This window comes from Schistocerca cancellata, chromosome 11 (assembly GCF_023864275.1).
Source record: "Schistocerca cancellata isolate TAMUIC-IGC-003103 chromosome 11, iqSchCanc2.1, whole genome shotgun sequence".
NCBI classification, from domain to species: domain Eukaryota; kingdom Metazoa; phylum Arthropoda; class Insecta; order Orthoptera; family Acrididae; genus Schistocerca; species Schistocerca cancellata.
Window position 1 is genome coordinate 103005555 of NC_064636.1, and position 66575 is coordinate 103072129.

Below are 66575 nucleotides of genomic sequence, written 5' to 3' on the forward strand. Positions count from 1 at the left end.
AGGAAGTGCTGCATCCGCAAGGAGTGCTGCCTTCGCAAGGAGTACTGCCTTCGCATGGAGTGCTGCCTTTGCAAGGAGCAGTGCCATCGCAAGGAAGGCTGCCTTCGCTAGGAGTGCTGCCTTCGCAAGGAGGGCTGCCTTCGCAAAGAGGGCTGCCTTCGCAAGGAGTGCTGCCTTCGCAAGGGGTAACGCCTTCGCAAGTAGTTCGGGTTTCGCAGGGAGTACTGCCTTTGCAAGGAGTGCTGCCTTCCAAGGAGTGCTGCCTTCTCAAGAAGTGCTCCCTTCGCAAAGAGTGCCATCTTCGCAAGGAGTGCTGCCTTCGCAATGAGGGCTGCCTTCGCAAGGAGTGCTGCCTTCGCAATGAGGGCTGCCTTCGCTAGGAGTGCTGCCTTTGCAAGGAGTGCTGCCTTCGCAAGGAGTGCTGCCTTCGCAAGGAGCGCTGCCTTCCCAAGGAGTGCTGCCTTCCCAAGGAGTGCTGCCTTGGGACAGAGTGCTGCCTTCGCTAGGAGTGTTGCCTTCGTACAGAGTGCAGCCTTCGCAAGGAGTGCTGCCTTCGCAAGGAGTGCTGCCTTCGCAAGGTGTGCTGCCTTTGCAAGGAGTACTGCCTTCGCAAGGAGTGCTGCCTTCGCAAGGAGTGCTGCCTTCGCTAGCAGTGTTGCCTTCACAAGGAGTGCTGCGTTCAGAAGGAGTGGTGCATCCGCAAGGAGTGCTGCCTTCGCAATGAGTGCTGCCTTTGCAAGGAGTACTGCCTTCGCAAGGAGTGCTGCCTTCGCAAGGAGTGCTGCCTTCGCTAGGAGTGCTGCCCTCGCAAGGAGAGCTGCCTTCGCAAGTAGGGCTGCCTTCGCAGGTAGTGCTGCCTTCGCTAGGAGTGCTGTCTTTGCAAGGAGCACTGCCTTTGCAAGGAGTGCTGCCTTCGCAAGGAGTGCTGCCTTCGCTAGGAGTGCTGCCCTCGCAAGGAGGGCTGCCTTCGAGAAGAGGGCTGCCTTCGCAGGGAGTGCTGCCTTCGCAAGGGGTAATGCCTTCGCACGGTGTGCTGCCTTTGCAAGGAGTACTGCCTTCGCAAGGAGTACTGCCTTCGCAAGGAGTGCTGCCTTCGCAAGGAGTGCTGCCTTCGCTAGGAGTGCTACCCTCGCAAGGAGAGCTGCCTTCGCAAGTAGGGCTGCCTTCGCAGGTAGTGCTGCCTTCGCTAGGAGTGCTGTCTTTGCAAGGAGCACTGCCTTCGCAAGGAGTGCTGCCTTCGCAAGGAGTGCTGCCTTCGCTAGGAGTGCTGCCCTCACAAGGAGGGCTGCCCTCGCAAGGAGTGCTGCCATCGCTAGGAGTGATGCCTTCACAGGGGTGCTGCGTTTGCTAGGATTGCTGCCTTCGCACAGAGTGCAGCCTTCGCACATAGTGCTGCCTTCACACGGAGTGCTTCCTTAGACAGAGTGCTGCCTCCGCAAGGAGGGCTGCCTTCGCAAAGAGTGCTGCCTTCGCAAGGAGTGATGCCTTTGCACAGAGTGCTGCCTTTGCAGGGAGTGCTGCCTTTGCACAGAGTGCTGCCTCCGCAAGGAGTGGTGCCTTTGCATGGACTGTTGGCTTCGCAAGGAGTGCTGCCTTTGCAAGGAGTGCTGCCTTCGCAAGGACTGCTGCCTTCGCTAGGAGTGCTGCCTTCGTTAGGAATGCTGCCTTCGCAGGGAGTGCTGCCTACGCACGGAGTGCTGCCTTCGCAAGGAGTGCTGCCTTCGCAAGGAGTGCTGCCTTCGCAAGGAGTGCTGCCTTCGCAAGGAGTGCTGCCTTCGCAAGGAGTGCTGCCTTCGCAAGGAGTGCTGCCTTCGCAAGGAGTGCTGCCTTCGCAAGGAGTGCTGCCTTCGCAAGGAGTGCTGCCTTCGCACGGAGTGCTGCCTTCGCACGGAGTGCAGCCTACGCACGTAGTGCTGCCTTCGCACGGAGTGCTGCCTTTGCACAGAGTGCTGCATCCGCAAGGAGTGCTGCCTTCGCAAGGAGTGCTGCCTTCGCAAGGAGTGCTGCCTTTGCAAAGAGTGCTGCCTTCGCAAGGGGTAATGCCTTCGCAAGTAGTTCTGCTTTCGCAGGGAGTACTGCCTTTGCAAGGAGTGCTGCCTTCCAAGGAGTGCTGCCTTCTGAAGAAGTGCTCCCTTCGCAAAGAGTGCTATCTTCGCAAGGAGTGCTGCCTTCGCAATGAGGGCTGCCTCCGCTAGGAGTGCTGCCTTCGCAAGGAGTGCTGCCTTCCCAAGGAGTGCTGCCTTGGGACAGAGTGCTGCCTTCGCTAGGAGTGTTGCCTTCGTACAGAGTGCAGCCTTCGCAAGGAGTGCTGCCTTCGCAAGGTGTGCTGCCTTTGCAAGGAGTACTGCCTTCGCAAGGAGTGCTGCCTTTGCAAGGAGTGCTGCCTTAGCTAGCAGTGTTGCCTTCGCAAGGAGTGCTGCGTTCAGAAGGATTAGTGCATCCGCAAGGAGTGCTGCCTTCGCAAGGAGTGCTGCCTTTGCAAGGAGTACTGCCTTCGCAAGGAGTGCTGCCTTCGCAAGGAGTGCTGCCTTCGCTAGGAGTGCTGCCCTCGCAAGGAGAGCTGCCTTCGCAAGGAGGGCTGCCTTCGCAGGGAGTGCTGCCTTCACTAGGAGTGCTGTCTTTGAAAGGAGCACTGCCTTCGCAAGGAGTGCTGCCTTCGCAAGGAGTGCTGCCTTCGCTAGGAGTGCTGCCCTCGCAAGGAGGGCTGTCTACGAGAGGAGTGCTTCCTTCGCAGGGAGTGCTGCCTTCGCAAGGGGTAAGGCCTTCGCAAGTAGTGCTGCCTTCGCTAGGAGTGCTGCCCTCGCAAGGAGGGCTGCCCTCGCAAGGAGTGCTGCCTTCGCAAGGAGTGCTGCCTTTGCAAGGAGTACTGCCTTCGCAAGGAGTGCTGCCTTTGCAAGGAGTGCTGCCTTCGCTAGGAGTGCTGCTCTCGCAAGGAAGGCTGCCTTCGAGAGGAGGGCTGCCTTCGCAGGGAGTGCTGCCTTCGCAAGGGGTAATGCCCTCGCAAGTAGTGCTTCCTTCTCAGGGAGCACTGCCTTTGCAACGAGTGCTGCCTTCCAATGAGTGCTGCCTTGGCAAGGAGTTCTGCCTTCGCAAGGAGTGCTGCCTTCGCAAGGAGTGCTGCCTTCGCAAGGAGTGCTGCCTTCGCAATGAGGGCTGCCTTCGCAAGGAGTGCTGCCTTCGCAATGAGGGCTGCCTTTGCTGGGAGTGCTGCCTTCGCAAGGGGTGGTGCCTTCGCAAGGAGTGCTGCCTTTGCAAGGAGTGCTGCCTTCGCAAGGAGATATGCCTTCGCAAGGAGAGCTGCCTTCGCTAGGAGTGCTGCCCTTCTAAGGAGAGCTGCCTTCGCAAGGAGTGCTGCCTTCGCTAGGAGTGCTACTTTCGCAACGAGGGCTGCCTTCGTAGTGAGTGCTGCCTTTGCAGGGAGTGCTGCCTTCGCAAGGAGTGGTGCCTTCGCAAGGGGTGCTGCCTTCGCAGGGAGTGCTGCATCTGCAAGGAGTGCTGCCTTCGTAAGATGTGGGGCCTTCGCAAGGAGTGCTACCTTTGCAAGGAGCGCTGCCATCGCAAGGAGTGCTGCCTTCGCTAGGAGTGCTGCCTTCGCAAGGAGGGCTGCCTTCGCAAAGAGGTAGTACTGCCTTTGCAACGAGTGCTGCCTTCCAATGAGTGCTGCCTTTGCAAGGAGTGCTGCCTTCGCAAAGAGTGCTGCCTTCGCAAGGAGTGCTGCCTTCGCAACGAGGGCTGCCTTTGTAGGGAGTGCTGTCTTCGCAAGGGGTTTTGCCTCCGCCAGGAGTTCTGCCTTTGCAAGGAGTGCTGCCTTCGCAAGGAGAAATGCCTTCGCAAGGAGTGCTGCCTTCGCAAGGAGTGCTGCCTTTGCACAGAGTGCTGCCTTTGCAGGGAGTGCTGCCTTTGCACAGAGTGCTGCCTCCGCAAGGAGTGCTGCCTTTGCATGGACTGTTGCCTTCGCAAGGAGTGCTGCCTTTGCAAGGAGTGCTGCCTTCGCAAGTAGTGCTGCCTTCGCTAGAAGTGCTGCCTTCGCTGGGAGTGCTGGCTTCGCAAGGAGTGCTGCCTACGCAGGGAGTGCTGCCTTCGCAAGGAGAGCTGCCTTCGCAAGGAGTGCTGCCATCGCAAGGAGTGCTGCATTCCAAGGAGTGCTGCCTTCGCTAGAAGTGCTGCCTTCGCACAGAGGGCTGCCTTCGCAAGGGGTAATGCCTTCGCAAGTACTGCTGCCTTCGCAGGGAGTACTGCCTTTGCAACGAGTGCTGCCTTCCAGTGAGTGCTGCCTTTGCAAGGAGTGCTGCCTTTGCAAGAAATGCTGCCTTCGCACGGAGTGCAGCGTTCGCATGGCGTGCTCCTTTTGCTCAGAGTGCTGCCTTCGCAAGGAGTGCAGCCTTCGCAAGGAGTGCTGCCTTCGCAAGGAGTGCTGCCTTCGCAAGAAGTGATGCCTTTGCTCAGAGTGCTGCCTCCGCAAGGAGTGCTGCCTGTGCATGGACTGTTGCCTTCGCAAGGAGTGCTGCCTTTGCAACGATTGCAGCCTTCGCAAGGAGTGCTGCCTTCGCTAGGAGTCCTGCCTTCGCTAGGAGTGCTGCCTTCGCAGGGAGTGCTGCCTACGCAGGGAGTGCTGCCTTTGCAAGGAGAGCTGCCTTCACAAGGAGTGCTGCCTTCGCAAGGAGTGCTGCCTTCGCAAGGAGTGCTGCTTTCGCACGGAGTGCAGCCTTCGCACATAGTGCTGCCTTCACACGGAGTGCTTCCTTTGACAGAGTGCTGCCTTCGCAAGGAGGGCTGCCTTCGCAGGGAGTGCTGCCTACGCAGGGAGTGCTGCCTTCGCAAGGAGTGCTGCCTTCGCAAGTTGTGCTGCCTTCGCAAAGAGTTCTGCCTTCGCAAGGAGTACTGCCTTCGCAAGGAGTGCTGCCTTCGCAGGGCGTGCAGCCTTCGCACGTAGTGCTGCCTTTGCACGGAGTGCTGCCTTTGCACAGAGATCTGCATTCGCATTAAGTGGTGCCTTCGCAAGAAGTGCTGCCTTCGCAAGGAGTGCTGCCTTCGCTAGGAGTGCTGCCTTCGCAAGGAGTGCTGCCTTCGCAAGGAGTGCTGCCTTCGCACGGAGTGCAGCCTTCGGACGTAGTGCTGCCTTCCCACGGAGTGCTGCCTTTGCATAAAGATCTGAATTTGCAGGGTGTGGTGCCTTCGCAAGAAGTGCTGCATTCGCAAGGTGTGCAGCCTTCGCTAGGAGTGCTGCCTTCAAAAGGGGTGCTGCTTTCGCAAGGAGTACTGCCTTCGAAAGGAGTGCTGCCTTCGCAAGGAGTGCTACCTTCACTAGGAGTGTTGTCTTCACAAGGAGGGCTGCCTTCGAGAGGAGGGTTGCCTTCGCAGGGAGTGCTGCCTTCGCAAGGGGTAATGCATTCGCAAGTAGTGCTGCCTTCTCAGGGAGTACTGCCTTTGCAACGAGTGCTGCCTCCCAATGAGTGCTGCCTTCGCAAGGAGTGCTGCCTTCGCAAGGAGTGCTGCCTTCGCAACGAGGGCTGCCTTTGCAGGGAGTGCTGCCTTCGCAAGGGGTGTTGCCTTCGCAAGGAGTGCTGCCTTTGCAAGGAGTGCTGCCTTCCCAAGGAGTGCTGCCTTAGGACGGAGTGCTGCCTTCGCTAGGTGTGCTGCCTTCGTACAGAGTGCAGCCTTCGCAAGGAGTACTGCCTTCGCAAGAAGTGTTGCCTTTACACAGATTGCTGCCTTCGCACGGAGTGCAGCATACGCACAGAGTGCTGCCTTCGCAAGAGGTGCTGCCTTCGCAGGGAGTGCTGCCTTCGCATGGGGTGGTGCCTTCGCAAGGAGTGCTGCCTTCGCAGGGAGTGCTGCCTTCACAGGGAGTGCTGCCTTTGCAAGGAGTGTTGCCTTCGCAAGGAGTGCTGCGTTCACTACGAGTGCTGCCTTCGCAAGGAGTGCTGCCTTCGCTAGGAGTGTTGCCTTCGCAAGTAGTACTGCCTCCGCAAGGAGTGCTGCCTTCACAAGGAGTGCTGCCTTCCAAGGAGTGCTGCCTTCGCTACAAGTGCTGCCTTCGCACGGAGGGTTGCCTTCGCAAGCAGGGCTCCCTTCGCAGGGAGTGCTGCTTCGCAAGGGGTAATGCCTTCGCAAGTGCTGCTGCCTTCACAGGGAGTACTGCCTTCGCTAGGAGTGCTGCCTTCGCAGGGAATGCTGCCTACGCAGGGAGTGCTGCCTTCGCAAGGAGAGCTGCCTTCGCAAGGAGTGCTGCTCTCGCTAGGAGTGCTGCCTTCCAAGGAGTGCTGCCTTCGCTAGAAGTGCTGCCTTCGCACGGAGGGCTGCCTTCGCAAGGAGGGCTCCCTTCGCAGGGAGTGCTGCCTTCGTAAGGGGTAATGCCTTCACAAGTACTGCTGCCTTCGCAGGGATTACTGCCTTTGCAACGAGTGCTGCCTTCCAATGAGTGCTGCCTTTGCAAGGAGTGCTGCCTTCTTACGGAGTGCAGCCTTCGCATGGAGTGCTGCTTTTGCTCAGAGTGCTGCCTTCACAAGGAGTGCTGCCTTAGCAAGGAGTGCTGCCTTCGCAGGAGTGCTGCCTTTGCACAGAGTGCTGCCTTTGCAGGGAGTGCTGCCTTTGCACTGAGTGCTGCCTCCGCAAGGAGTGCTGCCTTTGTATGGACTGTTGCCTTCGCAAGGAGTGCTGCCTTTGCAAGGATTGCTGCTTTCGCAAGGAGTGCTGCCTTCGCTAGGAGTGCTGCCTTCGCTAGGAGTGCTGCCTTCGCAGGGAGTGCTGCCTACGCAGGGAGTGCTGCCTTCGCAAGGAGAGCTGCCTTCACAAGGAGTGCTGCCTTCGCAAGGAGTGCTGCCTTCGCAAGGAGTGCTGCCTTCGCAAGGAGTGCTGCTTTTGCACGGAGTGCAGCCTTCGCACATAGTGCTGCCTTCACACGGAGTGCTTCCTTTGACAGATTGCTGCCTTCGAAAGGAGAGCTGCCTTCGCAGGGAGTGCTGCCTACGCAGGGAGTACTGCCTTCGCAGGGAGTACTGCCTTCGCAAGGAGTGCTGCCTTCGCAAGGAGTGCTGCCTTCGCAAGGAGTGCTGCCTTCGCAAGGAGTGCTGCCTTCGCACGGAGTGCAGCCTTCGCACATAGTGCTGCCTTCACACGGAGTGCTTCCTTTGACAGAGTGCTGCCTTCGCAAGGAGGGCTTCCTTCGCAAAGAGTGCTGCCTTCGCAAGGAGTGCTGCCTTTGCATGGACTGTTGCCTTCGCAAGGACTGCTGCCCTTGCAAGGAGTGCTGCCTTCGCAAGGACTGCTGCCTTCGCTAGGAGTGCTGCCTTTGTTAGGAATGCTGCCTTCGCAGGGAGTGCTGCCTACGCATGGAGTGCTGCCTTCGCAAGGAGTGCTGCCTTCGCAAGGAGTGCTGCCTTCGCAAGGAGTGCTGTCTTCGCAAGGAGTGCTGCCTTTGCAACGATTACTGCCTTCGCAAGGAGTGCTGCCTTCGCTAGGAGTGCTGCCTTCGCTAGGAGTGCTGCCTTCGCTAGGAGTGCTGCCTTCGCAGGGAGTGCTGCCTACGCAGGGAGAGCTGCCTTCGCAAGGAGAGCTGCCTTCACAAGGAGTGCTGCCTTCGCAAGGAGTGCTGCCTTCGCAAGGAGTGCTGCTTTTGCACGGAGTGCAGCCTTCGCACATAGTGCTGCCTTCACACGGAGTGCTTCCTTTGACAGAGTGCTGCCTTCGCAAGGAGGGCTGCCTTCGCAGGGAGTGCTGCCTACGCAGGGAGTGCTGCCTTCGCAAGGAGTGCTGCCTTCGCAAGGAGTACTGCCTTCGCAAGGAGTGCTGCCTTCGCACGGAGTGCAGCCTTCGCACGTAGTGCTGCCTTTGCACGGAGTGCTGCCTTTGCACAGAGATCTGCATTCGCATTGAGTGGTGCCTTCGCAAGAAGTGCTGCCTTCGCAAGGAGTGCTGCCTTCGCTCGGAGTGCTGCCTTCGCAAGGGGTGCTGCCTTCGCAAGGAGTGCTGCCTTCGCACGGAGTGCAGCCTTCGGACGTAGTGCTGCCTTCCCACGGAGTGCTGCCTTTGCATAGAGACCTGAATTTGCAGGGTGTGGTGCCTTCGCAAGAAGTGCTGCTTTCGCAAGGAGTACTGCCTTCGAAAGGAGTGCTGCCTTCGCAAGGAGTGCTGCCTTCGCTAGGAGTGTTGTCTTCACAAGGAGGGCTGCCTTCGAGAGGAGGGTTGCCTTCGCAGGGAGTGCTGCCTTCGCAAGGGGTAATGCATTCGCAAGTAGTGTTGCCTTCTCAGGGAGTACTGCCTTTGCAACGAGTGCTGCCTCCCAATGAGTGCTGCCTTCGCAAGGAGTGCTGCCTTCGCAAGGAGTGCTGCCTTCGCAAGGAGTGCTGCCTTCGCAAGGAGTGCTGCCTTCGCAACGAGGGCTGCCTTTGCAGGGAGTGCTGCCTTCGCAAGGGGTGGTGCCTTCGCAAGGAGTGCTGCCTTTGCAAGGAGTGCTGCCTTTGCAAGGAGTGCTGCCTTCGCAAGGAGTGCTGCCTTCGCACGGCGTGCAGCCTTCGCACATAGTGCTGCCCTCACATGGAGTGCTTCCTTTGACAGAGTGCTGCCTTCGCAAGGAGTGCTGCCTTCGCAAGGAGTGCTGCCTTCGCAAGGAGTGCTGCCTTCGCAAGGAGTGCAGCCTTCGCAAGGAGTGCTGCCTTCGCAAGGAGTGCTGCCTTCGCAAGGTGTGCTGCCTTCCCAAGGAGTGCTGCCTTAGGACGGAGTGCTGCCTTCGCTAGGTGTGCTGCCTTCGTACAGAGTGCAGCCTTCGCAAGGAGTGCTGCCTTCGCAAGGAGTGCTGCCTTTGCACAGATTGCTGCCTTCGCACGGAGTGCAGCATACGCACAGAGTGCTGCCTTCGCAAGAGGTGCTGCCTTCGCAGGGAGTGCTGCCTTCGCATGGGGTGGTGCCTTTTCAAGGAGAGCTGCCTTCGCAAGGAGTGCTGCGTTCACTACGAGTGCTGCCTTCGCAAGGAGTGCTGCCTTCGCAAGGAGTGTTGCCTTCGCAAGTAGTACTGCCTCCGCAAGGAGTGCTGCTTTCGCAAGGAGTGCTGCCTTCCAAGGAGTGCTGCCTTCGCTACAAGTGCTGCCTTCGCACGGCGGGCTGCCTTCGCAAGCAGGGCTCCTTTCGCAGGGAGTGCTGCTTCGCAAGGGGTAATGCCTTCGCAAGTGGTGCTGCCTTCACAGGGAGTACTGCCTTTGCAACGAGTGCTGCCTTCCAATGAGCGCTGCCTTTGCAAGGAGTGCTGCCTTCGCAAGGAGTGCTGCCTTCGCAAGGAGTGCTGCCTTCGCAACGAGGGCTGCCTTTGTAGGTAGTGCTGTGGTCGCAAGGGGTTTTGTCTTCGCCATGAGTGCTGCCTTTGCAAGGAGTGCTGCCTTCGCAAGGAGAAATGCCTTCGCAAGGAGTGCTGGGTTCGCAAGGAGTGCTGCCGTTGCACAGAGTGCTGCCTTTGCAGGGAGTGCTGCCTTTGCACAGAGTGCTGCCTCCGCAAGGAGTGCTCCCTTTGCATGAAATGTTGCCGTCGCAAGGTGTGCTGCATTTGCAAGGAGTGCTGCCTTCGCAAGGAGTGCTGCCTTCGCTAGGAGTGCTGCCTTCACAGGGAATGCTGCCTACGCAGGGAGTGCTGCCTACGCAAGGAGAGCTGCCTTCGCAAGGAGTGCTGCTCTCGCTAGGAGTGCTGCCTTCCAAGGAGTGCTGCCTTCGCTAGAAGTGTTGCCTTCGCACGGAGGGCTGCCTTCGCAAGGAGGGCTCCCTTCGCAGGGAGTGCTGCCTTCGCAAGGGGTAATGCCTTCACAAGTACTGCTGCCTTCGCAGGGATTACTGCCTTTGCGACGAGTGCTGCCTTCCAATGAGTACTGCCTTTGCAAGGAGTGCTGCCATCTTACGGAGTGCAGCCTTCGCATGGAGTGCTGCTTTTGCTCAGAGTGCTGCCTTCACAAGGAGTGCTGCCTTCGCAAGGAGTGCTGCCTTCACAAGGAGTGCTGCCTTTGCAAGGAGTGCTGCCTTCGCAGGAGTGCTGCCTTTGCACAGAGTGCTGCCTTTGCAGGGAGTGCTGCCTTTGCACAGAGTGCTGCCTCCGCAAGGAGTGCTGCCTTTGTATGGACTGTTGCCTTCGCAAGGAGTGCTGCCTTTGCAAGGATTGCTGCTTTCGCAAGGAGTGCTGAGTTCGCTAGGAGTGCTGCCTTCGCCAGGAGTGCTGCCTTCGCAGGGAGTGCTGCCTACGCAGGGAGTGCTGCCTTCGCAAGGAGAGCTGCCTTCACAAGGAGTGCTGCTTTTTCACGGAGTGCAGCCTTCACACGGAGTGCTTCCTTTGACAGAGTGCTGCCTTCGAAAGGAGAGCTGCCTTCGCAGGGAGTGCTGCCTACGCAGGGAGTGCTGCCTTCGCAAGGAGTGCTGCCTTCGCAAGGAGTGCTGCCTTCGCAAGGAGTGCTGCCTTCGCAAGGAGTGCTGCCTTCGCACGGAGTGCAGCCTTCGCACATAGTGCTGTCTTCACACGGAGTGCTTCCTTTGACAGAGTGCTGCCTTCGCAAGGAGGGCTTCCTTCGCAAAGAGTGCTGCCTTCGCAAGGAGTGCTGCCTTTGCACAGAGTGCTGCCTTTGCAGGGAGTGCTGCCTTTGCACAGAGTGCTGCCTCCGCAAGGAGTGCTGCCTTTGCATGGACTGTTGCCTTTGCAAGGAGTGCTGCCTTTGCAAGGAGTGCTGCCTTCGCTAGGTGTGCTGCCTTTGTTAGGAATGCTGCCTTCGCAGGGAGTGCTGCCTACGCATGGAGTGCTGCCTTCGCTAGGAGTGCTGCCTTCGCAAGGAGTGCTGCCTTCGCAAGGAGTGCTGCCTTCGCACGGAGTGCAGCCTTCGCACGTAGTGCTGCCTTCGCAGGGGGTGCTGCCTTTGCACAGAGATCTGCATTCGCAGGGTGTGGTGCCTTCGCAAGAAGTGCTGCCTTCGCAAGGTGTGCTGCCTTCGCTAGGAGTCCTGCCTTCAAAAGGAGTGCTGCCTTCACAATGAGTACTGCCTTCGTAAGGAGTGCTGCCTTCGCAAGGAGTGCTGCGTTCGCTAGGAGTGTTGTCTTTGCAAGGAGGGCTGCCTTCGAGAGGAGGGCTGCCTTCACAGGGAGTGCTGCCTTCGCAAGGGGTAATGCATTCGCAAGTAGTGCTGCCTTCTCAGGGAGTACTGCCTTTGCAACGAGTGCTGCCTCCCAATGAGTGCTGCCTTCGCAAGGAGTGCTGCCTTCGCACAGAGTGCAGCCTTCGCACATAGTGCTGCCTTTGCAAGGAGTGCTGCCTTTGCACAGAGATCTGCATTCGCATTGAGTGGTGCCTTCGCAAGAAGTGCTGCCTTCGCAAGGAGTGCTGCCTTCGCTAGGAGTGCTGCCTTCGCAAGGAGTGCTGCCTTCGCAAGGAGTGCTGCCTTCCCACGGAGTGCAGCCTTCGCACGTAGTGCTGCCTTCCCACGGAGTGCTGCCTTTGCACAGAGATCTGCATTCGCAGGGTGTGGTGCCATCGCAAGAAGTGCTGCATTCGCAAGGTGTGCAGCCTTCGCTAAGAGAGCTGCCTTCAAAAGGAGTGCTGCCTTCGCAAGGAGTACTGCCTTCGAATGGAGTGCTGCCTTCGCAAGGAGTGCTGCCTTCGCAAGGAGTGCTGCCTTCGCTAGGAGTGCTGCCTTCGCTAGGAGTGCTGCCTTCGCAAGGAGTGCTGCCTTCGCAAGGAGTGCTGCCTTCGCACGGAGTGCAGCCTTCGGACGTAGTGCTGCCTTCCCACGGAGTGCTGCCTTTGCATAGAGATCTGAATTTGCAGGGTGTGGTGCCTTCGCAAGAAGTGCTGCATTCGCAAGGTGTGCAGCCTTCGCTAGGAGTGCTGCCTTCAAAAGGAGTGCTGCTTTCACAATTAGTACTGCCTTCGAAAGGAGTGCTGCCTTCGCAAGGAGTGCTGCCTTCGCTAGGAGTGTTGTCTTCACAAGGAGGGCTGCCTTCGAGAGGAGGGTTGCCTTCGCAGGGAGTGCTGCCTTCGTAAGGGGTAATGCATTCGCAAGTAGTGCTGCCTTCTCAGGGAGTACTGCCTTTGCAACGAGTGCTGCCTCCCAATGAGTGCTGCCTTCGCAAGGAGTGCTGCCTTCGCAAGGAGTGCTGCCTTCGCAAGGAGTGCTGCCTTCGCAACGAGGGCTGCCTTTGCAGGGAGTGCTGCCTTCGCAAGGGGTGGTGCCTTCGCAAGGAGTGCTGCCTTTGCAAGGAGTGCTGCCTTTGCAAGGAGTGCTGCCTTCGCAAGGAGTGCTGCCTTCGCACGGCGTGTAGCCTTCGCACATAGTGCTGCCTTCACACGGAGTGCTTCCTTTGACAGAGTGCTGCCTTCGCAAGGAGGGCTTCCTTCGCAAAGAGTGCTGCCTTCGCAAGGAGTGCTGCCTTTGTACAGAGTGCTGCCTTTGCAGGGAGTGCTGCCTTCGCAAGGGGTGGTGCCTTCGCAAGGAGTGCTGCCTTTGCAAGGAGTGCTGCCTTTGCAAGGAGTGCTGCCTTTGCAAGGAGTGCTGCCTTCGCACGGAGGGCTGCCTTCGCAAGCAGGGCTCCCTTCACAGGGAATGCTGCTTCGCAAGGGGTAATGCCTTCGCAAGTGCTGCTGCCTTCACAGGGAGTACTGCCTTTGCAACGAGTGCTGCCTTCCAATGAGTGCTGCCTTTGCAAGGAGTGCTGCCTTCGCAAGGAGTGCTGCCTTCGCAAGGAGTGCTGCCTTCGCAGGGAGTGCTGCCTACGCAGGGAGTGCTGCCTTCGCAAGGAGTGCTGCCTTCGCAAGGAGTGCTGCCTTCGCACGGAGTGCAGCCTTTGCACATAGACCTGCCTTCACACGGAGTGCTTCCTTTGACAGAGTGCTGCCTTCGCAAGGAGGGCTTCCTTCGCAAAGAGTGCTGCCTTCGCAAGGAGTGCTGCCTTTGTACAGAGTGCTGCCTTTACAGGGAGTGCTGCCTTTGCACAGAGTGCTGCCTCCGCAAGGAGTGCTGCCTTTGCATGGACTGTTGCCTTCGATAGGAGTGCTGCCCTTGCAAGGAGTGCTGCCTTCGCTAGGACTGCTGCCTTCGCTAGGAGTGCTGCCTTTGTTAGGAATGGTGCCTTCGCAGGGAGTGCTGCCTACGCATGGAGTGCTGCCTTCGCAAGGAGTGCTGCCTTCGCAAGGAGTGCTGCCTTCGCAAGGAGTGCTGCCTTCGCAAGGAGTGCTGCATTTGCAACGATTGCTGCCTTCGCAAGGAGTGCTGCCTTCGCTAGGAGTGCTGCCTTCGCTAGGAGTGCTGCCTTCGCAGGGAGTGCTGCCTACGCAGGGAGAGCTGCCTTCGCAAGGAGAGCTGCCTTCACAAGGAGTGCTGCCTTCGCAAGGAGTGCTGCCTTCGCAAGGAGTGCTGCCTTCGCAAGGAGTGCTGCTTTTGCACGGAGTGCAGCCTTCGCACATAGTGCTGCCTTCACACGGAGTGCTTCCTTTGACAGAGTGCTGCCTTCGCAAGGAGGGCTGCCTTCGCAGGGAGTGCTGCCTACGCAGGGAGTGCTGCCTTCGCAAGGAGTGCTGCCTTCGCAAGTTGTGCTGCCTTCGCAAGGAGTGCTGCCTTCGCAAGGAGTACTGCCTTCGCAAGGAGTGCTGCCTTCGCACGGAGTGCAGCCTTCGCACGTAGTGCTGCCTTTGCACGGAGTGCTGCCTTTGCACAGAGTTCTGCATTCGCATTGAGTGGTGCCTTCGCAAGAAGTGCTGCCTTCGCAAGGAGTGCTGCCTTCGCTCGGAGTGCTGCCTTCGCAAGGAGTGCTGCCTTCGCAAGGAGTGCTGCCTTCGCACGGAGTGCAGCCTTCGGACGTAGTGCTGCCTTCCCACGGAGTGCTGCCTTTGCATAGAGATCTGAATTTGCAGGGTGTGGTGCCTTCGCAAGAAGTGCTGCATTCGCAAGGTGTGCAGCCTTCGCTAGGAGTGCTGCCTTCAAAAGGAGTGCTGCTTTCGCAAGGAGTACTGCCTTCGAAAGGAGTGCTGCCTTCGCAAGGAGTGCTGCCTTCGCTAGGAGTGTTGTCTTCACAAGGAGGGCTGCCTTCGAGAGGAGGGTTGCCTTCGCAGGGAGTGCTGCCTTCGCAAGGGGTAATGCATTCGCAAGTAGTGCTGCCTTCTCAGGGAGTACTGCCTTTGCAACGAGTGCTGCCTCCCAATGAGTGCTGCCTTCGCAAGGAGTGCTGCCTTTGCAAGGAGTGCTGCCTTCGCAAGGAGTGCTGCCTTCGCAAGGAGTGCTGCCTTCGCAACGAGGGCTGCCTTTGCAGGGAGTGCTGCCTTCGCAAGGGGTGGTGCCTTCGCAAGGAGTGCTGCCTTTGCAAGGAGTGCTGCCTTTGCAAGGAGTGCTGCCTTCGCAAGGAGTGCTGCCTTCGCACGGCGTGCAGCCTTCGCACATAGTGCTGCCCTCACATGGAGTGCTTCCTTTGACAGAGTGCTGCCTTCGCAAGGAGTGCTGCCTTCGCAAGGAGTGCTGCCTTCGCAAGGAGTGCAGCCTTCGCAAGGATTGCTGCCTTCGTAAGGAGTGCTGCCTTCGCAAGGAGTGCTGCCTTCCCAAGGAGTGCTGCCTTAGGACGGAGTGCTGCCTTCGCTAGGTGTGCTGCCTTCGTACAGAGTGCAGCCTTCGCAAGGAGTGCTGCCTTCGCAAGAAGTGCTGCCTTTGCACAGATTGCTGCCTTCGCACGGAGTGCAGCATACGCACATAGTGCTGCCTTCGCAAGAGGTGCTGCCTTCGCAGGGAGTGCTGCCTTCGCATGGGGTGGTGCCTTCGCAAGGAGTGCTGCCTTCGCAGGGAGTGCTGCCTTCGCAGGGAGTGCTGCCTTTGCAAGGAGTGTTGCCTTCGCAAGGAGTGCTGCGTTCACTACGAGTGCTGCCTTCGCAAGGAGTGCTGCCTTCGCAAGGAGTGTTGCCTTCGCTAGTAGTACTGCCTCCGCAAGGAGTGCTGCCTTCACAAGGAGTGCTGCCTTCCAAGGAGTGCTGCCTTCGCTACAAGTGCTGCTTTCGTACGGAGGGCTGCCTTCGCAAGCAGGGCTCCCTTCACAGGGAGTGCTGCTTCGCAAGGGGTAATGCCTTCGCAAGTGCTGCTGCCTTCACAGGGAGTACTGCCTTTGCAACGAGTGCTGCCTTCCAATGAGTGCTGCCTTTGCAAGGAGTGCTGCCTTCGCAAGGAGTGCTGCCTTCGCAAGGAGTGCTGCCATCGCAACGAGGGCTGCCTTTGTAGGTAGTGCTGTGGTCGCAAGGGGTTTTGTCTTCGCCATGAGTGCTGCCTTTGCAAGGAGTGCTGCCTTCGCAAGGAGAAATGCCGTCGCAAGGAGTGCTGGGTTCGCAAGGAGTGCTGCCTTTGCAGGGAGTGCTGCCTTTGCAGGGAGTGCTGCCTTTGCAGGGAGTGCTGCCTTTGCACAGAGTGCTGCCTCCGCAAGGAGTGCTCCCTTTGCATGAAATGTTGCCGTCGCAAGGAGTGCTGCATTTGCAAGGAGTGCTGCCTTCGCAAGGAGTGCTGCCTTCGCTAGGAGTGCTGCCTTCACAGGGAATGCTGCCTACGCAGGGAGTGCTGCATTCGCAAAGAGAGCTGCCTTCGCAAGGAGTGCTGCTCTCGCTAGGAGTGCTGCCTTCCAAGGAGTGCTGCCTTCGCTAGAAGTGCTGCCTTCGCACGGAGGGCTGCCTTCGCAAGGAGGGCTCCCTTCGCAGGGAGTGCTGCCTTCGCAAGGGGTTATGCCTTCACAAGTACTGCTGCCTTCGCAGGGATTACTGCCTTTGCAATGGGTGCTGCCTTCCAATGAGTGGTGCCTTTGCAAGGAGTGCTGCCTTCTTACGGAGTGCAGCCTTCGCATGGAGTGCTGCTTTTGCTCAGAGTGCTGCCTTCACAAGGAGTGCTGCCTTCGCAAGGAGTGCTGCCTTCGCAGGAGTGCTGCCTTTGCACAGAGTGCTGCCTTTGCAGGGAGTGCTGCCTTTGCACAGAGTGCTGCCTCCGCAAGGAGTGCTGCCTTTGTATGGACTGTTGCCTTCGCAAGGAGTGCTGCCTTTGCAAGTTTTGCTGCTTTCGCAAGGAGTGCTGCCTTCGCTAGGAGTGCTGCCTTCGCACGGAGTGCTGCCTACGCAGGGAGTGCTGCCTTCGCAAGGAGAGCTGCCTTCACAAGGAGTGCTGCCTTCGCAAGGAGTGCTGCCTTCGCAAGGAGTGCTGCCTTCGCAAGGAGTGCTGCTTTTGCACGGAGTGCAGCCTTCGCACATAGTGCTGCCTTCACACGGAGTACTTCCTTTGACAGAGTGCTGCCTTTGAAAGGAGAGCTGCCTTCGCAGGGAGTGCTGCCTACGCAGGGAGTGCTGCCTTCGCAAGGAGTGCTGCCTTCGCACGGAGTGCAGCCTTCGCACATAGTGCTGCCTTCACACGGAGTGCTTCCTTTGACAGAGTGCTGCCTTCGCAAGGAGGGCTTCCTTCGCAAAGAGTGCTGCCTTCGCAAGGAGTGCTGCCTTTGCACAAAGTGCTGCCTTTGCAGGGAGTGCTGCCTTTGCACAGAGTGCTGCCTCCGCAAGGAGTGCTGCCTTTGCATGGACTGTTGCCTTCGCAAGGAGTGCTGCCCTTGCAAGGAGTGCTGCCTTCGCAAGGACTTCTGCCTTTGCTAGGAGTGCTGCCTTTGTTAGGAAAGCTGCCTTCGCAGGGAGTGCTGCCTACGCATGGAGTGCTGCCTTCGCAAGGAGTGCTGCCTTCGCAAGGAGTGCTGCCTTCGCAAGGAGTGCTGCCTTCGCAAGGAGTGCTGCCTTTGCAACGATTGCTGCCTTCGCAAGGAGTGCTGCCTTCGCTAGGAGTGCTGCCTTCGCAGGGAGTGCTGCCTACGCAGGGAGAGCTGCCTTCGCAAGGAGAGCTGCCTTCACAAGTAGTGCTGCCTTCGCAAGGAGTGCTGCCTTCGCAAGGAGTGCTGCTTTCGCACGGAGTGCAGCCTTCGCACGTAGTGCTGCCTTCACACGGAGTGCTTCCTTTGACAGAGTGCTGCCTTCGCAAGGAGGGCTGCCTTCGCAGGGAGTGCTGCCTACGCAGGGAGTGCTGCCTTCGCAAGGAGTGCTGCCTTCGCAAGTTGTGCTGCCTTCGCAAGGAGTGCTGCCTTCGCAAGGAGTACTGCCTTCGCAAGGAGTGCTGCCTTCGCACGGAGTGCAGCCTTCGCACGTAGTGCTGCCTTTGCATGGAGTGCTGCCTTTGCACAGAGATCTGCTTTCGCATTGAGTGGTGCCTTCGCAAGAAGTGCTGCCTTCGCAAGGAGTGCTGCCTTCACTAGGAGTGCTGCCTTCGCTAGGAGTGCTGCCTTCGCAGGGAGTGCTGCCTACGCAGGGAGTGCTGCCTTCGCAAGGAGAGCTGCCTTCACAAGGAGTGCTGCCTTCGCAAGGAGTGCTGCCTTCGCAAGGAGTGCTGCCTTCGCAAGGAGTGCTGCTTTTGCACGGAGTGCAGCCTTCGCACATAGTGCTGCCTTCACACGGAGTACTTCCTTTGACAGAGTGCTGCCTTCGAAAGGAGAGCTGCCTTCGCAGGGAGTGCTGCCTACGCAGGGAGTGCTGCCTTCGCAAGGAGTGTTGCCTTCGCACGGAGTGCGGCCTTCGCACATAGTGCTGCCTTCACACGGAGTGCTTCCTTTGACAGAGTGCTGCCTTCGCAAGGAGGGCTTCCTTCGCAAAGAGTGCTGCCTTCGCAAGGAGTGCTGCCTTTGCACAGAGTGCTGCCTTTGCAGGGAGTGCTGCCTTTGCACAGAGTGCTGCCTCCGCAAGGAGTGCTGCCTTTGCATGGACTGTTGCCTTCGCAAGGAGTGCTGCCCTTGCAAGGAGTGCTGCCTTCGCAAGGACTTCTGCCTTTGCTAGGAGTGCTGCCTTTGTTAGGAATGCTGCCTTCGCAGGGAGTGCTGCCTACGCATGAAGTGCTGCCTTCGCAAGGAGTGCTGCCTTCGCAAGGAGTGCTGCCTTCGCAAGGAGTGCTGCCTTCGCAAGGAGTGCTGCCTTTGCAACGATTGCTGCCTTCGCAAGGAGTGCTGCCTTCGCTAGGAGTGCTGCCTTCGCTAGGAGTGCTGCCTTCGCAGGGAGTGCTGCCTACGCAGGGAGAGCTGCCTTCGCAAGGAGAGCTGCCTTCACAAGGAGTGCTGCCTTCGCAAGGAGTGCTGCCTTTGCAAGGAGTGCTGCTTTCGCACGGAGTGCAGCCTTCGCACATTTTGCTGCCTTCACACGGAGTGCTTCCTTTGACAGAGTGCTGCCTTCGCAAGGAGGGCTGCCTTCGCAGGGAGTGCTGCCTACGCAGGGAGTGCTGCCTTCGCAAGGAGTGCTGCCTTCGCAAGTTGTGCTGCCTTCGCAAGGAGTGCTGCCTTCGCAAGGAGTACTGCCTTCGCAAGGAGTGCTGCCTTCGCACGGAGTGCAGCCTTCGCACGTAGTGCTGCCTTTGCATGGAGTGCTGCCTTTGCACAGAGATCTGCTTTCGCATTGAGTGGTGCCTTCGCAAGAAGTGCTGCCTTCGCAAGGAGTGCTGCCTTCACTAGGAGTGCTGCCTTCGCAAGGAGTGCCGCCTTCGCAAGGAGTGCTGCCTTCGCACGGAGTGCAGCCTTCGGACGTAGTGCTGCCTTCCCACGGAGTGCTGCCTTTGCATAGAGATCTGAATTTGCAGGGTGTGGTGCCTTCGCAAGAAGTGCTGCATTCCCAAGGTGTGCAGCCTTCGCTAGGAGTGCTACCTTCAAAAGGAGTGCTGCTTTCGCAAGGAGTACTGCCTTCGAAAGGAGTGCTGCCTTCGCAAGGAGTGCTGCCTTCGCTAGGAGTGTTGTCTTCACAAGGAGGGCTGCCTTCGAGAGGAGGGTTGCCTTCGCAGGGAGTGCTCCCTTCGCAAGGGGTAATGCATTCGCAAGTAGTGCTGCCTTCTCAGGGTGTACTGCCTTTGCAACGAGTGCTGCCTCCCAATGAGTGCTGCCTTCGCAAGGAGTGCTGCCTTCGCAAGGAGTGCTGCCTTCGCAAGGAGTGCTGCCTTCGCAACGAGGGCTGCATTTGCAGGGAGTGCTGCCTTCGCAAGGGGTGGTGCCTTCGCAAGGAGTGCTGCCTTTGCAAGGAGTGCTGCCTTTGGAAGGAGTGCTGCCTTCGCAAGGAGTGCTGCCTTCGCACGGCGTGCAGCCTTCGCACATAGTGCTGCCTTCACATGGAGTGCTTCCTTTGACAGAGTGCTGCCTTCGCAAGGAGTGCTGTCTTCGCAAGGAGTGCTGCCTTCGCAAGGAGTGCAGCCTTCGCAAGGAGTGCTGCCTTCGCAAGGAATGCTGCCTTCGCAAGGAGTGCTACCTTCCCAAGGAGTGCTGCCTTAGGACGTAGTGCTGCCTTCGCTAGGTGTGCTGCCTTGGTACAGAGTGCAGCCTTCGCAAGGAGTGCTGCCTTCGCAAGGAGTGCTGCCTTTGCACAGATTGCTGCCTTCGCACGGAGTGCAGCATACGCACAGAGTGCTGCCTTCGCAAGAGGTGCTGCCTTCACAGGGAGTGCTGCTTTCGCATGGGGTGGTGCCTTCGCAAGGAGTGCTGCCTTCGCAGGGAGTGCTGCCTTCGCAGGGAGTGCTGCCTTTGCAAGGAGTGTTGCCTTCGCTAGGAGTGCTGCGTTCACTACGAGTGCTGCCTTCGCAAGGAGTGCTGCCTTCGCAAGGAGTGTTGCCTTCGCAAGTAGTACTGCCTCCGCAAGGAGTGCTGCTTTCGCAAGGAGTGCTGCCTTCCAAGGAGTGCTGCCTTCGCTACAAGTGCTGCCTTCGCACGGCGGGCTGCCTTCGCAAGCAGGGCTCCTTTCGCAGGGAGTGCTGCTTCGCAAGGGGTAATGCCTTCGCAAGTGCTGCTGCCTTCACAGGGAGTACTGCCTTTGCAACGAGTGCTGCCTTCCAATGAGCGCTGCCTTTGCAAGGAGTGCTGCCTTCGCAAGGAGTGCTGCCTTCGCAAGGAGTGCTGCCTTCGCAACGAGGGCTGCCTTTGTAGGTAGTGCTGTGGTCGCAAGGGGTTTTGTCTTCGCCATGAGTGCTGCCTTTGCAAGGAGTGCTGCCTTCGCAAGGAGAAATGCCTTCGCAAGGAGTGCTGGGTTCGCAAGGAGTGCTGCCGTTGCACAGAGTGCTGCCTTTGCAGGGAGTGCTGCATTTGCACAGAGTGCTGCCTCCGCAAGGAGTGCTCCCTTTGCATGAAATGTTGCCGTCGCAAGAAGTGCTCCATTTGCAAGGAGTGCTGCCTTCGCAAGGAGTGCTGCCTTCGCTAGGAGTGCTGCCTTCACAGGGAATGCTGCCTACGCAGGGAGTGCTGCCTTCGCAAGGAGAGCTGCCTTCACAAGGAGTGCTGCTCTCGCTAGGAGTGCTGCCTTCCAAGGAAAGCTGCCTTCGCTAGAAGTGTTGCCTTCGCACGGAGGGCTGCCTTCGCAAGGAGGGCTCCCTTCGCAAGGAGTGCTGCCTTCGCAAGGAGTGCAGCCTTCGCAAGGATTGCTGCCTTCGTAAGGAGTGCTGCCTTCGCAAGGATTGCTGCCTTCGTAAGGAGTGCTGCCTTCGCAAGGAGTGCTGCCTTCGCAAGAAGTGCTGCCTTTGCACAGATTGCTGGCTTCGCACGGAGTGCAGCATACGCACATAGTGCTGCCTTCGCAAGAGGTGCTGCCTTCGCAGGGAGTGCTGCCTTCGCATGGGGTGGTGCCTTCGCAAGGAGTGCTGCCTTCGCAGGGAGTGCTGCCTTCGCAGGGAGTGCTGCCTTTGCAAGGAGTGTTGCCTTCGCAAGGAGTGCTGCGTTCACTACGAGTGCTGCCTTCGCAAGGAGTGCTGCCTTCGCAAGGAGTGTTGCCTTCGCTAGTAGTACTGCCTCCGCAAGGAGTGCTGCCTTCACAAGGAGTGCTGCTTTCCAAGGAGTGCTGCCTTCGCTACAAGTGCTGCTTTCGTACGGAGGGCTGCCTTCGCAAGCAGGGCTCCCTTCACAGGGAGTGCTGCTTCGCAAGGGGTAATGCCTTCGCAAGTGCTGCTGCCTTCACAGGGAGTACTGCCTTTGCAACGAGTGCTGCCTTCCAAGGAGTGCTGCCTTTGCAAGGAGTGCTGCCTTCGCAAGGAGTGCTGCCTTCGCAAGGAGTGCTGCCATCGCAACGAGGGCTGCCTTTGTAGGTAGTGCTGTGGTCGCAAGGGGTTTTGTCTTCGCCATGAGTGCTGCCTTTGCAAGGAGTGCTGCCTTCGCAAGGAGAAATGCCGTCGCAAGGAGTGCTGGGTTCGCAAGGAGTGCTGCCTTTGCACAGAGTGCTGCCTTTGCAGGGAGTGCTGCCTTCGCAAGGAGTGCTGCCTTCGCTAGGAGTGCTGCCTTCACAGGGAATGCTGCCTACGCAGGGAGTGCTGCATTCGCAAAGAGAGCTGCCTTCGCAAGGACTGCTGCTCTCGCTAGGAGTGCTGCCTTCCAAGGAGTGCTGCCTTCGCTAGAAGTGCTGCCTTCGCACGGAGGGCTGCCTTCGCAAGGAGGGCTCCCTTCGCAGGGAGTGCTGCCTTCGCAAGGGGTTATGCCTTCACAAGTACTGCTGCCTTCGCAGGGATTACTGCCTTTGCAATGGGTGCTGCCTTCCAATGAGTGGTGCCTTTGCAAGGAGTGCTGCCTTCTTACGGAGTGCAGCCTTCGCATGGAGTGCTGCTTTTGCTCAGAGTGCTGCCTTCACAAGGAGTGCTGCCTTCGCAAGGAGTGCTGCCTTCGCAGGAGTGCTGCCTTTGCACAGAGTGCTGCCTTTGCAGGGAGTGCTGCCTTTGCACAGAGTGCTGCCTCCGCAAGGAGTGCTGCCTTTGTATGGACTGTTGCCTTCGCAAGGAGTGCTGCCTTTGCAAGTTTTGCTGCTTTCGCAAGGAGTGCTGCCTTCGCTAGGAGTGCTGCCTTCGCTAGGAGTGCTGCCTTCGCAGGGAGTGCTGCCTACGCAGGGAGTGCTGCCTTCGCAAGGAGAGCTGCCTTCACAAGGAGTGCTGCCTTCGCAAGGAGTGCTGCCTTCGCAAGGAGTGCTGCCTTCGCAAGGAGTGCTGCTTTTGCACGGAGTGCAGCCTTCGCACATAGTGCTGCCTTCACACGGAGTACCTCCTTTGACAGAGTGCTGCCTTCGAAAGGAGAGCTGCCTTCGCAGGGAGTGCTGCCTACGCAGGGAGTGCTGCCTTCGCAAGGAGTGCTGCCTTCGCACGGAGTGCAGCCTTCGCACATAGTGCTGCCTTCACACGGAGTGCTTCCTTTGACAGAGTGCTGCCTTCGCAAGGAGGGCTTCCTTCGCAAAGAGTGCTGCCTTCGCAAGGAGTGCTGCCTTTGCACAAAGTGCTGCCTTTGCAGGGAGTGCTGCCTTTGCACAGAGTGCTGCCTCCGCAAGGAGTGCTGCCTTTGCATGGACTGTTGCCTTCGCAAGGAGTGCTGCCCTTGCAAGGAGTGCTGCCTTCGCAAGGACTTCTGCCTTTGCTAGGAGTGCTGCATTTGTTAGGAAAGCTGCCTTCGCAGGGAGTGCTGCCTACGCATGGAGTGCTGCCTTCGCAAGGAGTGCTGCCTTCGCAAGGAGTGCTGCCTTCGCAAGGAGTGCTGCCTTCGCAAGGAGTGCTGCCTTCGCAAGGAGTGCTGCCTTTGCAACGATTGCTGCCTTCGCAAGGAGTGCTGCCTTCGCTAGGAGTGCTGCCTTCGCAGGGAGTGCTGCCTACGCAGGGAGAGCTGCCTTCGCAAGGAGAGCTGCCTTCACAAGGAGTGCTGCCTTCGCAAGGAGTGCTGCCTTCGCAAGGAGTGCTGCTTTCGCACGGAGTGCAGCCTTCGCACGTAGTGCTGCCTTCACACGGAGTGCTTCCTTTGACAGAGTGCTGCCTTCGCAAGGAGGGCTGCCTTCGCAGGGAGTGCTGCCTACGCAGGGAGTGCTGCCTTCGCAAGGAGTGCTGCCTTCGCAAGTTGTGCTGCCTTCGCAAGGAGTGCTGCCTTCGCAAGGAGTACTGCCTTCGCAAGGAGTGCTGCCTTCGCACGGAGTGCAGCCTTCGCACGTAGTGCTGCCTTTGCATGGAGTGCTGCCTTTGCACAGAGATCTGCTTTCGCATTGAGTGGTGCCTTCGCAAGAAGTGCTGCCTTCGCAAGGAGTGCTGCCTTCACTAGGAGTGCTGCCTTCGCTAGGAGTGCTGCCTTCGCAGGGAGTGCTGCCTACGCAGGGAGTGCTGCCTTCGCAAGGAGAGCTGCCTTCACAAGGAGTGCTGCCTTCGCAAGGAGTGCTGCCTTCGCAAGGAGTGCTGCCTTCGCAAGGAGTGCTGCTTTTGCACGGAGTGCAGCCTTCGCACATAGTGCTGCCTTCACACGGAGTACTTCCTTTGACAGAGTGCTGCCTTCGAAAGGAGAGCTGCCTTCGCAGGGAGTGCTGCCTACGCAGGGAGTGCTGCCTTCGCAAGGAGTGTTGCCTTCGCACGGAGTGCGGCCTTCGCACATAGTGCTGCCTTCACACGGAGTGCTTCCTTTGACAGAGTGCTGCCTTCGCAAGGAGGGCTTCCTTCGCAAAGAGTGCTGCCTTCGCAAGGAGTGCTGCCTTTGCACAGAGTGCTGCCTTTGCAGGGAGTGCTGCCTTTGCACAGAGTGCTGCCTCCGCAAGGAGTGCTGCCTTTGCATGGACTGTTGCCTTCGCAAGGAGTGCTGCCCTTGCAAGGAGTGCTGCCTTCGCAAGGACTTCTGCCTTTGCTAGGAGTGCTGCCTTTGTTAGGAATGCTGCCTTCGCAGGGAGTGCTGCCTACGCATGAAGTGCTGCCTTCGCAAGGAGTGCTGCCTTCGCAAGGAGTGCTGCCTTCGCAAGGAGTGCTGCCTTCGCAAGGAGTGCTGCCTTTGCAACGATTGCTGCCTTCGCAAGGAGTGCTGCCTTCGCTAGGAGTGCTGCCTTCGCTAGGAGTGCTGCCTTCGCAGGGAGTGCTGCCTACGCAGGGAGAGCTGCCTTCGCAAGGAGAGCTGCCTTCACAAGGAGTGCTGCCTTCGCAAGGAGTGCTGCCTTCGCAAGGAGTGCTGCTTTCGCACGGAGTGCAGCCTTCGCACATTTTGCTGCCTTCACACGGAGTGCTTCCTTTGACAGAGTGCTGCCTTCGCAAGGAGGGCTGCCTTCGCAGGGAGTGCTGCCTACGCAGGGAGTGCTGCCTTCGCAAGGAGTGCTGCCTTCGCAAGTTGTGCTGCCTTCGCAAGGAGTGCTGCCTTCGCAAGGAGTACTGCCTTCGCAAGGAGTGCTGCCTTCGCACGGAGTGCAGCCTTCGCACGTAGTGCTGCCTTTGCATGGAGTGCTGCCTTTGCACAGAGATCTGCTTTCGCATTGAGTGGTGCCTTCGCAAGAAGTGCTGCCTTCGCAAGGAGTGCTGCCTTCACTAGGAGTGCTGCCTTCGCAAGGAGTGCCGCCTTCGCAAGGAGTGCTGCCTTCGCACGGAGTGCAGCCTTCGGACGTAGTGCTGCCTTCCCACGGAGTGCTGCCTTTGCATAGAGATCTGAATTTGCAGGGTGTGGTGCCTTCGCAAGAAGTGCTGCATTCCCAAGGTGTGCAGCCTTCGCTAGGAGTGCTGCCTTCAAAAGGAGTGCTGCTTTCGCAAGGAGTACTGCCTTCGAAAGGAGTGCTGCCTTCGCAAGGAGTGCTGCCTTCGCTAGGAGTGTTGTCTTCACAAGGAGGGCTGCCTTCGAGAGGAGGGTTGCCTTCGCAGGGAGTGCTCCCTTCGCAAGGGGTAATGCATTCGCAAGTAGTGCTGCCTTCTCAGGGAGTACTGCCTTTGCAACGAGTGCTGCCTCCCAATGAGTGCTGCCTTCGCAAGGAGTGCTGCCTTCGCAAGGAGTGCTGCCTTCGCAAGGAGTGCTGCCTTCGCAACGAGGGCTGCATTTGCAGGGAGTGCTGCCTTCGCAAGGGGTGGTGCCTTCGCAAGGAGTGCTGCCTTTGCAAGGAGTGCTGCCTTTGGAAGGAGTGCTGCCTTCGCAAGGAGTGCTGCCTTCGCACGGCGTGCAGCCTTCGCACATAGTGCTGCCTTCACATGGAGTGCTTCCTTTGACAGAGTGCTGCCTTCGCAAGGAGTGCTGTCTTCGCAAGGAGTGCTGCCTTCGCAAGGAGTGCAGCCTTCGCAAGGAGTGCTGCCTTCGCAAGGAATGCTGCCTTCGCAAGGAGTGCTACCTTCCCAAGGAGTGCTGCCTTAGGACGTAGTGCTGCCTTCGCTAGGTGTGCTGCCTTGGTACAGAGTGCAGCCTTCGCAAGGAGTGCTGCCTTCGCAAGGAGTGCTGCCTTTGCACAGATTGCTGCCTTCGCACGGAGTGCAGCATACGCACAGAGTGCTGCCTTCGCAAGAGGTGCTGCCTTCACAGGGAGTGCTGCTTTCGCATGGGGTGGTGCCTTCGCAAGGAGTGCTGCCTTCGCAGGGAGTGCTGCCTTCGCAGGGAGTGCTGCCTTCGCTAGGAGTGCTGCCTTCGCAGGGAGTGCTGCCTACGCAGGGAGTGCTGCCTTCGCAAGGAGAGCTGCCTTCACAAGGAGTGCTGCCTTCGCAAGGAGTGCTGCCTTCGCAAGGAGTGCTGCCTTCGCAAGGAGTGCTGCTTTTGCACGGAGTGCAGCCTTCGCACATAGTGCTGCCTTCACACGGAGTACCTCCTTTGACAGAGTGCTGCCTTCGAAAGGAGAGCTGCCTTCGCAGGGAGTGCTGCCTACGCAGGGAGTGCTGCCTTCGCAAGGAAAGCTGCCTTCGCACGGAGTGCAGCCTTCGCACATAGTGCTGCCTTCACACGGAGTGCTTCCTTTGACAGAGTGCTGCCTTCGCAAGGAGGGCTTCCTTCGCAAAGAGTGCTGCCTTCGCAAGGAGTGCTGCCTTTGCACAAAGTGCTGCCTTTGCAGGGAGTGCTGCCTTTGCACAGAGTGCTGCCTCCGCAAGGAGTGCTGCCTTTGCATGGACTGTTGCCTTCGCAAGGAGTGCTGCCCTTGCAAGGAGTGCTGCCTTCGCAAGGACTTCTGCCTTTGCTAGGAGTGCTGCCTTTGTTAGGAAAGCTGCCTTCGCAGGGAGTGCTGCCTACGCATGGAGTGCTGCCTTCGCAAGGAATGCTGCCTTCGCAACGAGTGCTGCCTTCGCAAGGAGTGCTGCCTTCGCAAGGAGTGCTGCCTTTGCAACGATTGCTGCCTTCGCAAGGAGTGCTGCCTTCGCTAGGAGTGCTGCCTTCGCAGGGAGTGCTGCCTACGCAGGGAGAGCTGCCTTCGCAAGGAGAGCTGCCTTCACAAGGAGTGCTGCCTTCGCAAGGAGTGCTGCCTTCGCAAGGAGTGCTGCTTTCGCACGGAGTGCAGCCTTCGCACGTAGTGCTGCCTTCACACGGAGTGCTTCCTTTGACAGAGTGCTGCCTTCGCAAGGAGGGCTGCCTTCGCAGGGAGTGCTGCCTACGCAGGGAGTGCTGCCTTCGCAAGGAGTGCTGCCTTCGCAAGTTGTGCTGCCTTCGCAAGGAGTGCTGCCTTCGCAAGGAGTACTGCCTTCGCAAGGAGTGCTGCCTTCGCACGGAGTGCAGCCTTCGCACGTAGTGCTGCCTTTGCATGGAGTGCTGCCTTTGCACAGAGATCTGCTTTCGCATTGAGTGGTGCCTTCGCAAGAAGTGCTGCCTTCGCAAGGAGTGCTGCCTTCACTAGGAGTGCTGCCTTCGCTAGGAGTGCTGCCTTCGCAGGGAGTGTTGCCTACGCAGGGAGTGCTGCCTTCGCAAGGAGAGCTGCCTTCACAAGGAGTGCTGCCTTCGCAAGGAGTGCTGCCTTCGCAAGGAGTGCTGCCTTCGCAAGGAGTGCTGCTTTTGCACGGAGTGCAGCCTTCGCACATAGTGCTGCCTTCACACGGAGTACTTCCTTTGACAGAGTGCTGCCTTCGAAAGGAGAGCTGCCTTCGCAGGGAGTGCTGCCTACGCAGGGAGTGCTGCCTTCGCAAGGAGTGTTGCCTTCGCACGGAGTGCGGCCTTCGCACATAGTGCTGCCTTCACACGGAGTGCTTCCTTTGACAGGGTGCTGCCTTCGCAAGGAGGGCTTCCTTCGCAAAGAGTGCTGCCTTCGCAAGGAGTGCTGCCTTTGCACAGAGTGCTGCCTTTGCAGGGAGTGCTGCCTTTGCACAGAGTGCTGCCTCCGCAAGGAGTGCTGCCTTTGCATGGACTGTTGCCTTCGCAAGGAGTGCTGCCCTTGCAAGGAGTGCTGCCTTCGCAAGGACTTCTGCCTTTGCTAGGAGTGCTGCCTTTGTTAGGAATGCTGCCTTCGCAGGGAGTGCTGCCTACGCATGAAGTGCTGCCTTCGCAAGGAGTGCTGCCTTCGCAAGGAGTGCTGCCTTCGCAAGGAGTGCTGCCTTCGCAAGGAGTGCTGCCTTTGCAACGATTGCTGCCTTCGCAAGGAGTGCTGCCTTCGCTAGGAGTGCTGCCTTCGCTAGGAGTGCTGCCTTCGCAGGGAGTGCTGCCTACGCAGGGAGAGCTGCCTTCGCAAGGAGAGCTGCCTTCACAAGGAGTGCTGCCTTCGCAAGGAGTGCTGCCTTCGCAAGGAGTGCTGCTTTCGCACGGAGTGCAGCCTTCGCACATTTTGCTGCCTTCACACGGAGTGCTTCCTTTGACAGAGTGCTGCCTTCGCAAGGAGGGCTGCCTTCGCAGGGAGTGCTGCCTACGCAGGGAGTGCTGCCTTCGCAAGGAGTGCTGCGTTCGCAAGTTGTGCTGCCTTCGCAAGGAGTGCTGCCTTCGCAAGGAGTACTGCCTTCGCAAGGAGTGCTGCCTTCGCACGGAGTGCAGCCTTCGCACGTAGTGCTGCCTTTGCATGGAGTGCTGCCTTTGCACAGAGATCTGCTTTCGCATTGAGTGGTGCCTTCGCAAGAAGTGCTGCCTTCGCAAGGAGTGCTGCCTTCACTAGGAGTGCTGCCTTCGCAAGGAGTGCCGCCTTCGCAAGGAGTGCTGCCTTCGCACGGAGTGCAGCCTTCGGACGTAGTGCTGCCTTCCCACGGATTGCTGCCTTTGCATAGAGATCTGAATTTGCAGGGTGTGGTGCCTTCGCAAGAAGTGCTGCATTCCCAAGGTGTGCAGCCTTCGCTAGGAGTGCTGCCTTCAAAAGGAGTGCTGCTTTCGCAAGGAGTACTGCCTTCGAAAGGAGTGCTGCCTTCGCAAGGAGTGCTGCCTTCGCTAGGAGTGTTGTCTTCACAAGGAGGGCTGCCTTCGAGAGGAGGGTTGCCTTCGCAGGGAGTGCTCCCTTCGCAAGGGGTAATGCATTCGCAAGTAGTGCTGCCTTCTCAGGGAGTACTGCCTTTGCAACGAGTGCTGCCTCCCAATGAGTGCTGCCTTCGCAAGGAGTGCTGCCTTCGCAAGGAGTGCTGCCTTCGCAAGGAGTGCTGCCTTCGCAACGAGGGCTGCATTTGCAGGGAGTGCTGCCTTCGCAAGGGGTGGTGCCTTCGCAAGGAGTGCTGCCTTTGCAAGGAGTGCTGCCTTTGCAAGGAGTGCTGCCTTTGGAAGGAGTGCTGCCTTCGCAAGGAGTGCTGCCTTCGCACGGCGTGCAGCCTTCGCACATAGTGCTGCCTTCACATGGAGTGCTTCCTTTGACAGAGTGCTGCCTTCGCAAGGAGTGCTGTCTTCGCAAGGAGTGCTGCCTTCGCAAGGAGTGCAGCCTTCGCAAGGAGTGCTGCCTTCGCAAGGAATGCTGCCTTCGCAAGGAGTGCTACCTTCCCAAGGAGTGCTGCCTTAGGACGTAGTGCTGCCTTCGCTAGGTGTGCTGCCTTGGTACAGAGTGCAGCCTTCGCAAGGAGTGCTGCCTTCGCAAGGAGTGCTGCCTTTGCACAGATTGCTGCCTTCGCACGGAGTGCAGCATACGCACAGAGTGCTGCCTTCGCAAGAGGTGCTGCCTTCACAGGGAGTGCTGCTTTCGCATGGGGTGGTGCCTTCGCAAGGAGTGCTGCCTTCGCAGGGAGTGCTGCCTTCGCAGGGAGTGCTGCCTTTGCAAGGAGTGTTGCCTTCGCTAGGAGTGCTGCGTTCACTACGAGTGCTGCCTTCGCAAGGAGTGCTGCCTTCGCAAGGAGTGTTGCCTTCGCAAGTAGTACTGCCTCCGCAAGGAGTGCTGCTTTCGCAAGGAGTGCTGCCTTCCAAGGAGTGCTGCCTTCGCTACAAGTACTGCCTTCGCACGGCGTGCTGCCTTCGCAAGCAGGGCTCCTTTCGCAGGGAGTGCTGCTTCGCAAGGGGTAATGCCTTCGCAAGTGCTGCTGCCTTCACAGGGAGTACTGCCTTTGCAACGAGTGCTGCCTTCCAATGAGCGCTGCCTTTGCAAGGAGTGCTGCCTTCGCAAGGAGTGCTGCCTTCGCAAGGAGTGCTGCCTTCGCAACGAGGACTGCCTTTGTAGGTAGTGCTGTGGTCGCAAGGGGTTTTGTCTTCGCCATGAGTGCTGCCTTTGCAAGGAGTGCTGCCTTCGCAAGGAGAAATGCCTTCGCAAGGAGTGCTGGGTTCGCAAGGAGTGCTGCCGTTGCACAGAGTGCTGCCTTTGCAGGGAGTGCTGCCTTTGCACAGAGTGCTGCCTCCGCAAGGAGTGCTCCCTTTGCATGAAATGTTGCCGTCGCAAGGTGTGCTCCATTTGCAAGGAGTGCTGCCTTCGCAAGGAGTGCTGCCTTCGCTAGGAGTGCTGCCTTCACAGGGAATGCTGCCTACGCAGGGAGTGCTGCCTTCGCAAGGAGAGCTGCCTTCACAAGGAGTGCTGCTCTCGCTAGGAGTGCTGCCTTCCAAGGAAAGCTGCCTTCGCTAGAAGTGTTGCCTTCGCACGGAGGGCTGCCTTCGCAAGGAGGGCTCCCTTCGCAGGGAGTGCTGCCTTCGCAAGGGGTAATGCCTTCACAAGTACTGCTGCCTTCGCAGGGATTACTGCCTTTGCGACGAGTGCTGCCTTCCAATGAGTGCTGCCTTTGCAAGGAGTGCTGCCATCTTACGGAGTGCAGCCTTCGCATGGAATGCTGCTTTTGCTCAGAGTGCTGCCTTCACAAGGAGTGCTGCCTTCGCAAGGAGTGCTGCCTTCGCAGGAGTGCTGCCTTTGCACAGAGTGCTGCCTTTGCAGGGAGTGCTGCCTTTGCACAGAGTGCTGCCTCCGCAAGGAGTGCTGCCTTTGTATGGACTGTTGACTTCGCAAGGAGTGCTGCCTTTGCAAGGATTGCTGCTTTCGCAAGGAGTGCTGCCTTCGCTAGGAGTGCTGCCTTCGCTAGGAGTGCTGCCTTCGCAGGGAGTGCTGCCTACGCAGGGAGTGCTGCCTTCGCAAAGAGAGCTGCCTTCACAAGGAGTGCTGCTTTTGCACGGAGTGCAGCCTTCGCACATAGTGCTGCCTTCACACGGAGTGCTTAATTTGACAGAGTGCTGCCTTCGAAAGGAGAGCTGCCTTCGCAGGGAGTGCTGCCTACGCAGGGAGTGCTGCCTTCGCAAGGAGTGCTGCCTTCGCAAGGAGTGCTGCCTTCGCAAGGAGTGCTGCCTTCGCAAGGAGTGCTGCCTTCGCACGGAGTGCAGCCTTCGCACATAGTGCTGTCTTCACACGGAGCGCTTCCTTTGACAGAGTGCTGCCTTCGCAAGGAGGGCTTCCTTCGCAAAGAGTGCTGCCTTTGCACAGAGATCTGCATTCGCAGGGTGTGGTGCCTTCGCAAGAAGTGCTGCCTTCGCAAGGTGTGCTGCCTTCGCTAGGAGTCCTGCCTTCAAAAGGAGTGCTGCCTTCGCAAGGAGTACTGCCTTCGAAAGGAGTGCTGCCTTCGCAAGGAGTGCTGCCTTCGCTAGGAGTGTTGTCTTTGCAAGGAGGGCTGCCTTCGAGAGGAGGGCTGCCTTCACAGGGAGTGCTGCCTTCCCAAGGGGTAATGCATTCGCAAGTAGTGCTGCCTTCTCAGGGAGTACTGCCTTTGCAACGAGTGCTGCCTCCCAATGAGTGCTGCCTTCGCAAGGAGTGCTGCCTTCGCACAGAGTGCAGCCTTCGCACTTAGTGCTGCCTTTGCAAGGAGTGCTGCGTTTGCACAGAGATCTGCATTCGCATTGAGTGGTGCCTTCGCAAGAAGTGCTGCCTTCGCAAGGAGTGCTGCCTTCGCTAGGAGTGCTGCCTTCGCAAGGAGTGCTGCCTTCGCAAGGAGTGCTGCCTTCCCACGGAGTGCAGCCTTCGCACGTAGTGCTGCCTTCCCACGGAGTGCCGCCTTTGCACAGAGATCTGCATTCGCAGGGTGTGGTGCCATCGAAAGAAGTGCTGCATTCGCAAGGTGTGCAGCCTTCGCTAAGAGTGCTGCCTTCAAAAGGAGTGCTGCCTTCGCAAGGAGTACTGTCTTCGAAAGGAGTGCTGCCTTCGCAAGGAGTGCTGCCTTCGCAAGGAGTGCTGACTTTGCTAGGAGTGCTGCCTTCGCAAGGAGTGCTGCCTTCGCAAGGAGTGCTGCCTTCGCACGGAGTGCAGCCTTCGGACGTAGTGCTGCCTTCCCACGGAGTGCTGCCTTTGCATAGAGATCTGAATTTGCAGGGTGTGGTGCCTTCGCAAGAAGTGCTGCATTCGCAAGGTGTGCAGCCTTCGCTAGGAGTGCTGCCTTCAAAAGGAGTGCTGCTTTCGCAAGGAGTACTGCCTTCAAAAGGAGTGCTGCCTTCGCAAGGAGTGCTGCCTTCGCTAGGAGTGTTGTCTTCACAAGGAGGGCTGCCTTCGAGAGGAGGGTTGCCTTCGCAGGGAGTGCTGCCTTCGCAAGGGGTGGTGCCTTCTCAGGGAGTACTGCCTTTGCAACGAGTGCTGCCTCCCAATGAGTGCTGCCTTCGCAAGGAGTGCTGCCTTCGCAAGGAGTGCTGCCTTCGCAAGGAGTGCTGCCTTCGCAACGAGGGCTGCCTTTGCAGGGAGTGCTGCCTTCGCAAGGGGTGGTGCCTTCGCAAGGAGTGCTGCCTTTGCAAGGAGTGCTGCCTTTGCAAGGAGTGCTGCCTTCGCAAGGAGTGCTGCCTTCGCACGGCGTGTAGCCTTCGCACATAGTGCTGCCTTCACATGGAGTGCTTCCTTTGACAGAGTGCTGCCTTCGCAAGGAGTGCTGCCTTCGCAAGGAGTGCTGCCTTCGCAAGGAGTGCTGCCTTCGCAAGGAGTGCAGCCTTCGCAAGGAGTGCTGCCTTCGCAAGGAGTGCTGCCTTCGCAAGGAGTGCTGCCTTCCCAAGGAGTGCTGCCTTAGGACGGAGTGCTGCCTTCGCTAGGTGTGCTGCCTTCGTACAGAGTGCAGCCTTCGCAAGGAGTGCTGCCTTCGCAAGAAGTGCTGCCTTTGCACAGATTGCTGCCTTCGCACGGAGTGCAGCATACGCACAGAGTGCTGCCTTCGCAAGAGGTGCTGCCTTCGCAGGGAGTGCTGCCTTCGCATGGGGTGGTGCCTTCGCAAGGAGTGCTGCCTTCGCAGGGAGTGCTGCCTTCACAGGGAGTGCTGCCTTTGCAAGGAGTGTTGCCTTCGCAAGGAGTGCTGCGTTCACTACGAGTGCTGCCTTCGCAAGGAGTGCTGCCTTCGCAAGGAGTGTTGCCTTCGCAAGTAGTACTGCCTCCGCAAGGAGTGCTGCCTTCACAAGGAGTGCTGCCTTCCAAGGAGTGCTGCCTTCGCTACAAGTGCTGCCTTCGCACGGAGGGCTGCCTTCGCAAGCAGGGCTCCCTTCACAGGGAGTGCTGCTTCGCAAGGGGTAATGCCTTCGCAAGTGCTGCTGCCTTCACAGGGAGTACTGCCTTTGCAACGAGTGCTGCCTTCCAATGAGTGCTGCCTTTGCAAGGAGTGCTGCCTTCGCAAGGAGTGCTGCCTTCGCAAGGAGTGCTGCCTTCGCAACGAGGGCTGCCTTTGTAGGGAGTGCTGTGGTCGCCAGGGGTTTTGTCTTCGCCATGAGTGCTGCCTTTGCAAGGAGTGCTGCCTTCGCAAGGAGAAATGCCTTCGCAAGGAGTGCTGGGTTCGCAAGGAGTGCTGCCTTTGCACAGAGTGCTGCCTTTGCAGGGAGTGCTGCCTTTGCACAGAGTGCTGCCTCCGCAAGGAGTGCACCCTTTGCATGAAATGTTGCCGTCGCAAGGAGTGCTGCATTTGCAAGGAGTGCTGCCTTTGCAAGGAGTGCTGCCTTCGCTAGGAGTGCTGCCTTCGCAGGGAATGCTGCCTACGCAGGGAGTGCTGCCTTCAAAGGAGAGCTGCCTTCGCAAGGAGTGCTGCTCTCGCTAGGAGTGCTGCCTTCCAAGGAGTGCTGCCTTCGCAAGGAGTGCTGCCTTCGCAAGGAGTGCTGCCTTCGCAAGGGGTGCTGCCTTCGCACGAAGTGCAGCCTTCGCACATAGTGCCGCCTTCACAAGGAGTGCTTCCTTTGACAGAGTGCTGCCTTCGCAGGGAGTGCTGCCTTCGCAAGGAGTGCAGCCTTTGCACAGAGTGCTGAGTTCGCAGCGAGAGCTGCCTTTGCAGGGAGAGTTGCCTTCGCAGGGAGTGCTGCCTTTGCATGGAGTGCTGCCTTTGCAAGGAGTGCTGTCTTCGCACAGAGTGCTGCCTTCGCACAGAGTGCTGCCTTCGCAGGGACTGCTGCCTTAACAAGGAGTGCTGCCTTCGCAAGGAGTGCTGCCTTCGCAAGGAGTGCTGCCTTCGCACAGAGTGCTGCCTTCGCACGGAGTAGTGGTTCGCACAGAGTGCAACTTCGCACAGAGTGCTGACTTTGCAGGGACTGCTGCCTTCGCAAAGAGTGCTGCCTTCGCAAGGAGTGCTGCCTTCACAAGGAGTGCTGCCTTCGCAAGGAGTGCTGCCTTCGCAAGGAGTGCTGCCTTTGCACGGAGTGCTGCCTTTGCAGAGGGTGCTGCCTTCGCAAGGAGTTCCGCCTTCACAAGGAGTGCTGCCTTCGCTATGAGTGCTCCCTTCGCTAGGAGTGCTGCCTTCGCTAGTAGTGCTGCCTTCGCAAGGGATTGTGCCTACGCACGTAGAGCTTTCTTTGCACGGAGAGCTGACTTTGCAAGGAGTGCTGCCTTCGCACGGAGAGCAGCCTTCACACGTTGTGCTGCCCTCGCACGGAGTGCTGCCTTCGCAAGGAGTGCTGCCTTCGCAAGGAGTGCTGCCTTTGCACGGAGTGCTGCCTTCGCATGGAGTGCTGCGTTTGCACAGAGTACTGCCTTCGCAAGGAGTAGTGCCTACGCACGGAGTGCTGCCTTTGCGCTGAGTGCTGCTTTGCAAGGAGGGTTGCCTTCGCAAGGAGTGCTGCCTTCACAAGGAGTGCTGCCTTCACAGGGAGTGCTGCCTTCGCAAGGAGTGCTGCCTTCGCAAGGAGTGCTGCCTTCGCAAGGAGTGCTGCCTTCGCAAGGAGTGCTGTCTTCGCACAGAGTGCTGCCTTCGCACGGAGTAGTGGTTCGCACAGAGTGCAACTTCGCACAGAGTGCTGACTTTGCAGGGACTGCTGCCTTCGCAAAGAGTGCTGCCTTCGCAAGGAGTGCTGCCTTCACAAGGAGTGCTGCCTTCGCAAGGAGTGCTGCCTTCGCAAGGAGTGCTGCCTTTGCACGGAGTGCTGCCTTCGCATGGAGTGCTGTGTTTGCACAGAGTACTGCCTTCGCAAGGAGTAGTGCCTACGCACGGAGTGCTGCCTTTGCGCTGAGTGCTGCTTTGCAAGGAGGGTTGCCTTCGCAAGGAGTGCTGCCTTCACAAGGAGTGCTGCCTTCACAGGGAGTGCTGCCTTCGCAAGGAGTGCTGCCTTCGCAAGGAGTGCTGCCTTCGTAAGGAGTAATGCCTTCGTAAGGAGTTCTGCCTTTGCATGGAGTGTTGCCTTTGCTAGGAGTGCTGCCTTCGCAAAGAGTGCTGCCTTTGCACAGAGTGCTGCATTCGCAAGGATTGCTGCCTTCGCAAGGAGTCCTGCCTTTGCAAGGAGTGCTGCCTTCGCAAGGAGTGCTGCCTTCGCACGTAGTGCTGCCCTTGCACAGAGTGTTGCCTTCGCAAGGAGTGCTGCCTTCGCAGGGAGTGCTGCCTTTGGAAGGGTAGTTGCCTACGCAAGTAGTGCGGCCTTCGCATGGAGTGCTGCCTTCACACGGAGTGCAGCCTTCGCACAGAGTGCTGCCTGGTAGTGCTGCCTTCGCAAGGAGTGCTGCCTTCGCAAGGAGTGCTGCCTTTGCAAGGAGTGCTGCCTTTGCAGAGGGTGCTGCCTTCGCAAGGAGTTCCGCCTTCACAAGGAGTGCTGCCTTCGCTAGGAGTTCTCCCTTCGCTAGGAGTGCTGCCTTCGCTAGTAGTGCTGCCTTCGCAGGGAGTGCTGCCTTCACAAGGGATTGTGCCTATGCACGTAGTGCTGCCTTTGCACGGAGAGCTGACTTTGCAAGGAGTGCTGCCTTCGCACGGAGAGCAGCCCGCACACGTTGTGCTGCCCTCGCACGGAGTGCTACCTTTGCACAGAGTGCTGCCTTCGCAAGGAGTGCTGCCTTTGCAGGGAGTGCTGCCTTCGCATGGAGTGCTGCGTTTTCACAGGGTACTGCCTTTGCACAGAGTGCTGCCTTTGCACAGAGTGCTGCCTTTGCACGGAGTGCTGCCTTCGCACGGAGTGCTGCCTTCGCAAGGAGTGCTGCCTTTGCTTAGAGTGCTGCCTTCGCAAGGAGTGCTGCTTTCGCAAGGAGTGCTGCCTTTGCACAGAGTGCTGCCTTTGCAGGGAGTGCTGCCTTTGCACAGAGTGCTGCCTCCGCAAGGAGTGCTGCCTTTGCATGGACTGTTGCCTTCGCAAGGAGTGCTGCCTTTGCAAAGAGTGCTGCCTTCGCAAGGACTGCTGCCTTCGCTAGGAGTGCTGCCTTTGTTAGGAATGCTGCCTTCGCAGGTAGTGCTGCCTACTCATGGAGTGCTGCCTTCGCAAGGAGTGCTGCCTTCGCAAGGAGTGCTGCCTTCGCAAGGAGTGCTGCCTTCGCAAGGAGTGCTGGCTTCGCACGGAGTGCAGCCTTCGCACGTAGTGCTGCCTTCGCAGGGGGTGCTGCCTTTGCACAGAGATCTGCATTCGCAGGGTGTGGTGCATTCGCAAGAAGTGCTGCCTTCGCAAGGTGTGCTGCCTTCGCTAGGAGTCCTGCCTTCAAAAGGAGTGCTGCCTTCGCAAGGAGTACTGCCTTCGAAAGGAGTGCTGCCTTTGCAAGGAGTGCTGCCTTCGCTAGGAGTGTTGTCTTCGCAAGGAGGGCTGCCTTCGAGAGGAGGGCTGCCTTCACAGGGAGTGCTGCCTTCGCAAGGGGTAATGCATTCGCAAGTAGTGCTGCCTTCTCAGGGAGTACTGCCTTTGCAACGAGTGCTGCCTCCCAATGAGTGCTGCCTTCGCAAGGAGTGCTGCCTTCGCACGGAGTGCAGCCTTCGCACATAGTGCTGCCTTTGCAAGGAGTGCTGCCTTTGCACAGAGATCTGCATTCGCATTGAGTGGTGCCTTCGCAAGAAGTGCTGCCTTCGCAAGGAGTGCTGCCTTCGCTAGGAGTGCTGCCTTCGCAAGGAGTGCTGCCTTCGCAAGGAGTGCTGCCTTCGCACGGAGTGCAGCCTTCGCACGTAGTGCTGCCCTCCCACGGAGTGCTGCCTTTGCACAGACATCTGCATTCGCAGGGTGTGGTGCCATCGCAAGAAGTGCTGCATTCGCAAGGTGTGCAGCCTTCGCTAGGAGTGCTGCCTTCAAAAGGAGTGCTGCCTTCGCAAGGAGTACTGCCTTCGAAAGGAGTGCTGCCTTCGCAAGGAGTGCTGCCTTCGCTAGGTGTGTTGTCTTCGCAAGGGATAATGCATTCGCAAGTAGTGCTGCCTTCTCAGGGAGCACTGCCTTTGCAACGAGTGCTGCCTCCCAATGAGTGCTGCCTTCGCAAGGAGTGCTGCCTTCGCAAGGAGTGCTGCCTTCGCAAGGAGTGCTGCCTTCGCAAGGAATGCTGCCTTCGCAATGAGGGCTGCCTTTGCAGGGAGCGCTGCCTTCGCAAGGGGTGGTGCCTTCGCAAGGAGTGCTGCCTTTGCTAGGATTGCTGCCTTCGCAAGGAGTGCTGCCTTCGCTAGGAGTGCTGCCCTTCTAAGGAGAACTGGTTCCGCAAGGGGTGCTGCCATCGCTATGAGTTCTGCTTTCGCAAGGAGGGCTGACTTCGCAGGGAGTGCTGCCTTTGCAAAGAGTGCTGCCTTCGCAAGGAGTGGTGCCTTCGCAAGGAGTGCTGCGTTCGCAGGGAGTGCTGCATCCACAAGGGGTGGTGCCTTCGCAAGGAGTGCTGCCTTCGCAGTGAGTGCTGCCTTTGCAAGGAGTGTGCCTTCGCAAGGAGTGCTGCCTTTGCTAGGAGTGCTGCCTTCGCAAGGAGTGCTGCCTTCGCTAGGAGTGCTGCCCTTCTAAGGAGAACTGGTTCCGCAAGGGGTGCTGCCATCGCTATGAGTTCTGCTTTCGCAAGGAGGGCTGACTTCGCAGGGAGTGCTGCCTTTGCAAAGAGTGCTGCCTTCGCAAGGAGTGGTGCCTTCGCAAGGAGTGCTGCGTTCGCAGGGAGTGCTGCATCCACAAGGGGTGGTGCCTTCGCAAGGAGTGCTGCCTTCGCAGTGAGTGCTGCCTTTGCAAGGAGTGTGCCTTCGCAAGGAGTGCTGCCTTTGCAAGGAGTGCTGCCTTCCAAGGAGTGCTGCCTTCGCAGGGAGTGCTGCCTTCGCAGGGAGTGCTGCCTTCCAAGGAGTGCTGCCTTCGCAAGGAGTGCTGCCTTCACAAGGAGTGCTGCCTTTGGAAGGAGTGCTGCCTTCGCAATTAGGGCTGCCTTCGCAGGGAATGCTGCCTTCGCAAGGGTTGGTGCCTTCGCAAGGAGTGCTGCATTCGCAAGGAGTGCTGCCTTTGCACAGACTGCTGCCTTCGCAAGGAGTGCTGCCTTCGCAAGGAGTGGTGCGTTCGCTAGGAGTGCTGGCAAAAAACTAACATGCAACGAACAAATCGATAAAAGTTACGGGTTGGGCAGAGCAGAAAAATAAACAGGAAAACAAAAGTAAATTGGACTGCTTTACTTTAAACACGATATAGGCTTTCCAAAACTAAACTTTCCTGCTTGTTTCGAAAGGAGGAAGACGCAATTTGCAGCTGTAATGAAGATGTGTTGGAAGTAGGATATATGTGTGTGTTGATATACCGTGAATCGCAGATCGATCGAGGAAGTTCGTGGCTGCAGTTGAAGGCATGGAAAATTATGGGTACAGCAATTCTACTACTATTACCAACGATTTGGTTAAATGTATCGCATGTGTTTTTACGTAGTTACTGTCTACTGAACTTCAAAGTTATAAGTCGCTCGTAATGCATTCCGTCATTTTGCCGTATTTAGCACTTTCTACCATAGACGAAGTGTATTGGATGGCTCAGCACTCGACCATTACTGTCGCGTCACGTCTAGAACAAACAGGGTGGGGAAAAACAATTTGACCGAAGTGCAGAGCAGGAAGTCAGCATCAAATGAAGGAATTTCGGTATTGCAAGTGTCAGTTGAATATTTCGGGCGCTATGCCAACATGGCAACTGTGGTCACTTTGAACATTTGCTATGACATACATAATAGCAATAAGTGGCGGCTCCCTTCTTACTCACCTTTTTAAGACATATTGAAACATGAGACATGGACATCTGATTCTCTTCATCTCTAAAAACGTGCTGTGTCCTAAGTCAGCTAAGAGTTTTCAAATCGTGCCATCTCTGCAAATTCTGCTGTCTCTGCAATGCATGCTATCTTTGAAACGTGTGCTGTCTTTGCAAGGCGTGCTGTCTTTGCAAGATGTGCTGCCTTCGCAAGCAGTGCTGCCTTCACATGGCATGCTGCCCTACAAGGCATGATGCCTTCGCAAGGCGTGCTGTCTTTAAAAGGCGTCCTGCCTTCGCAAGGCATGCTGTCTTCGTGAGTCGTACTGTCTTGACAAGCCGTGGTGTCTTTGCAAGCCTTCTGTCTCTGCAAGGGGTTCAGTCTTTGCAAGGAGTGCTGTCTTGGCAAGGTGTGCTCTCTTGGCAAGATATGCAGTCTTGGCAAGGTGTGCTGTCTTGGCTACGTTGTGCTGTCTTGGTAAGGTGTGCCATCTTGGCAAGGTGTGCTGTCTTGGCAAGGTGTGCTGTCTTTGCAAGGAGTGCTGATTTATTAAGGCCTGCTGTCTCAGCAAGGCATGCTTTCTCAGCAAGGCGTGCTGTCTTGGCAAGGCATGCTTTCTTGGCTATGTGTGCTCTCTGGGCAAAGTGTGCTGTCTTGGCAATGCATACTATCTTCGCTACGCATACTGTCTTATCAAGGAGTGCTGTCTACACATTGTGTGCTTTCTACAGATGGCGTGCTATCTACACATGGCATGCTGTCTGCAGATTTCGTTCAGTCTACACATGACATGCTGTCTACACATGGCGTACTGTCTAAATATGTCTTTGGAAGACATTCTACCTACACAATGTGTTCTGTCTACACAAGGCGTGCTGTCTACATAAGACATGCTGCCTACACAAGGCGAGCTGTCTACTTAAGGATGGCTGTCTGCAAAAGGCGTGCTGTCTACACAAGGTGTGCTGTCTTCACAAGGCATGCTGCTTTCGCATGCCATGGCATCTTTTGAGGGCGTGCTGTCTTCGCTAGCCATCCTGTTTTCGCAAGGCATGCTGCTTTAGGAAGTTGTGCTGTCTTGGCAAGGCATGCTGTCTTGGCAAGGTGTGCTGTCTTGGCAATGCATGCTGTCTTGGCAAGGCATGCTTTCTTGGCAAGGTGTGCTGTCTTGGCAATGCGTGCTGTCTTCTCAAGGCATGCTGTCTTGTCAAGGTGTCCTGCCTTGTCAAGGCATGCTGTTCTGGCTATGCAAGGTGTTTTGTCTGGGAATTGTGTTCCATCTTGGCAAGGTGTGCCATCTTTCAAATGTGTGCCATCTTTGCAAGGTGTGAATTCTTTGCAAGCCATGAATTCTTTGCAAGGCATGCTGTATTTGCATGGTTTGCTGTCTTTGCAAGTTGTTCTGTCTTTGCAAGTCGTGCCATCTCTGCAAATTTTGCTGTCTCTACAATGCATGCTATCTTTGAAACGTGTGCTGTCTTTGCAAGGCGTGCTGTCTTTGCAAGGTGTGCTGTCTTCGCAAGCAGTGCTGCCTTCACATGGCATGCTGCCCTACAAGGCATGATGCCTTCGCAAGGCGTGCTGTCTTTAAAAGGCGTCCTGCCTTCGCAAGGAATGCTGCCTTCGCAAGGCATGCTGCCTTCTTGAGGTTGGCTGCCTCGACACGGAGTCCTGCTTTTGCTAAGCGTTCCTCCATCACAAGGCATGCTGTCTTTCCAAGCCGCGCTGCCTTTGTAAGGCTATTTGTCTTCGCAAGGCGAGCTTTGTCACTACGAGTTCTGCATTCGCAAGGTGTGCTGTCCTCACAAGGTGAGCTGATTTTGTAAGTCATTCTGCCTTTACGAGTTGTGCTGCCAATGCAAGTCGTGCTGTGTTGCCATGACATGCTGTCTTGGCAAGACATGCTGTCTTCGCAAGGTGTGCCATCTTTGCAAATCGTGCTGTCTACACAAGGTGTGCTATCTTCACACGGTGCACTGCCTTTGGAAATCGTACTGTCTTCGCTGTCTTGGAAAGGCAGCATGCACTATAAAGGAAATATGCACTATAAAACAAGCACACAATGGAATGGCAGCACAAGCTGCAAAGGCAGCACATGCTGCAATGGCTGCATATGCTAAAAAGGCTGCATATGCTACAAAGGTTGCACACCATGCAAAGGATGCAAATGCTGCAACAGCAGCACATGATGCAATGGTAGCACACACTACGAAGGCAGCACATGCTACAAAGGCGGCGCACAATACTAGGCAACACACACTGCAAAGGCAGCCCATGCTGAGAAAGGCAGCACAAACTGAAAAGTCAGCACATATTGGAAAGGCGTCACACAATGGCAAGGTACTGCACACTGAAACCCAGCATGCACTGGGAAGCAAGCATACAATGAAATAACAACACACTGTAAAGTGTCACAATGTGGATAGGCAGCACACACTGAAAGGCTGCAAACACTAGAAAAGCAGAAGACAATGGACGGGCGCCTTTGAAATCTTCTGCCAAAATGATATTACCTTAATGAAATCTGAAGAGAGGGGCAATTTCGTATTTAAAGAAACTCTGCTCGTTTACGTCGTTTACTGCTACCAGGTGGAACATATATATTAAATAGCCAGGTGTTGTAAACAGTACAAGCTACAACTGTATTACATGTGAGTTTTCAACGTGATCCACTATTATGCCCTCTTTCGCGAGTATCACGGTCTCTAATTCATCTCCAGTTCCAGCATTAATTACAGCACTATATCCCAATACATCGTGTAGTGCAGTATCCTTTACTTCTGTAACTAGAATAATATCAGTGTTTGCCTCATACATAAAGTCTTTCAACCTACTTGCTTTTTGGGAGCTCCCTATGCTGTTTATGGATTCATATTGTATCACATTTTATAAACTCAACTCTTTCATCGCATGCAGTCAGTATGAAAGCTATGGATAAGTGTCACATACGTATCCACCTCTGTCGCTTAGTTTGGATGAGGTAACCATTCCCGCCCCCCCTTGCAATCTTAGTAAGCATCCAGCGAAAATCGTGCACAGACACACATGTGAAACTCTTAAATTGACCGAATCAGTTCGATAGCTGTGATTCAGGGCCTAGTGTAATGCCACCATGTGTTTGAAACCTCCGCAAAGAATTCTGTTGCATGGTTCATACTGATGTCTCGATATCGCCATCGTGTAACTTACAGCAAGTATTTTATTCTTGTCGCTCACCTACATTAAGGAATATGGGAAACATTTACCACCTTCCGATATTGTTGACATTGTTAGTAAGTAGAATAAAAGTAGTCTCTGGTCAGGAGAAACTAAAAGCGATTATTTGTTTCCACAGACAGAGCTTAACAATTCGTATCGGTACACTGTCCCATCCAAGGGGCAGATTCGTTACTCTGTCGTATGCATATAACGAGATAACATAAAGACTTTACGTCACAGCTACTCAGTTTATGGGGCCAGGTAAGCTACACACATCGTCATGATTCACTTCTTGTTTGCTGAGATAATATAAATTTCGTAAGTAAAATGACATTGCAAGTTGTTGTTGTAGTGAACATCTTCCAAAAGCTTAATGCAAAGACACACATGGTCATCCTGACTGACGATGCGAGGAAGTAAATTGACTGGCTCGGTTAAGAGGTGTATATAATTTTGATTCGTTTCACAATAGATTCACGTAGAATGGTCATTTTTGAAAGTTTCGGCGAACAATACAGTTAAGACTTTGATTACGATACATGCATCACATTCTTGTAAAGCTATTGTATTAATCGTGTGCTACTTTCGATATTAACCGCAATTGCAGAAAGCAGCAATGAATATGTCTCGTCTCGTTTCTCCGGTCGTTTCCCGTACTGTGCGACCCACAGAGCTCTATCGCTGCATCAGCGGTCGATTGTTGCCGCCACGGAATGATGGCAGTTAAAATTCAAATTTCCTCCAAGTATAAGGGGTTCTACGATATAAATGAAAATGGAAAGAAGTAACGAAAGCGGCAACTAGCAGTCAAACTCAACGATCCTGGTGGTTTAATGCTATGACAATTTTAAACAATAAACTACGCAGTGGAACTAAGGGCTATCACAGGAATCTGCAATGTACCCTCGATATACAAACTGATTAAAGTTTTCGTCCTTGCCACTTCTCAATTTACAGACGACTGATTCTGACTACTCCTTATGAACTGCACTTAACTGAGGCCATAACTCATGTCCAAGTCGTCTGTTTGTATTACTACTATCGTATCTTTCTTAGGTAAAGAACGAGCAAAATAGCAGTTTTGCGTTTAGCATGCAATCATCCAGGGTACAATTTCTACAGTCAGAGCATTTTCTGTTGCGGCATAGGAATGATTCTGTGATTACATCTACATGGAATTCATCTATAACTTTATGTACTCATTATTTAGTAAGAGGGCCAACCGAATTACATACTGCACAGTGTGAATAATTGCTGCAATTTTGGTGGCAACAACAACAAACAACCAGTGAATGCCGAGATATGGCTGTAGAATAGTGGCAACACAGAGCTACCGTTGCAGCCGAGTGGTTCATGAAACCCTGGCCGTGACCATAGCGGCTGAGGCGCGGCTACAGCCGTAGCAACCGCACAGCAGCCCACACTGAGGTGTGACGTCACACGGCACCCCTGTCTCGGTTGACCACCCACAACGTGTTTCGCTACATTTGATCAATTCACTATTTCCTCATACCTGAAACGTCAGTATGTTTTTCTTTTTTTTGTTATCAGTATAAACAAATGAAACGTGTTGTATAATACTTCCCTACGAGGGGCATTGTTATTAACAATTTTACATTCAATTTTTATCAATAGCTTGTTCGTTAGTTACCCCATTTCCTCTTTCTACGCTCAGTTAGCGTCAAGCAAACCACGCGTACCTTCGAAACTTGGACCTTTTTACCAGGTACATCTCTAGAAGTATTAGGTACATAACATGTCTTTGTAATTTACACGCAGAACTTAATCTTCTACGAAAAAGACAGACGTCAATCCTTATCTCTGTTTAAGATACGCGTCGGAATCTCTCCCTACTTGAAGCGGCGAACGTATGTCCAAAACTCCGCCCATAGCTCATCCTTGCATATACTGCCGATTGCAACGTGCGCGCCCAGTGGTCACTGATCAGTTACGCCATTGTAATCTGTCCAGAGTGAGCTGTTTCGCCGTCCACAGATTATTACAGAACGTGCACGGCCTTTATATCCAGTTTATGTATTTTAGACTTTCCGTTTCAAGGTTTGCCAAATGACAGTCGCTCCCAGTTCGTGTTTCACGACCGCTTTCTTTGCAGTCTGCCGCCGATTGTGAACTTAGCTCCTTTTCCAGTCACATAACGTTTCTTCCAACGTTGGTTCTAATGACTGATGCCTCTTGTAGTATCCGTGCCATGAATGGTTATCTGCATTCCGAAGAGCTAAATGAAAATTAATGCAACGTAGACTATTATTTTAAACTGATGGAAGTTACAGTTCTTAGCGAGTAGCCTCGAACCCGATATTCAATTCAGACTTTACCTCGGACGAGAAAAAAAGTTCTGTGTAGTGTTGAAAGCTGTGACGAAAAAAGGAATCTATTAATTTCCATTCTCTAGAAAGGCAGTACAAAAAAATCAACTTATCCCATATCTGTAATACAAATTTATTTGAAAGCGCTGGCCATCGCTACGGTCGTACGAAGGCAATCCAAAGTTTATTCCACACCGCCAGACTGCGTTATGCGATACTCTCTGGCGCTGTGTGCTGACGGATTTGAAATCGCAGCCGCCTGTCTCTGTGACGTGGCAGTCTTGTTCGCTCACAGTTATTTCATATTTCGTGTTACCTCCTTTCATGCTAAAAGACCGCAGCCTTCTCTCCACACACACAAAAACAGATTTCTATTTTTTTTATTCATTTCACGAAAATGCGTCATTCGCGCCGAACCAGCGATATGGAAAGACACGTTCTATTGGCGCCTCGCGTGGCAGAAGACGTTGACTGCGAAAGGAGTTTCGGAGGACGCAGTGCAGCCGTTGGTCGACAGATGGCAGTAGGCGACTTGCAGTGTCCGGCAGTGATATAAACAATAAGACGCTAAAAAGAAATAAACAGCGCGGAAAAGAGTAACATGTCTACTGGGCATCTTGTGACACGCGGCGATCAAGGACATTGTATATAATAGTGCACACGAAAATTCTGATAGCCTTTTGTTGAGAATTGTAAATATCGAAAGCGGGAGAAATGTTAAGCGTAAAAATAAAATCTTTGCTTCTCTGTGTTTCCGTTTTGTAACAGGAAAGGTACGTTAATATTTACTTTCATTGCGTGAAACAAAAAGTAAAACATTCCTTAGCAGTTCTACGTATGCCTACCGAGTGTGTTTTTCACAAACCGATCTTCCACCACCGATTGTGGTTCGTCATGTAAACACCATCATATCGGTTTTCGAAATGCGGTTACCAGTTCCGGATTTTTTACTGTATTTTAAAGGTAAAACACACTACCACAACATTCCATCATTTTACCGTTTGTAGCACAATCAGTTTATCAGAGACTAAGTAAGTATTGAACTCCTGGGAATGCGGTCAGCGCTCAAGTCGGCTCATCTCTGCCATGAATGACGGTGCACGATGACAAAATCTCGCTTAAACAGCACTGCTTAAGTTACGCCTTTTTTCACATACGTGGCACATACGTCTCTGGATGACTTCCAAACGGGTCGTCCCCTCATGTTCCGCCACGTCACTCGAATACCAGCACTGGTTACACGAAATCGCCAAATAATGACATTGTATTGACTTTGAACGCATTTAATTATGCTTGCAGATCTTAGTAACGTAGAAGCCGAATGTATTTTTCTGTTGATTCTCCCTCTTCTGCAGCCCACAGAGCTTTGTCAGTGCCCCAGCCATTGATTGTTGGTGCTAGCCTTCCGCAACGTCGGCAGTTGAACTTTCTAGCTAGTAAAGTCGATTTTATTAAGTAAATGAAAACGGAGGAAAATGATAATACTTGCAAAACCACCAGTCAAACGTAACGTTTAGCGAAGTTATAGGCGAGCAAAGCCTTAAGCCAAAAATTACGACAATGGGGCACACATAACCTTCACTTCGCACAGGGCTGAGGGATGGACCCTCTTCAGTAAACGAAGTTCTAGCGCTTATGCGCTTCTCCTTCTGAAATGGTGTGGTGGTAATAAGGGGTTACATGGTGGGTGGTTTATTGGTCTTGGCTTTTGTGCTGGTTTTTTTTTTTTTTTAATTAAAAGTTGAAAGGATAGTTAGAGTGATAGTGGAAGAAGTGGGAAAACGAATGGCCCAATTGACTGGCCGTGGATTACTACTAGGTTACAGATTAAACCGTTATTGCATAAATGCACATTCAGAGTTGGGCCTTCCACGCACAATGTCGCAAAAGTTACCGTTATGTCCAAACGAAATTACGCATCGTATTCTTCGATTAAGAAATGCCACTGACTTCCACTAATCACTTGTGGCGTAATGTTTTCATAACTCTTCCACCTCGCTACAATAAACGGTTGTGAGCTCTATTACACATTCTGTCCGATGTAGAAGCACTTCAATATTTCCGCAATAGTAATTTAGGAGATACTCAAAGCTGTCACCTTTGGTCCTCTTAATTATCACGTCAATATTCACATATGTTATGTGAGCGTCGACCACCGGTTTGCTCACACGGAGAGATGATGATTTAGTGTCATCAAACAGCACATGTGGAAACCGAATCACCGAAATCGTCGTTCATCCGAACATGAGTTAACTATCGTATTCGGCTCTAGAGAACTGTACTTATTGATAAAAGCGACAGTAATTTCCGTAACCGTTCTATTTCGATAGCTAAATGTTTCGTCAACTGTTAATTGCATTCTTCTTAGTTCAAGGGTTTTCAGTTCTTCAGCAATACATAAAGTAACAGTTTCAAAGACGAGATATTTATGAAATGCCACTAAAACAGGACTGCGCCGAAAATTCCGTTACGACTGTGGACGGAGTGTGTCGAAGCGACATTCTTCTGACACACACTTCCGGCGTTCTTGGCCGGCTTAGACGTGAGTAACAAATCGAGGTTCGGATGAATGTCTCCACCGCCTCTTCCTGGACCAGCTGACACCAGCCGTGCTGCCAAACGAGGTGTCGACGTCTGCGACGCTGCTTCCCCCGTGCTTAAAACGTAAACGAGTCTTGAGACTCCTCTGTCATCTGTCGATGCTACGGCAACAGCCGCCGTGCGGCTACAAGTTGCTGCTGTGCATTCTCCTCTCTGCGGCCTGTCTTTTCACACAAGTGATGGGGCTCGGTTTTACGTGAATATAAGTAACGTAACTATTTTTGCGTACAACACCACAGCCAATATTTACAGTTACTAATAACTGCTTTTTCGCATTACTCATCTTAAATGTATTCAGGTTTCGTAATACCTTAACTGTTTTCGTATGTGCTTGTGGTCGTCGGCAAGAAAATGCATTATTACCAGCGCAGAAAACTCATCGTCGTCAAACCGGCATCGGGGACGAATTTGCGTACCTGGAAAGGTAGCTACTTACGAGAGTTTACATGTATTCTGGAAGCTACACAGCTTACTCTGTTATTGGCCACACTAAGAAAATAAAATTAGCACTCGAAAAATTCCCTCTGTTTAGGAACTTAGGGAATGTCAAGGGCGCACTTTTTGTTTGGCTCTAGCTTTAAAACGACATAAAAACATTTAGTCGTATATATGTAACCTTTTGCAACTCTGCACCTTACAAATTATTTTTCTCGCCTTACCCGTGTTCCTACTAGCTGACTGGTGACATGTTTTCCTTATTACAGCATCTTCCATTGAGAAGTGAGGCTGTGGCCGTTTACATATTCCGGCCACATATTAAGAGAGTGTTATGATTGTCCTGATGACAATGATGATGGAAAAGAGAAAGTTGTTCTTATTGTGTCTCGTACTATCAAGAGCTTAGTGAGTATCTATGCAGTTTCTTTGCGACAGTACTTTATTATCTAAAGATCAGGGCAGGCGTCTCTTGCTGATACACTATGGTGACGTCATAACATCCACACTCGCGACTCATTCATTACGAATGGCTCTGCACTGCCACATATGCTAGCTCTGTAATGGAGTGTGGCTGGCCTCACATTCTCCTCACTAAAATAATACAGTGAGTGCTCTGACACATTATGGTTTTTTGAAAAAATTAAATTCTTCGCTATTTCAAAGCGTCTCAATTTTGTTCTACTGTAAGTGTAAAACAATTTGAAAACGTGGAAATGCCGGATATCTGTTCGACTGTGTTTTACTCTCTGGGCGATAAGCGCAAAAATACTTTTTTAAGGCATTGTCTTCGCCTCGACAAACGAATCTCCTGTCCTCTGTTGACAACATGCTGACATTGTTCCCGTCACGTCTTCCTCCTCGAAATTCTACAGTAGTCTGTTTCACGTTTTTGGTATACGTTAAAAAATACCGCATTTTTTTTTACTACGAAAAACGAGATTACTATTTAAATTTCTTCTTGTGAAGTGTGCTATCCTTCGCGTTTAAATGACCGACATTGCACAGTTGTACCACAGATTGGCACGATTTGTGTATCTACATACCCATCAGAAATCATTGCCCATTCTAATCAGGAAACGTATTTAAATCTTGCTTCGTAACAATTTGGTTAAATGTATCACATGTGCTTTTACGTAGTCACTGTGTACTGAACTTCAAAGTTATAAATCGCTCGTAACGCATTCCGGCATTTTGCCGTATTTATCACTTTCTACCATAGACGAACATGGTAACTGTGCTCACTCTGAACATTTGCTATGACATAGTTATAGCAATAAGTGGCGGATCGTTTTTTACTCATTTTCACCTTTTTAAGACACATTGAAACATGAAACATGGGCATCTGATTCTCCTCATCTCTAAAAACGTGCTGTGTCCTAAGTCAGCTAACTGCGATACACGTGTAAGTGGCGCTTTAAATTTATCTTGTTCTCATGGTGACGGTTGGTTAGTTTACATGGCCTGTGTTTACGTATATATTTTCTGTAAACTACCAATGATTTAGAGCCAATGTAGAAATACAGAAGGACAACAGCTGGACACATTGCCACGAAGTAAGACAGGTTCTCACCCTGCGATTATATTCCGCCTCGATGCGAAACAGACGACGCTGTCAACTTGTTTATTAAACCTTGACAATCGATGGGTGGGATTTTAATTACGTTCCGGTGCCGCCGAAAATATTCAATCGCGAAGCCTAGTTGCTATACTCAAATTTTTGTGTTTCATGCTGCGTTTCCACGATACACTTTTGGTCAGATTGTTTCTATGCGGGTGTATGACGACGCCGGATGGCAAACTTCGCTGAATCAGAACAGGTTAAATTTTTCTTTTTTTACGAACGCTGGGTGACTGCCACCCATATTCTGCCACGTGACTGGAACGCTAGCACGCGACACATAAAATCACGAAACCAGTATCAGATCCGCGTAATTACACTGTACCGATTATGTGCATATTTAAACGTTAATCACAAATGTAGAGAGCAGTAATGTGTAAGACGAATTTCTTTTTCCGTTAGTCTTCCGCGTCCTGCAACCGACAGAGCTTTGTCGCTGCCTCAGCGACTGATTGTTGCTGCTACCACGCGGAACGATATCAATTTTAAAGTCTGCCGCGAGTAATGGCGGTTTTCTGAAGCAATGTATGTGCATCATCTGATCTAGAGTGAATCCATAATTGGCACAGCGACTTAATTTTTAATATTTACGAGCAGCAGAGCCTGGCGTAGCCGTCCAGTTGCGAGATGCGTGTCCATTCCGACACGTGAATCGCATCCCTAGTCGCTGGCAGTTGTAACATTGTAATGCATTCGAAGTGTGCTCTTTCGCACTCCGCACCTACATGGATGGACTTGTGTCTTAGCTGCCTCCAGCTGATGGTATCCTACACTGTGAGAAAATCTTCTGGAAAACACGTTTAGAAATCGCCAAAAAATACCTTCAGAACCTTTCTATCCAAGCCAGTTAACGCTTGTGCTACTTATATTATGCTCACTTTAATGACACACGTGGTGCAGAATATGCGTAGCGGTAAGGGATGGAACTTATTTACACTCCATGGCTTTGAAGACGTATGATGGCTAGAAAAATTCCTGTCGAGGCGAGGCGAAACCTTAAACAAGTACACAGGATTAGCAGATATGTTGTCACCACCCATCGATTGTGAAGATTTAATAAACAAGTCGACAGCGTCGTCTGTTTCGCATCGAGGCGGAATATAATCGCAGTGTGAGAACCTGTCTTACTTCGTGGCAATGTGTCCAGCTGTTGTCCTTCTGTGTTTCTACAGACTGCATTCCTATCTGGTAACGGATAAGGAAAAAAATCTATCATCGGCCCTAACACACTGCACATGTGAAGAGGAGAACCGTATGGAAACTAACAACTAATTTACTGGAAAGGTGATTAAAATAAAAAAAAGTCTTGCGTCAGCGATATTATTCTGTCGTGTCTGGGCAGCGCCGAACGCGAGAACGAACGCCACCAAAGCTTTATTTTATTTTACGGCGCCCGTTTGCGTTGTACGGCGCTCGTTGGCGCATGTGAAACTTTGGACACACACAGCGTGTCATACCTTAGGCCATAGTCACACACATGTAGACGGCAAATGCATCTATCCTTGCCGTGTCGAGGTTCGAAACCAGGTGGATACGACAGTTGCAGTATTAAGCACTCATTTCAACGACGGATCTCCGTGTCGTATTAGCGTCACACGTGTAGCAATTCCGTTAAGCTAATTTCCCCAAGACTCGCAGTGCTAATCCGGTATCTATCCTTGTTGCGTTTGGTCAGGTGGGACGACAGCAAACGTTTCACACACTGTCCTGACAAGTCTTTATTTTCACGAACGACAGAATTCCTGTTCTTGTTAGACTGCGGCTCATTTAGCTGGCCGCTTCTACAGAAGAGCAAATATCGGCCTGGTGGGAAGCATATAGCTTTCTGGCCGTTTCCTCAGGAGTACGTGTGGTGTGTGTCGTTATGCCCTAAGAACTAACATCTGTGATGTCCGAATTTACACAGAATAAGAGGCTATGGTCCCTGCACACTCCAGTACAGATAGCGACACAGTATCGAGATATGAAGCGTGAAGAACCGAATACGTTACTAACGGAGGACGCCCGTATACCGAGTTAGAGATTAACATCCCGTCGCCTCAAAATCTTCGCCATTCGTAGCGTTTTAGACCTGCCGACCGACACGCATCCCTGCTTTCAACGCATGGAAGGATTCTGAAGCAGGTTTGGTGCGTAGCTTGTGGAGCCAGTTGGGTTAAAATTCTCCCTTTTGAAAGAAGAGTGTCCAACCATTCCTCAGTGCTCCGTCACTGGGCAGACTGTAACGACTTTTGTTTCACGTGCGTTTGTGCCGGTCTGCAAGCACTTGCACAGTAAGCAGTGCTGATAATTCACTGCCGCCCACCCAGCCCGGGAGACGCACAACATGCAGATGTAGACACCTACTTTGGAAAGTGGACGCACATTCTGTACCCATCGCGGCAGGCCTCGTTGCGTGGTTCACAACCGTGACGTCACAACACGGACACACTCGCCCTCTTTATTACGGCCGACTCTGCAGCGCCACACGTGCAGCCCCTGCCTTCGACAGAGCTCGGCCTTACAGTCTTCTCACTAAGACGATGCGTTTAGTATTGCGAAAGATTTGTCCTATTATTAAGTTTTAGCGTTTAAATGGTGTACTGTTTGTTCTGCTACTGCTTTACTATGTTATCTAAACATATAAATGGCGTACATCTAATCGATCGTTAGGAAAACGGGGATTACATGTTCCAAACGCACAAATTTCCATCGCTTTATTTTCTGCATGGACATTCGAATCGCACAGCGTTTGTTGCCAAAGAGTTTTCGTTGTGGTTTGCTTCCTCCTCTGCGAAGTAGTGCTGTGATTTCTTACACATTCCATCCACGTATCAAATCAGCATGAAAGTTGCCCTAATGAGAATAGAGAATAAATTTAACATTACTAGGTGCTCGTACGAAGTGTGGTGTCCGCTCTCCGACGTGTCCGAAAAGTCCGTACCAGGAAACCGCACTACAAAATGGCACGCATTGTGTATGTTGATAATCTTTAAAAACCGTGTCCCAATTGCGACAAGCACAGTTGCTAAGCTAAAACTAGTGTGTACTAATAAAATGTTTAATATGTCTCCAATACACTGACTTTACATAGGAAAGCGTCTCACGTTGAATTGCTAGAACAATAATTATAAAAGGTGGCAATGTTATTTACGCACTATCTTTTAAATAGATATGATGGTATCTGATACTCAACTACTAATGCAAATAAACGTACTGATGCTAAAATGCTTTAAATTCTTGCTATCATTTAATCTTTAAAATTTAATAATTCTCTTCCTGTTAATATTTAATTAATGAACTTACGTCGTTCAGATTTCGTAACGCTGACGGCCTTAAAATTTAAAGTTGTTCAGTCCCTGTTTTGTTTTCTTTCAATTGTTGCGAGCCAGCGATGGTGCAATATTGTTCGCTTTCAAGTCTACACATTTATAAAAATCAGGTCCAGGAAACACTTTTGTGATCACTGTTGCGATTCAGACGGTATTCGCGTAATTGTACTGATTAAGAGTTATCGTTTCCGAAAGATGCAGGTTCGATCAAAGCTATGTGCACTTTTGCGCGTATAATGAAAATATTCCTAACACGTCGCGTAACAAAAAGTAACATGCGAATCACAACCGTGGTCAAACGAAGAAAATATATGATGACATAAATGTGCTTCGCTGTTATTCGGGACAGGTTTAGATTAAACACCGCAATTTTCAGTCTTTTTAAATCACAGTACGATACGCTTTAGAGATATTTGTTTTGAATAACTTGTATTTACCTTTTCTTATACAATATCGTCATTGTCCGCAAGAATTATCTCTCTCTCTCTCCTTTTTATAGCCTTTATACATTCACATTACATACATCGATTAAGAAACTTTTCTTTCTCTACCGACCAGTACAAGAACAAAACCCGCCCAGACAAAATGTCTTACATAGAATTAGTTCTCACTTAGTTTCGTAGTTCAAACAATGCTAGTTTATTCCGTGCAATAGAAAGTCTTTGATTCACTGAGCACAAAAATTAAAATAATAAAATTATAATTACAATTTTAATATCGTCAGTTATTGTTTATTTTATGAAAATAAGGTTTGACATTATCGTAATATTATTTTTCATCGTTGTAGCACTATAACGTACTCTGAATATTTCTGTGAATGACGCTTACTACTTTTCTTTCGTTCCGAACGACGCTTCGAAGTAAATATCGAAACTGCTTTGCAGTTTATCCACGTACGGTTCCAGAGGCTACATGTAGCAGCTTTCAGTCTAATCAGGATTGGTGACAAATGAAGCTGTGTTGTCTTCTGGTCTTAAGAAACTCATAGCACCTCTTTGTTCCGACAGACTATGCTTGACCGTTCCTACACGTGGACCACAACGTCACACGCGTTTTGCTCAGGTTGTGCCGCAGGTGTATATTGAGACCAGAAAGGAAAAAAATGATGAAATCATTATATATGAGTTCCTCTCTTTCACTTCTGTGCCTGTTATTCAGTTCTCGCCGTATGCGATGCTTTATTTGGGAAGTAAGGAGCGTCTCTAGTTAGTTTCGGTAGCAAACTTTTGACCACAGCTGAAACTCAGTTTCCAAACCACAGCTGCCATGAAATGAGGTCGCCTTTACTAGTGAGGCGATGAAGCGATTTCCCAACTCTGGGTAAATGTTTTTTTACTTTCATTGCCTAGGGGAATTCACTGAAAGACCGTAGTGTTGTCTCCCTTAACCCATAGAAAACACGACAAGAAATATTACGGTCTTCCGATTAAACTACAGTTCAGAAAAGCCTTCACTTCATCATCGTAATCGCGTTTCTTTCTCGTTCACCGCTCTGTAGCTCTTCGCTATGAGATAAACGGACAACTAAAATGACGAGTTGTTTATAAATTGCCACGAAACCTGCTGTGGGCCGAAAATTCCGTTACGGCATTTTTGCGTCAGACGCTGTCCGTGTTCTCGCCGAGTTAAACTTGAGTAGCGATTCAGGTTTATCTTATAAAGTTCCATGGCTCTTCTTTTGGTGACCGTATCATTGTCATCGTGCTGCCAGGGAAGATGTCGATGTCTGCGACGCTGTTTCCCCACGTCGGGGCGTCAATGATTCGACGAATTACTCTGGAGTACAACCGCTGTCCAGGTTGATACTACAGTTGCGAAATCTGATCTGTGCGGCCTCTCTGATGACAGAATACGTAAAACCCTTGTATGAAATAAAATAGCCCGTTTACTTCGGTTTTGCGTCGATAACAGTACTGTCAATATAGTTGGGAAAACCCAAGTGCGAAATATTATACATAGTTAAGCCGAACACATTTCTCCGTCAGTTCTGCGTCCCCTGCGGCCTACAGAGCTTTGCCACTGGTGGCAGCTCGACTGTCTCGCGAGTCACGGCTGTTATCTGGCCTTTCTTAAAATCCACCCACAGCAGGACGTCGCGTCGCCCGCCATTCACGAGATGCGTGTCCGTTCCAACACGTGAAGCACACGCCTAGTCGATGGCCAGTTGCACCATTTTTAATGCTTGCCGACAGTGCTGTTTCGCAGTCCGCACATTCATGGCCGGCCTTCTGTCACAGCTGCCTCCAGCTGATGGTATCCTAAATTTCTGAGGAGGAGGAGGTTGTGTGAGAAAATCTTCCAGAAAACACGTACAGAAATCGTCAAAAAACACCGTCCAAACATTTTCATCCGGGTCAGTTAATGCAAGAGATTCTGTTTTGTTATGCTCGCCCGGATCACACGCTTTGTGTGGTAAGAGTTGTTACGTATTTACGCTTCAACGTTATCAAGACTTGTAACGGCTAGAAAGATTCGTCTTGAGTCACACACAATTCTTAATCATATACGCATTATCAGCGTCTACATTGTCAACAGACATCGATTGTGAAGATGTATAAAAAATTGTCGACAATGTCACCTGCTTCGTGCCGATGCGGAATTTAAACGCGGTGTGTATCGACAGATTCCATTCGTAACTGGAAACAGATTAAAATATATCTATCCAGAACCTTTACACACTGCACCTGTGAGGACAGAGAACACGTTCAAGTCAAACAGTAATTCACTGACAAGGCGGTAGAAAATTAAAACAAAAAAACTTGTCTCATCCATAATCTTTTGTCCTGTTGCTGGGCAGAGCAGGTCGCGAGAACCAACGCCACAAGAGCTTTGTTCACGGTGCCTGAATGCGTTACACGCTGCACGTCGGCCTGTGTAAAATTTTGGACACAAACCGTGTTCCGTACCTTCGGCCAATCTCGAAACTCTGCCGTGGTGTCATTCATATTCTTGCCATATATTAAAACAATCTTGCAAAGTTTTTTGATTGTCACGTAAAACAAAAGTTAGTATTTTGATTGTCTCTTATTAAACATGCTATCACTCGTGTTTCAATAGTCGACATCGCAAAGTTGTCCCACGACCCAGTGCGATTTGGTATGTCTACGTACTCTTTCTAAATTATTGCCCACTGTGGGACAAGCACATCTACGGGAAATTCGTTATGATACAATTATTATCTAGTATTCGAATCTCTGATTTGTCGGTTATATACATATTTCGGGAGGTGTATGCGGCCTTCAAATCGTTTTGTGACAGTAAAATGGTAGGACAGCTACTACATTCCACATCTGCGATGTCGATGCTGGATGTGTCCCTACAACCACAGCCACCTCTCGGTTAGAGGGAAAGGCTCGAGCTCACAACAGTGGCTGGGAACAAAAACGTCCCATAACCCTGCGTACAGCGGTGGGAATGTGAATTTACTCCAAGTCTCCTGCCCACATCTAAACGCCTAATCTTTTCAGGTGCAAAACGCTTCGACCAGTGCCCGCCTCGTATTTCTTTCGACAACGAGCGTAATTCCGGTCTACTAATAAAGCAGCCACGAACGCTTTAATGGGCCTGGATAAGACTTTTGAACAACCCTTTACGTGTCATCTCCTCCTCACATTTCTCCACCTTATATGTTCAATGGCGTCCGTAAGGAATTCGTACTCTACATTACATGTTGACGTCTTCCTTTCACAATACGGAAACACCGCCAAGTTTGTTTCATCGTCGACAGTTGCTCAGCGGAGACCATGGGTGTGAAACGTATGGAGCTTGGAACGTACCGCAGGCGGTCGTCCCGGCTAGTGGAATCTATTAAGGTCTCACATGTAACCACCACAACAGAAAATTGGTTTCCGAAATTTTGGTCATCTAAATGTTGTGTCCCGCGTAGTCGATGTCTGTGTCGCGCCTTTCATCTTGACTGCTCAGTACAAACATGGAAACTCGCGGCAGGTATCCGATTCTGTTAGCCCACCTTGGTGCAGGGCTAGAAGCAATATTCACATTTCAGTATTGTCAAAACAGTTAATAAGTAGAATAGTGTTTGCCTCTGGTCGGGAGACGGAATAGGGGCTACTTGGTTCCATAGTGTCGTAGATATTTATCGAACAAAAAAAAAAAAAAATAGAGGAATTAATTTCACCGTATTCATCAGTCTCTGAATCCACACTTCCACATCATAAACACTATAAATTTATTTCGTCTTCATTCACGATGATAGTTCCAATGTCATAGGCCCAGTTAAGTGTTTTGTTTAATTTTGAACGCTTTGGCAACTGAGCAACGGTGCATGCTTTCACTAATACCGATTCTGTGGGGTCTCATACGTTGCTCCATAATAGCGTGACACACACGCTTGTCACGACATTTATGCGGTTACCGCTCCAGTAGAGAAATTTTTGTAATCAGGAAACATATTACACGTCTAATTCCGTAGTGCCTCGTTATATGTGTCACATTTCCTTTTACATAGTTACTGTCTACTGAACTTTAAAGTTACAAATCGCTACCAACGCATTCTGACATCTTGCCATTGTTAGAACATGCTACGAACGATTAAGTGTACTGTACTCCTGAGAATTCGAACAACATTCTGTAACGCATCATCTGGCATTTACAGGGCGGAAAAACTATTTGACCAAAAGCGTAGGACACAAAGAGAGCGTCAAACGAAGGAATCTGAGTATACAAAATACAGGTCGCAGTTAAATATTTAAGGCGCTGCGGCAGCATGAAAACGGTGGTCAGTTACATTTTCCATACATACTCCTGTTAATTAAGTGGTGGCTCGTTTTTCACTTTTTTTAAATATACTCAAACAAGAAACATGGGCATGTGATTGTCCTCATTTCTGAACAAGTACTGTCTCGTTCGTCAGCTAAATGCGATACACGTGTTTGTGACGCTTGAAATTTATCTTGTTCTCGTCGTGACGACTGGTTAGTGCAAACATTCTATCTATGTATACGTTTTCTGTAAAATACCTATCATTTTGAACAAGGGCCTCAGTATGGCAGATTTCAATTACGTTCCCGTAGCGCTGAAAATATGCATTTACGACTCTTAGTTGCCATACACGCATTCCTATGTTTCATGCTGTCCTTCCGCCCTGCACTTTTGGTCAAACTGTTTCTCCACGCTCTGTATTACGGTGCTGGATGGCAAACCTCGCTCAAACAGCACTGTTTAAATTAGTCGCTTCATACGTTCGTTACACATACGTCACTGAATGACACCCAGCCAGGTCGTCCGCCTATATTCCGCCACGTCACTGGAAAGCCAGCAGGCGATCCACAAAATCACGAAACCAGCACCAGATTCGCATAGTGACACTGTACTGGTCGTAACCACATTCAGACGTTAATCGCAATTGCAGATCATAGTAATGTAGAAGCCGAGTTTATCTTTCCGTTAATTCTCCGTCTCCCGCAGACCACAGAGCTCTGTCGCTGCATCAGCGGTCGATTGTTGCTGCTGGCGCCACGGAATGATGGCAGTTAACATTCAGAGTTTCTCCGGAGTAACTGGGATTCTGTTAAAGGAATGAAAACAGAAAGAAGTAACGAATGAGGCAACTCGGAATCAAACAGTACGTTTCTGGTAGTTTAATGCGATGACAATTTTGAATGATAACTTTGGTGATGCGACTGCGTTACCAGCAATTACAGAAACCCAGGTTTTAAGTTGGGCCCTCCACAGACAAACTCACTATAGTTATCGTCCGTGCCAAGTTTCATTTTAAACACAACGGAATTGTACTATTTCCAATGAACTACACTTAACTGAGCCTGTAATTCATGACCAAGTTGACTATTACTACTACTACCACTCTCGTATTTTTTTCAGGTAAGGAATTAGCAAAATGCTCAGACGAGAAAGCAGTCTTGCGTCTGTCACGCAATCATCGTGGAAACAATTCCTCTATCCAGAGCATTTCTTTCTCCGACAGAGGAATGATGTTACAATTACCTTTGCATGTAATTCATACTTCACTGTATAAACTGAATATTTAGTAAAAGGGCGAACCGAGTTAAGTACTGCATGGTGTGAATGAATGCTGCGATTTTCCAACAAAGAACGACGGGCACGAAATGCTGAGACTCGGCTACAGATGTCTGCCGTCACCGAGCTGCAGCGGCAGCTGAGTCATCCGTGAAATCTTAATGGCGGCCACGGCTGCTGAGGCTCGTCTACAGATGCAGCAGCAGCCCACAGTGTGGGGTGACGTCACAGGGCACCCCTGTCTCCAAGACAACGCACGACGTGTTTAACTATATCTAATCACTTGTTTCTCTTCATCGAGCATTTCCATACTTAGTCACCTTTGAACTCCAGTATATTTTCTCGGTATCAATACAATCAATTTAAACGCCCTGTATAATACTTTTTTACGAGCGGCACGATTATTACCAATTTTACATTCAATTTTTGTCCAGTACTTGTTCGTTATTTACTGTATTTCCTCATTCTAAACCCAGCGTCAAGCAAGTTACGTTCACCTCTGAAACTTGGCCCGCCTTTACAAGGTACATCTCTAGTAGTATTAGGTGCTTAACACGTCTGTATGATTTGCAAGCAAAACTTGTTCTTCTACGAAAAAGGCAGACGTCATTTCGCGTCTGCTGCCAGCTGTAAGATGCATTCCATTAACGTGTCCCACTCACTGACCAGTTACGCCGATTTTAATCTGTCCACCCGGTGCCATATCGCCGCCCACAGATTCCCGGATACTCTGCCTATGTAACAGAACTTTTCCGCTCTTTGCCTCCCGCTGCTGTCGATGTAGTTCAGATTTTCCGTTTCAAGATCCGCCAGACAGTCGATCGCTCGCAAGAGGTGGTCCGTGACCACTTTCTCTATAGACTGCCGCCGGTTGTTAATTTAGCTCTTTCTCCATTCAGATAATGTATCTTCCAGCGTCGCACCTAACTGCTTATGCCTCTTGTTACTCCATGCTACGAATTGTGCCCTTTTACTGAAGAACTAAAGAAAAATTAATGCCACGTATTATTTTGAGTAGTTGAAAAGTACGCTTCGTAGGCAATATACTTGCACCTGACATTGAAATCAATTTCTTTCCTCTCAGGGGAGTGTTGGAATGTGACGAAAAAAACTTTATTTATTTCCATTCTTTTCAAAAGAAATACGAAATATAAACTTATCTCATGTTTCAATATGCTACTACTTATTTGAAAGTGCTGACCAACGCTTCGCTCGAGAACGAAAACAGTCTGAAATTTATTCTACGGCTCCTGACTGCGTTATACGATATTCTCTGGTGCTGTGTGGAGGCGGATTTGAAATCGCAGCCGCCCGTTTCTCTGGTGTGGCAGTCTTGTCCACTCACAGTCGTCTCATTTTACCTTCTGTCATACAAATAGGCTACAGCCTTCACCCGTCGTCCACAGGAAGAGATTTCGATGTACGGATGTTCCGCTTTTATTTCTTGAAAGTGCTTGATTCACACCCGAATCAGCGGTATACGCTGTGATGGCGCCCCGTGTAGCAGAAGAAGGTAACTGCGAAAGGAGTTACAGAGGACGCAGTGTAGTCGATGGCCGACAGATGGCAGCATGCGACTTGCCGTGTTAAGCTTTCATATAGGGAATATGACGGTAAACGGAATACACAGCGCGAAAAATATTACGGGCTCCATTGTGTATAATATGGACACTGAAATTCTGATACCTTTTTATAGTAAATTATAAATGTCGAACGGAGGAGAATCTTTAGCGTAAAAATAAAATATTTGAATCTCTTGTGTTTCCGTTTCGAGGAAGTAACGGCACGTTAATAATCGCTTCCATTCTGTCAAACAAAATATAAACGTTATTAACAGTTCTACACACGGCTAACGAATGTGCTTTTCATAAACCGATCTGCCACTACCGCTGCTGGTTCGTCATGTAAACGCTATCACATCGACTCCCGAAACCTCGTTACCGATGCCGGGTTTCGAACTGTAATTTGAAGCGAAAAAAACACTACCACAGCATTCCATCATTTTACGGTTTTAAGCACTTTCATTTTATCGAAGAATTGAGACTGCGGTCATGTCTGATAATGTGTAACAGTGCAGGATGACAAAACCCCGCCCAACCGCCACTGCTTACGTTTGCTTTTTTTCACACACGTCGCTGACCGACTACCAAAAGGGACGCCACTCGAACGCCAGCACGGGTTACACAAAATCGTAAAAGCGGCGTCGCATTCGCATAATGACACGGTACTGACGTTGGGCACTTTTAATCGCGCTTGCACATCGTAGAAAGAGAAAGCTGAGTTTATTTTTCCGTTAATTCTGCGTCTGCAGCAGCCCACAGTGCTTTGTCGCTGCCCCAGCGACCTATTGTTGCTGCTGGCGCTCCACAATGTCGGCAGTTTATCACTTGCTCGCTGACAAAGGCGGTTTTATGGAGAAAATGAAAACGGAGAAATTATAGTAAATGCACAACCACCAATCAAACTTTACATGTAAACGATAAACTAAATGAAATGATAAGTAAGTGGACACCCTAGCTGCAACAGGCGTTGATATACTTCATTGGGGACATGTTGAAAATGTGTGCCCCGACCGGGACTCGAACCCGGGATCTCCGGGGCACACATTTTCAACATGTCCCCAGTGAAGTATATCAACGCCTGTTGCAGCTAGGGTGTCCATTTACTTATCATTTCTAGCAAAGCTGCAAGGTCATCAACGGTAACTGTTCTTTCGGGACCAGATACTATCGTCATATATAAACGATAAACCTTTAAACGATAAACAACGTCGGTGGGGCACACATAACTGTACGTAGTCCATTTAAACCCTCATTTAGAGTTAGGCCTTCCACACACAAACTCGCAAAAGTTATCATTCTGTCCAATAGAAATTACACATCGAATTCTTCAATGAAAAATGCTACTCACTTCCACTAATCACTTGTGGCGTCGTGCTTGCGTGACACTTCCACCTCCCTGTAGCAAACGATTGTCTGCTATATTAAACACTGTCCGCATATAAAAGCATTTCAATATTTTCGCAATAGTAATTGACGAGCTAAAAAAATTTTTCGTCTTGATACTGCTTAATTATCATGTCGGCATTCACAAACGTTGTGTGAGCTCCCTGTTAACAGGGATTGATAATGTTTTATCGCTCTGAAACAGCTGCTGAAACTCGTATGCAGACGTAGAAACCGAATCGCAAAAGTCGTCGTTCGTTCCAACAGAAACTACCCATGATACTGGTCGCTAGAAAATGATAGCAACTTATATAAGCGAGAGTAATTTCCATAGCCGTTGTCTTCGCAAAGCTGAATGTTTCGTTAACTCACCATCGTAATTAGTTCAGAGGCTTTTGTTTCTTCAGCAATACGTAAACGAACAATTACAGAGACTACAAATGGGAACGGAGAGTATCGCAGCGACATTGCCCTGACACACGCTTTCGGCGTTCTTCGCCGGATTAGCCGTGAATAACAAACCGAGCTTCGGACGAATCTCTCCGTCGCCTCTTTCTGAACCAGCCGACTGCAGCCGTGCTGGAAGACAAGGTGTCGATGTCTGCGACGCTGCTTCCACCACGGGTTAAAAGTTATCAAGTCCAGGGGAGCCTCTGCAGCTTCCCAGCAGCCGCCGTGACGGTACAAGTTACTGCCGTACACTCCCGTCTCTGCGGCCTGTCTTCTCACGGAACACATGTTCCTCGGTTTTACCTGAATATAAATAACGTAAATAATGTTGCCAAAACACTAAGGCGAATATTTACATTTATTACTAACTGTTTTCTCGCATTATCGTCCTAAGCATATTCAGGTTTCCTAATACCCTTACTGTTTTCACATGTGTTTGTGGCCGCCGGCAATCAAATGCACCATTAGGAGTGCAGGAAACTCCGTCGTCAATCCAGCATCGGAGACAAATTTGCTTACCGAGAAAGCAACTTGTGAAGGTTTACATCTATTCTAGAGCCGACACAGCTTGGCCTGTTGTTGACCACACTAAGAGAAGACATGTGGCACTCGAAAAAGACCGTCGTTTTAGGAAGTTAGGGAATTTCAAGGGCATACTTTTTGTTTGGCTCTAGCTTCAATACATTCTAAAATCATCTCAGAGGTGTTTATCTTACCGTCTGCAACTCTGTCGCTTACATATAATTATTCTGGTTTAAACTTGTCTTTTAGGAGCTGACTGCTTGACATGTTCTCCTTCATTTGGCACCTTCCATTGCGACGCGGTGCTGTGGCTCTTTACCTATTCCGGCCACATACTAAAAGCGTGTTACAATTGTCGTGATGATAATGGATAGAGAATGACTTGTTGTTATTATTGTATCTCGTGTTATGGAGAGCTTAGTGCGTGGCTGTGCAGTCTCTTTGCGACAGTACTTCATTAACTAGAGACCACGGCCGGCGTTACTTGCTCGTACACCACAGTGACGACATAACATCCACACTCGCGTCTCATTCATTATGAACGGTTGCGCACTGCCACATATGCTAGCCCTGAAATCGGGTGAGCCCGGCCTTTTTGCTTCTCACTAGAACAACACGGCAACTACTCTCAAAAGAGCCATGCATTTCTGGACAGACGATTTTTTCCATTTAATACAACTTTTCTTTTACTACAGGTATTAACACACTTGGAAAGCGTGTAATCGGCGGATATCTGTCCGATCGTGTTTAACTCACCGGGCTACAAGCGCAAAACTTGTACTCCTCATGGCTTTGTGTTCGCCTCCACAAACGGATTACGTGATCTCTGTTGCCAACATTTTGATTTTATTCCTGCAGCGTCTTACATCTCGAAATTCTACCGTAGTCGGTTCCACATTCTTGGTATATATTAAAACAATCCCGCGATTTATTTGAATGACCACGAAAACAAATGTTGTCATTTTTATTTCCTCTTCTTAAACGTACCATACGTCGTGGTTCAACAGTCGACATCGCAAAGCTGTACCACAGATCGGCGCGATTTGTATATCTACACACTCTCTCGAAGTGATTGCCCAATGTGGGACAAACACAACTGCGGGACATTTGCGATGACACAAATGTTCCCTACTATTCGAATCTCCGATTTCTCAGTAATATACTTGGGTAGGTAAGCGTATCTGGTACTCAGTCCGTTTCTGTGAACGTCAAATAGTAGGACAGCTACTATTTATTACATAGAGCAGTCTCTGCAAACGGATTTGCTGATAGCAGTTCCGTCTTATCACGCAACCTCTCCGATATCGATCCTGGAATGTGCTTATAGCCACAGCCAGCCTCTCGCTTAGTGGCGAGGGCCACGGCAAACAGTGGCCGGAGACAAGACACCCCGTGACTCTGTGCACAGCCGTGTGGACGGGTGTGTAGTCTTTGACAAGTTTTGTCGCCGTGCCTAAACGCCTAAAGCTTTTTGGTGAAATGTGTTTGCAGCAGAGCCCATCTCGCACTTCTATCCACAACGAGCGTAATCCTGATCGCTCAGGAAATCAGCTGTGAACGCTTCAATGGCCGAACACGAGACTTTTCAACGTTCCTCTACTTCCAATCTCCTCTTGACCCTCCACCACATCACGACTCCACTGGAGTCTGCCAGCAATCCGTACTCTAAACCATCTGTTAATGTCTCCACCTCGCATTACGCAAAGACTGATAAGTTTGCTTCGTCGAGGACAGCTGCATTGCAGAGACCACGCGTGTAAAAATTATGAAGCTCGGGACATCGACGTTTGCTCACTCCAGCAAAGCCGATTACTGTTTAACATGTAACCACATGATTAGAGAATAACTGTTTCCGAAATTTTCCTCCCCTGAATGCTATGTTCCGTGTTGTCCTCGTGTCTGTCGTATCGTTCATCTTGACTGCTCAGTACAAACATGGAAACTTGCTGCAGGTATCAGATACCTACATGCAGGACCTGAGGCAAATTTCACGACGTTTCAGTACAGTGAAAACCGTAAATAAATAGAATGTAGTTCGTCTCTGCCAGGAGAACAAATCAGGGCAACTCGGTCTCGTAGGTTACTGTGTCGCAGGTATATATCGAGATACAGAGAGCAGTCGATATCACAGTATTCACCGATCTCTGGGTCATCACTTCAACATTACAGAAACTATAAAATTAGATCGTCTCTACTCACGATGATAGGAGCAATGCGACCAACGACATTAAAAGTTGTGTTTCATTTTCAGTGCATTGGGAACTGCCCAATGGTGCATTGTCTCTCGTTCCATTAATACCGATGCTGTAGGGGCTCATAATATGTTGCCCCATAATAATGTGCCAACACTGCTTACATTATTCACTTTTTACGTACGCTACACATATGTCACTGAATGACTCCCACCCCGATATTCCGCCCATATTGCGTCACGTCATTGGAAAGCCAGCACGCGACACACAAAATCACGAAACCAGCATCAGATCCGCATAATTACTCTGTACTGATTGTCAGCATATTTAGACATCAGTCACAAATACATATAGTAGTAATGTAGAAGCTGGATTTATTTTTCTGTTAATTTTCCGTCCCCTACAACCGACAGAGCTTTGTCGCTGCCTCTGAGACCGATTGTTGCTGCCAGCACCGCGGAATGTTGGCAGTTTTAACTGTCCCGCGAGTAATGGCGGTTTTCTGAAATAAACGAAAACGGGAGAAAAGTTTAGATGCAGGTGTTCATCACCGAAATGAGAGTGAATCCCTACATGACGCATGTCTGCCCACGGCGGGATCTCGCGTATCCCTCCAGTTGCGAGGCGCGTGTCCGTCCCCACATGTGAGTCACACTCCTAGTCGCTGGCCAGTTGTACCACTGTAACGCATCTCGACTGTGCTGTTTCGCACTCCGCACATTCGTGGATGGCCTTCTGTCACAGCTGCCTGCAGCTGATTTTACCCTACACTCCCGAGAAGGAGGCGATTGAGTGAAAATAATATCCCGGTAAACATGTAAAGAAAACCGTAAAAAAAGCACCGTCAAAACGTTTTTATCCAAGCCAAATAACTCAATGATGCTGTTTTATTATGCTGACGTGGATGACACGCGTTGTGCGGAATATGCGAAGCGGTAAGAGCTGGAACGTATTTACACTCCACGGTTTTGATGACGTATAATGGATAGAAAAATTGCTCTAGAGTCGAGGCCAAGTCTTAGTCGGGTACGTAGAATTAGCGAATACGTTCTCACCAGACGTCATTTATGATGATGTAATTAAAAAGTGGACAGCATCGTCGGCTTTGTATCGATGTGAAATTAAAACTCAGTGTGAGAACCTGTATTACTTCCTGCCTACGTGCCTAGCCGTTCGCCTTGTGTTTCTACGAATTGCATTCGTCAAATGGTAACAGATAGAAAAGCATTCGTCGAGGGCCTTTACACACTGCACACGAGAGGAAGACGACCACATTCAAATCAACAATTAATTCACTGAAAAGGCAAAGAAAAGGAAAAAGGTTGCGCCAGCGGTATTATTTTGTCGTGTAGCTGGGTAGCGGCTATCGCGAGAACGAAGGCCGCCACAACTTTGGTTTACGGTGCCCGAAAGCGTTATATGCTTCTCGCTGGCGTATGTGAAACTGTGCACCCACACCACGTTTCATTGGTTCGATCATAGAGATACTCACATACACGGAGCATTCGTCCATCCTTGCCGTGTTGAGGTTCGAAGCCAAATGGATTAGACGGTTACATTATCTGTAACTGGAATCAAGTACTCACTTCAACAACTGATCTTTTTGTATTAATGGCACACATCTACTAATTCAGTTAACCTACTTTTCCAAACATTCGCGACGTTAATGCGGTAACTATCCTTGTTACGTTTGGCCACGTGGAACGACAGCAAACGTTTCAAACAATGTCCTGTCATCTCCTTACTTTCACAAATGGCAGACTTACAGTAATGCGACCAATTCCTGTTCTCGTTGGACTGTGGCTCATTTAGCTGTCCGCTTCCACAGAATCGGTTGGCGGGAAGCATATAGTTTTGTGGCCATTCCTGACGACTACGTCTCATGTGTGGCATATGCTTTAAGAAGTGACATCCGTAACGCCCTATTTTTAGACGGAATAAAAAGCTACGACTTCTGCTTGATCTAGTACAGATGCAGACACAATATCGAGATAAGAAGCGTGATGTAGCAGAAAACGTTGCTTGTAGAGTAAATTCATAATAGTGGGCTAGAGATTAACGTTCTGTCGTGTCAAAAATTCTGGCCATTCGTAGAGTTTTAGAAATGACGACCGACACAGCCAACATCCCTGCTTTCATCCAACCCAAGGATTTTGGGAAATGTTTGCCGCGTAGCGTGTGCTGTTGTCATTTCGGTTGAAATTCTCGATTTTGAAAGAGTGTCCAAACATTCCTCAGTGATCCGTCAGTGGGCAAACTGTAACGACTTTTGTTTCACGTGTCTTTGTGATGATCGGCAAGCGCGAGAGCTCACGCTGTCAGCCCAGCATATGCAGATGTGTAGACATGCTGTGGAAAATTTACATATGTTCCATACACATGGTGTTCCATGATACACAACCGTGACGTTATAACATCTACACTCCCGTCCTGTTTATTACGAGAGATTGTCACAACCCACATATGCAGCCCCTACCTTATCCTCTGTTCACCAAGACGATACGTTCAGTGTTCCAAAAGATTCCTCCGTGTTAACGTTGTAGTTGCATCTTCCTCCGCAAAGTAGTTCTGCGAC

The 66575-nt window shown here is 52.2% G+C and overlaps 9 protein-coding genes across 9 annotated transcripts; all 9 read left to right on the forward strand.

Moving 5' to 3' along the window:
• Positions 1-3653: 3653 nt before the first annotated feature.
• On the forward strand, positions 3654-4433 carry LOC126108274 (uncharacterized). Its single transcript, XM_049913500.1, has one exon. The coding sequence runs from the start codon at positions 3654-3656 to the stop codon at positions 4431-4433; it is 780 nt and encodes a 259-aa protein (XP_049769457.1).
• A 3851-nt stretch (positions 4434-8284) lies between these two features.
• Positions 8285-11194, forward strand: LOC126108275 (ice-structuring glycoprotein-like). Its single transcript, XM_049913501.1, has 4 exons — positions 8285-8479; positions 8557-9149; positions 9525-10422; positions 10511-11194. Exons 1-4 carry the CDS (start codon positions 8285-8287, stop codon positions 11192-11194), a joined length of 2370 nt encoding a protein of 789 aa, XP_049769458.1.
• On the forward strand, positions 11191-11769 carry LOC126108276 (uncharacterized). Its single transcript, XM_049913502.1, has one exon. The coding sequence runs from the start codon at positions 11191-11193 to the stop codon at positions 11767-11769; it is 579 nt and encodes a 192-aa protein (XP_049769459.1).
• Positions 11770-12071: 302 nt separating this feature from the next.
• LOC126108277 (uncharacterized) lies at positions 12072-12581 on the forward strand. Its single transcript, XM_049913503.1, has one exon. The coding sequence runs from the start codon at positions 12072-12074 to the stop codon at positions 12579-12581; it is 510 nt and encodes a 169-aa protein (XP_049769460.1).
• A 12142-nt stretch (positions 12582-24723) lies between these two features.
• On the forward strand, positions 24724-27709 carry LOC126108278 (ice-structuring glycoprotein-like). The gene is made up of 4 exons (XM_049913504.1): positions 24724-24900; positions 24978-25661; positions 25714-26466; positions 26792-27709. The coding sequence occupies exons 1-4, from the start codon at positions 24724-24726 to the stop codon at positions 27707-27709; spliced, it is 2532 nt and encodes an 843-aa protein (XP_049769461.1).
• A 516-nt stretch (positions 27710-28225) lies between these two features.
• LOC126108279 (ice-structuring glycoprotein-like) lies at positions 28226-29130 on the forward strand. Its single transcript, XM_049913505.1, has 2 exons — positions 28226-28420; positions 28498-29130. Exons 1-2 carry the CDS (start codon positions 28226-28228, stop codon positions 29128-29130), a joined length of 828 nt encoding a protein of 275 aa, XP_049769462.1.
• Positions 29131-30825: 1695 nt separating this feature from the next.
• LOC126108281 (uncharacterized) lies at positions 30826-31386 on the forward strand. Its single transcript, XM_049913506.1, has one exon. It carries the CDS (start codon positions 30826-30828, stop codon positions 31384-31386), a length of 561 nt encoding a protein of 186 aa, XP_049769463.1.
• A 284-nt stretch (positions 31387-31670) lies between these two features.
• Positions 31671-34610, forward strand: LOC126108282 (ice-structuring glycoprotein-like). Its single transcript, XM_049913507.1, has 5 exons — positions 31671-31847; positions 31925-32571; positions 32947-33155; positions 33249-33521; positions 33571-34610. The coding sequence occupies exons 1-5, from the start codon at positions 31671-31673 to the stop codon at positions 34608-34610; spliced, it is 2346 nt and encodes a 781-aa protein (XP_049769464.1).
• A 286-nt stretch (positions 34611-34896) lies between these two features.
• On the forward strand, positions 34897-36210 carry LOC126108283 (ovarian abundant message protein-like). Its single transcript, XM_049913508.1, has one exon. The coding sequence runs from the start codon at positions 34897-34899 to the stop codon at positions 36208-36210; it is 1314 nt and encodes a 437-aa protein (XP_049769465.1).
• Positions 36211-66575: the final 30365 nt, after the last annotated feature.

Coding starts and splice junctions, on each gene's coding strand:
- LOC126108274 (XM_049913500.1), top strand. CDS start 3,654: ATGAGTGCTGCCTTTGCAAGGAGTGCTGCCTTCGCAAAGAGTGCTGCC.
- LOC126108275 (XM_049913501.1), top strand. CDS start 8,285: ATGAGTGCTGCCTTCGCAAGGAGTGCTGCCTTCGCAAGGAGTGCTGCC. Junction 9,150..9,524: donor GGAGTGCTGCTTCGCAAGGG/GTAATGCCTTCG, acceptor TGCCGTCGCAAG/GTGTGCTGCATTTGCAAGGA. Junction 10,423..10,510: donor GAGTGCTGCCTTCGCAAGGA/GTGCTGCCTTCG, acceptor TTCCTTTGACAG/AGTGCTGCCTTCGCAAGGAG.
- LOC126108276 (XM_049913502.1), top strand. CDS start 11,191: ATGAGTGCTGCCTTCGCAAGGAGTGCTGCCTTCGCACAGAGTGCAGCC.
- LOC126108277 (XM_049913503.1), top strand. CDS start 12,072: ATGAGTGCTGCCTTCGCAAGGAGTGCTGCCTTCGCAAGGAGTGCTGCC.
- LOC126108278 (XM_049913504.1), top strand. CDS start 24,724: ATGAGTGCTGCCTTCGCAAGGAGTGCTGCCTTCGCAAGGAGTGCTGCC. Junction 25,662..25,713: donor GAAAGCTGCCTTCGCACGGA/GTGCAGCCTTCG, acceptor TTCCTTTGACAG/AGTGCTGCCTTCGCAAGGAG. Junction 26,467..26,791: donor ACGGAGTGCAGCCTTCGCAC/GTAGTGCTGCCT, acceptor TTCCTTTGACAG/AGTGCTGCCTTCGAAAGGAG.
- LOC126108279 (XM_049913505.1), top strand. CDS start 28,226: ATGAGTGCTGCCTTCGCAAGGAGTGCTGCCTTCGCAAGGAGTGCTGCC. Junction 28,421..28,497: donor TTGGAAGGAGTGCTGCCTTC/GCAAGGAGTGCT, acceptor TTCCTTTGACAG/AGTGCTGCCTTCGCAAGGAG.
- LOC126108281 (XM_049913506.1), top strand. CDS start 30,826: ATGAGTGCTGCCTTCGCAAGGAGTGCTGCCTTCGCACAGAGTGCAGCC.
- LOC126108282 (XM_049913507.1), top strand. CDS start 31,671: ATGAGTGCTGCCTTCGCAAGGAGTGCTGCCTTCGCAAGGAGTGCTGCC. Junction 31,848..31,924: donor TTGCAAGGAGTGCTGCCTTC/GCAAGGAGTGCT, acceptor TTCCTTTGACAG/AGTGCTGCCTTCGCAAGGAG. Junction 33,522..33,570: donor GAGTGCTGCCTTCGCACGGA/GTAGTGGTTCGC, acceptor CTGACTTTGCAG/GGACTGCTGCCTTCGCAAAG.
- LOC126108283 (XM_049913508.1), top strand. CDS start 34,897: ATGGAGTGCTGCCTTCACACGGAGTGCAGCCTTCGCACAGAGTGCTGC.